At 31.2% G+C, this 54,953-nt stretch overlaps 1 protein-coding gene and 1 long non-coding RNA gene across 2 annotated transcripts; both read right to left on the bottom strand.

Moving 5' to 3' along the window:
• Window positions 1-24,375: 24,375 nt before the first annotated feature.
• LOC134705138 (uncharacterized) lies at window positions 24,376-25,880 on the bottom strand. Its single transcript, XR_010105491.1, has 3 exons — window positions 25,809-25,880; window positions 25,076-25,147; window positions 24,376-24,447 (listed from the first exon to the last, which is right to left on the bottom strand). It is a non-coding gene; the product is annotated as an uncharacterized LOC134705138 (long non-coding RNA).
• A 176-nt stretch (window positions 25,881-26,056) lies between these two features.
• LOC134705771 (uncharacterized) lies at window positions 26,057-52,835 on the bottom strand. Its single transcript, XM_063564489.1, has 16 exons — window positions 52,746-52,835; window positions 51,054-51,115; window positions 49,996-50,161; window positions 49,285-49,599; window positions 48,303-48,378; window positions 46,564-46,607; window positions 44,241-44,300; window positions 43,072-43,137; window positions 41,287-41,376; window positions 40,265-40,360; window positions 39,360-39,455; window positions 37,748-37,951; window positions 33,322-33,423; window positions 28,736-28,813; window positions 26,510-26,581; window positions 26,057-26,181 (listed from the first exon to the last, which is right to left on the bottom strand). Exons 2-16 carry the CDS (start codon window positions 51,084-51,086, stop codon window positions 26,057-26,059), a joined length of 1,623 nt encoding a protein of 540 aa, XP_063420559.1. The 5' UTR covers window positions 51,087-51,115; window positions 52,746-52,835.
• Between the last annotated feature and the right edge of the window lie 2,118 nt (window positions 52,836-54,953).

Genomic DNA, 54,953 nt, shown 5'->3' with positions numbered 1-54,953 from the left:
ATATTATTCCTCAGTCTTAATAACATTCCATCTTTACCGAACTGAACAAAGAAATAACACGACGCGTGCCGTATACGGTGCAGGAAATGCTTTCCCTTCCGGAGCACCTGATTTCACTCCCAGTTTTTAGTGGAGTTTGTGTTGTTTCTTATTTATCATATTCATCTGTTGATGTAAAGGTCTTTTAGTTATATAAACCTTTGTTTACTCCTTGGTTTTGATTGTTAATTTCTTGACCTATAAAGGTTTTCTTTTATGAATTGTTACTTGGTTGGAGAGTTGGCTCTCATACCACATCTTCCTCTAACTGTTCGGACGATATTGGTATTTGTCATTGTTGAAGCGTTCTACGTCTTTTAAGTAGTCATAACATTGTCTTTGTTTGATGAGCGACTCATTTAAATTAAGCCACTCATCCTTCCTGATTTTATAACCAATACAATAACCAATGTTTTAAATAAAACTATATAACTTTTTTTTGTTTCAATAACCAACAAAATATTCATGACTGAGAATTTCGTATATATTTCGATTATGCCAGAGTAAACAGTCTCCTCTCAACCAATGTAAAGTAAAACAAATTATATCACAAAATGATTCCAATTAATAGTCAAAATGTTTAAACAGTATTTTCTAATTTATGAGTGCAGATTGAATGCAGTGACCCCTAATTAAATTTAGACTAGTTAGCAATGTGATATTAGCATATGTAACATTGTAGGTATTTGATGTGGTCTTTCACATAACCAGTGTTAAAGAAAACAGTATTGAAAAGAAATCTCAAAATTTTAGGTCAAATCATTAATAGACTTTTCATCCAGAAACTTCCTTCATGACTTTGAGGTTCCGAATAATTATGAAAACATTTTTGAGGGTACAAATACAACAAAGTCAGTCTTATATGTCAAAGTTTCAAGGCAAAATATGCTATACTGTAGACAGATTGATTTTACCCCCCTATTTTCCAAGAGAAGGGTTCTCCGTTTTAAAAGACTTGTAGTCAACATATCTGCCATTAAATAAACTATTCGTCAGAAAGTTATATTATATATACGGACGTACTTTAAAAACACAACACATATTTTGTTATTTTTTTCTCTTTTATATCAAGATTTATCTTACATTATTAATATTCATGTATACCATACTTCATTTTGTTTTAAAAAAAAATAATATCTGACTGAGGTATTAGACATATCGGATTATTGAAGTCGCAAGAATTTCTCTAAAAGGATTTTGAAAACCAAAAATGATAATGTTGATGTTTTTTTCTTCGTGAAACAGATCATTCAGTAAAAACCCACACTTAAGGGCATACGATACAGTTTTGATCCTGTATTTACAAGTTCATGAAAATTTGCATATAGGCTATGTTTTACCTGATTAAGAATTTTTAAAAATCTGATGCCTTGCAGTGTAAATAGAGTGCCACGCTCTTTGCACACTAAGAACCCCTTGGGATCCGTAGGTGACCTGTTGCAAGGAAAAACTTCTGTCCCTTTCCAATTTTCCAGTGTCATACCAAATTTTCCCGACCATCATCCCGGATTGCTTGTCTGTATTGCAAAACCTACCTATTGTATTCATTGTTTAACATGTTCTCGTCCTGAACATGCATTAAATATTTGCCACTGAACGTTAACCAAACAGCAATTCATTCAGTCAATCCTACAATTTACACCCGTAGCGTGAATCTTAAGTTTGAATTTGAATCATTGGCTCTGTTTTATTCAAAGAAATCGACATAGTTTTAAAAAACCTAGACCGCGAGAAGCTGCTGGATTAGACATTTTGATAACACATAAAGGCACGCAGAGTACAAACTCGAGCTTACATGTCCTACAGGTGGAAATTATTTAAGCTGGAAATTTTATATTTAGCAATTTCTTTTACTCATTATTATAGAGAATGATTTAAAAATCTATTTTGAAAACAATTTTTCACAAACGACAAAAATGTTGAACTTTGTGAAACTCTGCATACAGTTTTCAAGGTTTGTCCGACTTGCTAAGCAAACAAGTCACACATTTACACCACGCAGTGTACACTATACCAATGTATCTACCAAGTCGAGAACTATGACGGCTTTTTATCATTCTTTTGATATTTTTGAGCTTATGATTTCGTCATTTGATAAGGGACTTTTTCGTTTTGAATTTTTCTTGGAGTTTCGCTATTTTTATTTTTAGAATGTGTATTTCATCAGCTAGGATTGTTTTTTCCTCACAATTTTCACAAATAACAGAATTTTTAACCTTTTTTGACTTGTGCATCAAATGTGTCTTTTATAAAAAAAACTGTTTTCAAAATTGTATTGTTTCGTCCCGAAAATGCATGAACTATATGCCACTGAACGTTAAACAACCATCAAACCGAACAATTAAAAACCTGAATCAAATTTGTGAAGTACTCCTTTTCAGCATGCTGCGATGATACCACCATTGTCGATGGAGTTAAAAATCAGTAATTCGGATGAATCTCACGTGAAATCTTTCATTTAATTTTCACGTAAACATTACAAAAATCTGAAGGTATTTTTCATGATTTTAATTTAATTTTAGAATAAAGACATTATTTGAATAATTTCATTTTTGAAAAAAATGCGTGAATCTAACGTGTACAAAATTCCTTGATTTATGCATGAACTATGGTCATATATCATATCAGCTGCGGAACCGTAGTTCCTAGGTCCTTATGTTATTTTTGACTTTTTGCGGACCATAAAAAGTTAAAAAAAAAATAGCATAAGGACATAAGAGCTACGGTTCTGCAGCTAATATAATATTCACGTGGAACCAACCAGTTCAAGCAAGTTTCAAGTATATGCTCGTTTGATGTGAAAGTCAGACGAGATTAATGTAAATTCATAGGAATGAAAATCCATGTGCAGGACGAATAAAATAATATCTGTAGAATTGAACTACTCGGAATTTACGACAGGGGTTATAAAAAAATGAAATAGACTCATTCAGGTCCCGACACATATTTTTTTTATCATTTCTCTGAAAAAGGATAACGTTATCTTCTGTATACTATAACGTCACACGTTTTTAGCCACATTCTAGGCCTATCGATCAACTTTGAAGCCATTTATCTTAAAAACAAGGATGGTGACATATGAGTTTATATACGTGTATGGATTCAGTATGCAATCCTGAATTTTATGTTAGTTTTTTGTTTTTCTCCGTATATAAGAAAATGGCCATTCATTGGAAAATCTTGAAAGGTAAGCCGAAAAAGGGGCATTTTCCCTATATATCTAAGTAAATTGTCGCCAAAATTGACGTTTTCCTATGCAATTTACAAAGAAAACGAAAACGGTGACCCCCATTTTTTATTACATATTCCGATGTAACTCGTTTTAAAGACAAATCCCTCTATTGTTTATGCGCATATACAAGCGCAACAGTACTATGCCGTCAGCGTTTTATGACGTCGTATTTTCCGCGAACTCAAAATGTTAATGAGAGTTATTCCTCTTTGAGCCGATGGAGAGAGTGACAAACGTTCGTGTTGATAAGTAGATTTTCAGAGAAGGAAATGAAAATTGTTTTATATAATAGACATGTTCCAGAATTGGAGATAAAACTTAATTATGTGAATTAAGTGTATCTGAAACATTTAACCAATAAAACAGCAAATGATAAAATATATGAATAAAAAGAGAGTCAACTAAACAGCAAACTAACAACTGTCAAGAAACAAAAAAAAATCTGGATACTCGACAACAAGATGGAGGGAGATAGATAGGACTTTTATCGGGACTCCAGGATCGGGTGTTTTTAAGCTCGGGATTTCGGGATCCGAGAATCTTTTTTAACTTAACTTTTTTTTAAATTTGGGACCTCCGGGATTTCGAAATGGGTCAATCATATTATAATATAAAACTAATTTCCATAATTTGCTTCGTGTATGGACTTATCTGTTCTATAGAGACAATCTCTTAGGTAGCCTAGGTTGTAAATTGTATTTATATTTCCACAAATCATAAAGAAAGTACGAAAATCATCAATCAAAATTCAATGTATCTATAGAAACAGAACCTTACGTACCTACAGTGGCGGATCCAGAAATTTTCATAAGTGGGGGCCCACTGACTGACCTAAGAGGGGGCCCGCTCCAGTCACGCATCAGTGATTCCCTATATGAGCAACCAAATTTTTTCCCAAAAAAGGGGGGGGGCGGGATCCCTGCCCCCCCCCTAAATAATAAATGAAAAATTCTGAACTTATGTCATTTCATTCACTTTTCAATTCTTTTACAAACGCTAAGCTGGTCTTGAAAAGAATGGAATGCTTGTCTCGGAACGTTAAACATCAAACAATCAATTAAATCAAATGCAAACCAGACACGCCGATTGTTGTCAGCAACATTATAAACTGATAATATTCTTTTTGAATGGCTAAGAGAGATAAATCGAACGCATATATTCGACATATACGCAAACGTAACTCAACGTAAGAATACGTATCATTCAACAACCGAAAATAAATTGGAACACCGATGTTTTACCACAAAAATCAAATGCAACATTGCAAAAAGACTATGTAATTGTTAACTGTTGCCTTTCAACACACTGCAATATCGGTGGACATGTGTCATGGATTTTATTATACAAAATTACTGCTCCTTAATGATACGTTCCTCCAGTTTCGTCCGTTTGTTAGATGTTGAGAAACCTCTAATATTAAGCGAATACGGAATGAATAAGAACGGTATCAGTCGAGCATTGAAACGGGTAAGGAGCTTGTGAATAAGTAGTTGTCGTTAAAGTGTTACATATTTGTTTTTTATTTATTTATTTTTTGTTCATAAATTAAGCCGTTATTTTCTCGTTTGAATTGTTTTTCAATTTTCATTTCTGGACCTTTTATAGCTTTATATGCATTATGAGATTTGCTCTTTGTTGAAGGCCGTACGATGACCTATTATAAATAGTTCCTGTGTCAATTGGTCTTTTGTGGAAATTTGTATTATTTGCTATCATATCTTTATCTATCAGAAAAATGACGCCAAAAAACGACGTATACATTTTTTTTATCTTCATGTTCTGTCAAATCATTTGAGTATACGGATGAAACTCTGAAATCAGTTACTTATAAGAATATATTAAACTGACCATGCGCAGATTTATTTTGATATCTACATAAAACATTTTGAATTGTAGATCGATTTATCTAAGCGTTTAAACTTAAACAAAAATCAGGGTTGCGTTCAATATCGTAGCGGCTACATAGGGCTACGTAGATTTATGATTATTTAACATGTAGCTAGCCTAGCTGCTACATAGATATTGATTGCAGCTATCTTAGCTACTCGTTCATAAGATCAAAATCTATAATACGTAGCCGCTATGATATTGAACGGAACCCGGTTCATAAACAAATCAATCTTTTTAAAACTACATTTGGAAGTGGTATTTTTAAGTCCGATTTTTCCGAGTCATATTTGCATTATCGGCTCCTCGATCTTTATTGTTAGGGGTCTTAGATTTATATTGATTTTAAGTTATTATCATCAAAATAAGAGGTAACAACATTCTAAACCGCGAAATTAGAATTCATGATATCAAAAGCAAAGGTCTGTCTTGTCTTTCAGATATACTTTGACTGAACTTTAAAATGATATAACAAATGTATTCAATATTTTAAGAAGAATTTCTGTTCAACACAAAAGCACTATAAATAAGTTGAATAGAAGCATAATCCATTCGCGTGTACATTTGTTCAACGCATTGTTTTCCAACCACCGCATTTATATTACGTGTCTGTGAAACTGACTGAAAACTAAGTACTATCACGTGTATATTAATATGCATTAATAGTAGTTTAAAACAAACAAACAACATAACAGCAAATAATGAGAACTGTGTTGTCCGTTATTTGTATAGGAATAACGCCCAAAACCGGCGAAACGGCTTTCGACGTTATATTAGAATTGGCGCAATGTATTCCCGCCATTTCAAATTGTTAACCCTTTTGTAGAAATATCTCTTTTTCCATGCCGGTGACCCCATCTTTTTATTTCATGATTTTATCTAGAAATATAAAACGCATATTCTGTTGAATACTCATCGAGAAATTATTGGTCAATTTTTTTTAAACATCATTCTTTCATAGTTATTTCACAATAAATAAAGGCGGGAAAATTATTATAGCAACTTATCGCTATTATTTTGCCCTCAGAAATTGGTAATATTATTAAAATAGTTTGTATTAACAACTTGGTTAACAGAAGAAACAAGTTTTATGGGAAACCAACGTTTAAAAAAAATATTTCACTGCTATTGACTAGAGGTCCCGATTTCCAAATTCCATGAAAAAGACGGCGTTCTAAATCGAAAACGAGGTCGGTGACCCCATTTTTTTATTTGCTTATTTTGAAGCTTTTACCTAACCTAAAGTAAATATAAAATATTAAGAAGATATTATTGGTAGATCTGAATAGAAGGATTTGTCTTTAAAGAACACGTATGCCAAAAATTTTGGAAATCGGGAGATATGCCATTCGGTATCGTGTTACATTAAGTCAGTTAAAAAATTTTGCATCTCCATATTGTGTAGACTGTTAATCTGAATCAGCCTATAAGAATATTTATATTTATAACCCAAAAGTTAAACCACATAATTGCCAACCACACTTGAATGGGTGGACAGAGACAAAATCAGAAGGTACAATATAGAACTAAAAACATGCAAAATATAATTAGTTGACCTATCTGACAATCATTTTGGCGTTGGTTACCGCAGGTTTTGCCTTCGACGGTGACACATCCATTGATAAGGAGAAACCAGGGGTTCACTGCTTACAACATGATTTGAACAAAAAAAATGACGTAATCAATTCATCTGCAAACGTTTTAGAGACAATGAAGTAATTAGTATAATTAAAGTTTAAGTTCATTTGTTTGTTAAACATAAATTGCAATTTCGAAAATGGGAATTCAAAAGAAACATCTATTGTTGCTTTTTTTAAAGTAAACATAAATAAAAACTTTTTTTTTTAAAACAGATGTTTGATATTTTGAGTTTGATATTTAAATTTTACAAAATATAACAGCAACGTATATGATACCTGTTATACATTCGTTCATCAATGTTATGAGATAGTCCTTGATCACGTTCTCATAATATATAGATATATAAACAAAACGGGAGAACGATTATACAAAATGAATAATCAATTTGAAAAATATATAAACTGCAATTCTTACCTATACATACGTCGTTTACTTGTCCGTAGCCAGAGCAACAATAATCTCTTAAATAAAAAATAAATAAGAATCAAAATAGAATATATTACTGTTTGTTTTTAAAGGAAATAAAACACAATTTAAGGAAATATTTGCATAGTAATGCTTCATCAACAAGTGCAGTTATCAGGTTGACATCGGCTCCCCCCAAAAACCAGCATTAATTATTTTCCTGGTTGAAATAGACCAGGTAAGCATTTTGTCGGTTTAAATTATCCGTACATTGACAATGGTAAATGAACAATACCTTCCGATAGTGATGTCATTGCATACGTTTAGTCCATTTAAGCTTACAGAATCATCAGCAATATATGCGACTACAAATACGAGTACATGTAGCGATATCATTTCACAATTGAAAATACCATCATAATCATTGACGTTCGAAAATATAAAGGTAAAGTATGTGTCTCGTTATAACCGGAAGAATTTATAGATTTAGTAACAAATAGAACTTCCAGCAATAATGTTCAACTGTCATGATCATCTAACAAAATACAAAACTACAAAAAAATCATCGGATGTCCGCATTCATCATACACTAAGAGTTAGAGTGAAATGTTTCCGACTATTTCCGTTTTATAAATTATAACACTAATGGTATTAGGAATTTAAAATTCATAGAAATCCTTCACGATAAAGATTCTTTAAATCATATGTTTAAACTGAAATCTGTAATGTAAAATATCGAAAATAAGCCTACAGTTCTCCCCAAAATATTTCACAGGATAAAATAAAATTGAGAATGAAATTGGGGATTGTGTCAACAAGGCAACAACCCAACCACAGAGCGGACAACAGCCGAAGGCCACCAATGTGTCTTCAATGCAGCAAGAAACTCCCACACCCGGAGAAGTCCTTCATATGAATATCAAGCACAACCCTCACGTTAGAGGTTTAGTATTGTATAATCATAAATATGTGAAAAGAACATAACCCGTAGCATGCCTGTTTGGTCAGAAATAATAAGTTTGTTAAGAACTGACTTTCTTCTCTCTGCTATACAGTTATATGCTAATTTATAAGTTGAATTTAAAGATTAATTAAAATACATGTGATTATTTCGTGTGTGTGTGTTACAGACAATTCCCCTTTTTGGTACGCATCATCTATTCACCTGAAGACAAAATTTCCGATGTCTATCCAAAATACGTATGCCCGCGTCACACTGTCCCGATTTTTACGCCGATGGCAACACGACTATGGAAATTTTCAAAATCGGGACTGATTGTATTCAGATCGGGCTATTCGTAGTGCCATCTTTAACCATCGCAGAACCATCGGCCTCTTTTTCTAGCCTTCGGGGACAACTTCGGGAAGGGTTCTAAATTTTTTAACATGTTAAAAAATCACCGAAGGTGCGTCCAATGTTGATGGTTCGTATTGAGTTCGTATCACGATCCTCACCATCGTAATGTCACCGGGAATGCATCTTTAAACATCGTATTGCATTCGTGTTTCCATCGTTTCCATCGGGCAGTTTTGACATTACGATGTCTACACGAATGAATCACGAAGCTTCCCGAAGGTCGTACGATGGCAACACGACTTCGTGAAGACCTCTTAATCCCGTCGTGTTGCCATCGAATAAAAGTAAGAAGGCGAACAGAAGGAACTACGACGGCAATAAATCCAGCTAAATGAGAGTTAATTTTCGCGCTAAAATACATTTAAAGTGCCATGCGCGATATGCACTGGTCAGTCTAATACTAGAGTTAAGAAAGACGTTCACAAAACATGGAGCTCATATCATATGATTCTATAAGAACAAGAAAGGCGACAGCGTTGTTTCTATTAATTCAAATGGAACAAGAGCAGCTATTACAGGCTCAGGATTTACTTTTACAAGTAAAATATTATTTTTTGTCAATTTTTCATATCAAGTAACATAATGAAAAATATAAACGCGCCTCGTATTCCAACCCTGCAGGTACACGTTTATAGGGAAACCAACTTTTTCTTCATTTTTTTGATTTTTTATGTATCGTCTGAGTTGCTGTCACACGAATATTTACTCCACAACCATTTTGTTTTCTATATGTCATATTTTGCCGCATTTGTTGCTTTCCCCACATCCTTCCTTTTGTCAATATTGTTCTGATATTCTCCTGGAAAGAGCTCTTTTTTAATAAAAGGGATCAACGAATCCATTACCTTACCTTTAAGATAAATCAGTAAACATGGGCATAATTATGGGTGATTATTCAAACTAGTGCACACATTTTACAGTTCAAACAAGGCAATGCCGAGCGTGGCATCCCCTCGTATGTAACATATTTGGGACAAATATGGACACAGTATTTGTATATGACACATGCAGAAAATGGTAAATTGAATATGCATATTTGATACATAAACTATTTTTTTTTAGAAATCAACCAAAATATTCAGTAACTGGAATTACCTTTAATATAGTCTTTAGAACCAGCAGGTAAAAAAATGAGGAACCAATTTCCTGTGTATTATGCTATTTCAACGGAGAAAAAACAAGTCCATCTGCATGACCTTGACCTTTGGCCTTGAACGTAAAAAATGTCAGATCATTACAACGAGGAACAATATACCAAATGTGATTAAAATCTTTTGGAGCATATTGGTTTTAGAGTGTCCATAAGGGTGATATTGCCTTGTATTACAACTCCCACTGTGACCTTAACCTTTGAACTTTAAAGTCAATAGCGCTTAAGATATTCTTAACGAGTAACACCAAACCAAGTTTTGAGCATTTTGGTTTTAGAGTGTCCATAACAATTTTATCTACACACAACTTAAATGCATCGTAAGCTGTGCACGACGTCTTTTATACATCGTATGACCATCGCGACATCATCGTAATCCATCGTGTAGCCTTCGTGGTCCATCGTGTAGGCTTCGGCTGAGATATGAAGCTTAAATATACCCGTCTTCGGTTAAACTTTGTATGTCCATCTTTTGCTATCGTATATAATTTCGGCACCATCGTATAGACTTCGTTATTCATCGTACTTGCTTCGGTCACTTGTTGGTATTTTAACGAGATCGGGACCAACTTCGTGCGAACTTAGTTTTTGCATTCGGATGTCCATCGTATATAAAAATCGGGACAGTGTGACGCGGGCATTAGGAAAGTTCTGCTATGAAGCCATCTGAACCGAGGTTTTTATTATTTTCCCTCCTTTTCAATGCTTGTGTTAGTTCACTAAAGTTTGTATAATCTTCTAATGGTTTTCTTTCATTATGCAAAAACTGCTCCAAAAAAGATATGAGGAGAAAAGATTAAAAATCACACTCTGTAAATTTTATGGACATCATCACGAATTTGTTGATCCATATGATATACCTTTGTCTAACCTAACTTAAGACATTTTTTTTATCCACGTCTTATATTATGTTTACCATTTACATCGTCTGATCTTGTAAGTTCCGAACATGACCCATTCCCGAATATGACTGTTTAGCTGAGTGTATATATACGGGTATTTGTAATCCAACATTCATGTATTTGGTTATTATGTTGTATATTTAATTCTGATCGGATATTGTTAAATATCTTATCGTTTGTAGTTGTAATTCTAATAATTTTATTTTCTATTTGTATGTAAAAGTATAGATAAGTAATCATCCTGATACTGCAGCACTGTGTTATGCCAAATTTGATTTTTTATTTGGTCAACCAATTGTATGATATGTCATTGCTGAAATTTGCTGTAGGCAATAGGCATTATATTATGCTGTAACTACTATATATTCTGTTAAAACCTCCAAACTTTATGATCAAACACCTGTACATTCTTTCATTTTTCTCAATGTTGTGTCTTTTCTTCCTTTGCGCAAGTCAGTTAATAATTGCGTCCTGTCTCAAATGTGATTGTTATGCTGAATGCTCTAAACGTTTTGTTTTGATACATCTTTGTTCTATGAAAACATCATGATATTATAGTCTAACGTCGTCATGTTGTGTTTATACATATGTCTCTCCAGTAAAAAAAACTAATACATCATGGTATAATAGTTCATATTACGTCATGTGCAAACGCCTATTGCATTTTGTGCAAACACCTCCGGGGCTCCGGCCTCACCCCCTATGGATTTTACTAACCCTCTATGAATCCGAAGGGGGTCAGTAGCGAACCATATAACTTATATTGTGCCAACACCTATTACGTTATGCGCAAACACCTACTACGTTCTGGTAAACGCTTTTTTGACACAGATCAAAACAAACTATAAAAATAGTGGAAAAAGGTTTACAGGTACCAATGCATTGACGTCCCCCACGATTTATGTTGCAGTTTAGGAATCCATGATTTTCAGATTTTCAGATTTGTAGATTTTAGTGTCGTTCTTTTCCCACAAAAGAGGGGCGAAAGATAGCAAAGGGACAGTTAAACTCATAGAACGAAAATAAACTGACAACGCCATGGCTGAAAAATAAAAAGACAAACATACAAGTAATAGTGCACAAGCCCTAACATAGAAATCTAAATACTAAGCAACACGAACCCTGCCAAAAATTATGGTTGATCTCTGGTACTCCAGAAGGGTATGCAGATCTTGCTTCACATGTTTCTAAGAAAGTAAGCAATGCTATGTCCATAGCACCTTGCCCCTATATAACTACCATGTGTCATTCGATTCAACTTAATGTGACCACAACTTAATTCGGGGTAAAGTAAACTACAGTACTTAACCAAAGACTATTACTGTAGATAATACTAATTTTGTGCATTCATATAACTATGTTATGTGCACCATTAAACTAGGTGGGGTGTCTAAATTCTATAATTTGGAAGATCTCATCGTAAATAATTTGTATTATAAGTTTCAAATTGATGTGACAAAGCTTCATGGTTAAACTATACCTTGATCACAAATTGTAACTTGAGACAAATCAGACGGATGCACCGGGCCGCCAAAAAAAATAGTTGAGAATTACTAGATTCGGAAACGCAATTTCGTTCCAGGCTATGGTTCACATATCATCGACTTATCCGAAAAACAAGATTTTTTTATGTAGAATTATTGATTTTTTAACATGAGCAGACGCGAGTACTAGTACCACGAATATTTTGAAACAGTAAATTATTTGCTTTCAGCAAACAACACATTAAAATATTGTCGTGTTACTCGCGTCCGCTTACAGTTAAAAATTGCTTAAAATGATTCGAACACTTCTGATTTTCATACAATTTACAAATTCATACAAATTTCAAGAGAAAGAGAGAGATATTCTATAATTTTCACACACTGACAAAGAAATGATACAATGATTTTTTTGTGAAAGATGAGACACGACACTTTTTATAAATAATCCTTTGTCTTGGATTCTGTTCTTTCTAAACTCAACGAAAATAAGAGCCCAGTTGCAATAGCTTATGGTACCTATAATTCCTGTTAGTTTTTTAAAAAAAATTTAGATAAGGGGCGGGGCACCTCATGGGAACTTTTAACTTACGGCTGTTAGTAACTGCGATAACTCTCCGATCTGTATACTCAGTGTGCTTTTTCTTCGTTAAGACGTACAAGTACTGAGCAACGTCCACACTATGGTTTTTCTATGTGTATCCAACTCATGAGGTTAGCATTTTTCAACTAGTTTTTATAATTTGTTCTTATGGTGTAATGTTACACCACAGTCCATTATTTAATCGAGGGTTCAGTTCCCATTAAAATGTTTAACCCTGGCACTTTCTGTATCACTGTGCTTAAACGGCTGTGGGTGACTTAAGTTACCGACAGCTCAAGATGAAGCCGCCTTGTGTCTGTTAGGAACTTCTCTTCTATAGAATAACAATACCATTGATGCATCAATTAAACCACTGTCTTAAAAAGTTGTATTAATCGTTTAGGGAAACCCCTGAATTAAACAGGTGATAAAATTCTACAAAATAAACGATCAAAGCACTATTTGAAAAAATGCTTAGGCTCTCCGTAACTTCAAAACCACTTGTCCGTAACTTTTTTTTATTATACCAATAGGAATGTCCCGTAACTTTCAAAGAATCCACATAGTACGTTGATGTAATGTTCAACTTATGATAGAGGTTCAATCGAATACATAATCATAAATGAAGTAGATTTCTAGTATAATATAACTCATTGTATCGATGGAAGAAAAAAATTGGAATAATATGAAAAAAATAACGATATTTCCGTTAAACTTGGGTCTGATTTTTTATAACGTCGGGGTACCCAAATTGTCCAAATTGACCAGTTGAATCATCATTGTTGATGTTTATTTTTGAACCAGTAGACATCGCAAGTATTTTTTACACATGCATGTGGCGTGTATGCACTAACTGATTTTCTGCCAGCAATGACAGAGTAGATCATGCGTGAGTGGTGGATTTTTTTTTTGGGGGGGGGCAAAATTGCCAAATCACATGACAATTATCAAAGGTTCAGCCAAAAACGATTACATTCAAAAGACTCACTTAAAAAAAATCACTTAATTATAAGTCCTCTGACATTACGATTCAATTAGAATTTAGTGGCCTGTTGCATTCGATGGCATTACGCTCGAACTTTATATATGTGTAGTAAATGCAGTAAATGAGAAAACTTGAAGAAATTTTTACAGGTAGCTGCATATTTCACTTGTATGCAAGTTGCATTAAATGACATTAAATTAAATTAAACTAACTAAAAGACATAATAGTTTAGTTACAAAAATGGAATAGAGCAATCAACAAATTGAAACTATTAGGAATAGTATATGAAATATAAATAACTAAGAAAACAGGGTAATTTCATAGTTCAACAATCCCTGATAACAACAAAAAAAAAAAAAAAAAAAACCATACTAGAAAACATATGCGAAAATAATATATCACCATAACTAACTGGTGGATGTATAAATACCGAGCCGCGTCAAAGAGTATTCATCAATATACACACGAAAAAGAAAAATATGTGAATATAAACCGCAAATAGATAATTATACTAAAAAAATTAAAGAGTATGACAAAGCCATTGTCCGAAGCACAAACGTGGATAAGACGCACATCAGTTAATCAAAGTTTATTACCAGGATCGAGTACCACAAACCCCACTTAAACTTCCGTTGTGTAAGTATGATGCGTTAATAAAATCACATTTGGTGGTCAATAAGCAGTATATACGTCTGCAAAGGTTACAAATAAGGTGTTTTATGATGTTAATTGTCTCCTAATTGTTCAAATTATAATTCTTAAAATTTTAATTCATAAGTTACCCACATCTGAAAATAAAGTTACGGACAGTCTGCTCAGTTTCGATCAAAAAGTTACGGACGTCTTATGCTTTTTTTTTAAAGTTGGTCTTGCACTTTAGTGAACTCTCAATTAACAAACTTGTGGTATTTGTTAATTATTTCTGTATTCACACATCCTATGAATTATTACATTCTGCATGAAAAATGTCATAAAAGGTTCATTCTGTATAAATTAAATATCAACGAGTTCCGAGTCCGCCATCTTGGGCAGCCGTTTAAGCACAGTGTGTATGTACTTGTCCCAAGTCAGAAGCGCGTAATTCAGTGGTTTTCGTTTGTTGTTGTGTTACTGGTCTTATTTTTTTTGTATTTAGTTCATTGTTTTGTACATACATTAGGCTGGTATTTTTTTTTATAGCTGACTGTGTGGTACGGGATTTGCTCATTTGCAACATGTTTATATAATTTAATTTTGGATTTAACGCGTCTTCTGATTGGCTGGCGTTATTTTGTTATCAGCTCATAGACATAATTTAGTCATGTGACCGTGACGTCATCAACGTTTTTTCGTTGTTTTCTACTGTTTAAAATGGAATTTAAAATCAAATTATAAGAAATGACTGTAATATTTTTTCTGTCTACGAAGAAATAACATAGAAAATTTAGTGCACTCTTAATAACGCACGTGTTGCAACATATTTATAAAGCATTTTTATATCTATCAATACCTAATGTAATGCCTCTTGCACACAACAAAGTTCAGCAATGACATATAATACAACTGTTTAACCAAACAAATAACAAATTTGACAAAACACGGAGATGCAGTATCAGGAAATAAAGGCACCTGCACATAACATAAAGAAGAAATGACAGGACGTAAAGGCAAAGCGACAGAACACATTAAATATGTACACTATTATAAGACAGTTTCGGCGTTCCATATACTAGCACTGCATATTGCACATCTATGCTTATATATTATTTTTTTATTATTATTAATTTTACATATTCAGTATCTTGAAGGAGAAATTTATTGAAATTCCAGAGGCCTCTGCCTTTTGCAAACTCAGGGTTTAACTTAAGCGTTTCTGTGTACTGGCCAGCCGGAACAGTGCACTGCAAAATCTACTGGTCCTGCAAAAATGACATTAATTCGTCAAAATCTAAAATAAATGATATATGTTTAATTTTGTTTTCATGATTGTCCCTGCTTTAATACCTTGAGTACTTTCCACTCCTTTCTTCTCGTAGATTGTTTATGATTTTCTGATTGTTCATGAGCGAGTACAGAAAGTAACTGCACATTTTTCACATGTTATATAATTCATTAAATTGTGATTGACTACAAGAATGTAGTTTTAAAAACCATTCGCGATCTTTTTCCCATGATTTTTTTATATTTACGTATCCTCTAGTCAATTTAATCCGATCTGTTTTAAATGTCACTAATTCAAATTTTTTGTCCTGCAGTTTGACTTCTTCCAAACAGTTTCACATTTTGCGTTGTTGTGATGGACGCTGACCCAAAATATAAATTAACTTGATCAATTGTAAGGAATTTTGCAGGCGCATTTTTTACTAAACAAACCGTGATTATGATTCAACCAGTGATTTTAATCGACACATGTATACTGGTTAGTAACTAATAGTCCGACGCAAGTTCTGGACCAGCGCTAATTTTGTCCACTGTAAACTCATTATCTTTAAAGTCATAATTACTGGTGAATGGTATGATTTGTAACTAATGCAAATGTTTATATCACATAATTTTCTGTTAACTATCAGACTTTCATAGATCAAAACAAAATCTAATAGTGATTGTTTAAATGTTTTTTTCCTTGTAAATCTTTGAAGATCTGAGTATCTTTCACACCTAGATTTTGGATTATCTATACTATTAAACGAGAAGACCTCATTTTGGGTGTCGCTTCTCTTCTTTCCACAATAAATTAATCAACACGCCTCTGTGTCCTATAGGTACAGTGCATAGTGCCATTTGTCATCCATTCATATGATTATTCAAATTGAGTTATTTTTGGAGAAAAACGAGAAAAAAGGCATCCGGATATTGTCCCGTTATTGGACGAAATTTTAAGTCAGATTAGACTTCCGGTTTGCGTTTTTCTGTATACTTTGAACATACATATACAAAGAATAAAGTTTATTTTCAGAATTCTATCTGCTATCATTTTCAAGTTTACTATCCACGGCAGTCACAGAGTTTATTAAATAGAGAGGGTCTGTATACTATATCAATGACCACTATGGATCGATAAGTAAAATTAGAATTAAAAGTAAATGCACTATATTTATATAGTAATGAATGTTCATAATATACAGATAAGCGCTAAAAATATTCATGTGAACTTTTGATACCTTTTCTGAAATTCTCCAGACATTAAATCTTTTACAAAATTCATTGATTACAAAAAAAAAGAAGATGTGGTATGATTGCCATGTTGAGACAACTCTCCACAAGAGACCAATATGACACAGATATTAACAACTATAGGTTACCGTACGACCTTCAACAACGAACAAAGCCCATACCGCAAACTCAGCTTTAAAAGGACCCGAACTGACAATGCAAAACAATTCAAACCAGAAAACTAGCGGCCTTACTTATGTCCAAAAAATGAACGAAAAACAAATATGTAACACATAAACAACAACCACTGAATTACAGGCTCCTTACTTGAATGTTCATAACATACTAAATGTATGTTCATATTGAAATTGATAGAAAACCAAAAAATTGGGAATATTGGAAATAAAGGAGGAGGGATAAAAAAAAAAGCAAACAAAAAAAGCATTTTCCTGTCCCCAATAACCTATAACTTATGATACTTTAGCTGAAATTCTCCAGTCATTCAATATTTTACAAAATTCTTCCAACAACACTTTACTACTTAAAACTACGCTCTGAAATCCCGCGATTTCGCGGGTGTGTTCTAGTTTATATGTAAAATTGAGAAAGGAAATGGGAATGTGTCAAAGCGACAAAAGCCCGACCATAGAGTAGACAACAGCCGAAGGCCATCACTGGGTCTTCAATGGGTATCTAGGTCAAAATTAATTCTGAACAAGAGCAAAATCACAACAAAACTTGGTGTATAAAAAAGAAGATGTGGTATGATTGCCAATGAGACAACTATCCACAAAAGATGTATTCTATATTCAAAGTTATTTTTAAACAGGATAGCAACTCCACGTTGAATAGAAATACAAATGTATTGGGTGGAGTGAGAAACCTGTTCCTAATTAATATTTTGACACACTCTTCCATCGTTTGATTTATTTTGAGATAGATCAGATACGTTTGGCTTTGACAAAAGACGAGTCTAGTCAATGAATTAACAGAGTGAGTGTATTATATGATAACTTCGCACATTTAACGAATACACTATTATATATCACCGTTTTACTAATTTGAAATCTCTATTTTTTGTAATGGTATACCCTTACATTCATTTATTTCACTGTATACTCACTGTGACGATTTTGAAATGTATCTGAATAATATATGACTTACAAGTGCATAGATTAGACAGATCAGGAATAACCATCAATTGACGTATAATCCATCAATTGACGTATAATCCATCAATTGACATAAATTGGTATAGACCAATTGATGTATAATGCAAGTTTCTTTGTAATAAAATGCTAGATAGCAGCATCATTTTGCAACTTACAACATATTTTATGACCATTATTGAGTCCTCCTAAAATTTCAGTTTTGTCAAAGCCTGCTGCATCGCTTGAGAATGCATGTGTTACTGTACAACAATTCTTTTGTTGAAACGTCTGTACTATGACCATAGTTGACTTTTAATAATGAAATCAAGTATTAACAAAGAGCTCCATACACCTGTGGAGTTGTACTCACAATTACATGACTGCAGACAGTATTGATGTCCGTTGACAGGTAGTTAGTGGTTAATTTGCCAATCAAGAAATCAAGAATTGACAAGATAACAATTGAAGAAACTGCAAATACAATTATTGATATAATGCAATATTTTATGTCACTATACTAAACTAGGAATGTTTGACATGTTTTCATATCATAATATGGTCTTAAGAAAACAATGCTCCATTTTTGTTGAATAATTTGATTTGATATTCAAAGAATTAAACATCGATTAGTCTATACCATTGTATGTCAATTGTGTTATACCTCAATTGAGGTACAGTCCACCAATTGGTGATTATATCTGACATATTAGATAGACATATATATATAGAAAGATGTGGTGTGAGTGCCAATTAGACAACTATTATAGGTCAATGAACGACCTTCAACACGGAGCCTTGGCATGTTCTTTATTTCAACGCATTCATTTTTTATTGATACACGAAATCACACAAAATCTTCTTTATGTTACTAACATCTGTAAATGCAATCACTAATTTCACCAAATCCTAATAATGAAGTCGGTAACAAAACTTTTTTGGTGCAATAAAATAACAATGGCTATAAATTTTCTCACAGTCAAATACATGTCGAAGTCTTTAAAACCAAAACTGACTATCAAATACATTTTCATACAGTTGTCATACACATATAAAAAATTTACACGTTCTGGGAAAAGTATTTTAATATATATATTGAAAAATTGTACGTGGAATTCTTCATGCCTTATTTTTCATAGATTGTTTATGTTAAGATTCTATTTCATATCACATAATAAAGCTTTAGACATAAGACATAAAGCTTTATTTAGAGTCGGTATAAGCAAGCAATTACAAACATAAGCTCTGAAGAACTTTTAAAACCGACATAACAACAAATAAAACAAAACATACATATCGAGTCATGCACACAACATTAAACATATCACCTCCTTTTGCACCTCTTAATTTATAACTGTTATACAATATGAATATAATATATAAGAACAAACTGGATCATACTTATAGCAAAATATCATATCACTACAAATTAATGATTATTTAAGTGATGTTGAATTTCCTGTCATTTATTCATCATCCATCTTGTCTCAGAAACAAATATATCTCTGAACCTTAAGGGGCTCGGGACTATTCGACTGCGAATAATTTACGCATGAATTACCATGAACACGATAAGTTTGTGTTGTAAATTCACTATAATTTCTTTAAATATTTTGATTGATAAAATATGTTAAATTATTGTACATTTGTCACTAACAAATTATGCTCGTTATAATGTGTATCTGTGAAAGACTCAAAAGGATATTTCACCTAATTTCACCATTTTCCCGCCAACATTTTGGTTTAAAGGCCTAATATTTTTTCCTTATTGGTGACCTATGTTTTTTATTTGCTCATTCTTTGAAGCAATATTTCAGATTTTTTTATTACAGTTTTGGACCAAGTGTCATAGAACGTTTTTTTTTTTTAAATTCTGATAAAATTATGTCAACACCTCTTTTTTTCTCTATCATTTCGTTGAAAAACGGTTTCTTTCACATATTTACAATTTGATTCACTGTCTAAGATTAAAATAACAAAAAATATGGCACTTCTGATAGAAACTTCGAATAGGACTGTGCCAACTTTACCTTAATGTCAAGTATAGATATATGATTCATTTCTGATACAAGTTTCCTGTGATCATGCACCAGAACTTGCGTCATTCGATGTTCTGTACTTCAGTACTTGATTTTTATTACGATGTCAAAAAGATATTTGTGGATTCGACAACAAATATATGTATTTCTTGACATGTTTAATTAGCTTTCTTGTTTGTTCGATTCTGTAAATGATACCAAACTTTAACCGCCCTCTTGTTTTGTTCTTGAATATTTATGTATATATTTCACCAGGTACTTTGAAATATAATCTCTGACAAATATCTTTCTATTCTTTTTTCTTCTTCCGTACTCGGTTTTACCAATGTTTTATTTTTAATCTGCAAAACATATATTTATACAATAAATATGACTGATAAAACAAAGTGGGACTTTCGAATAATATACAGTTTTGTTTATCTTTAAAATGTTTATTACATATAAGATGATAATATTTCAAAGAATCTTGCACAGCTGGTTTAATAAGACGATTATAAGTACAAATGTATAAATATTCACACATGTCAAATTCGTGCGTTACAAACAAACTAACTTTCATTGAAAACAAACATTCACACATATAACTTAAGACCTATAATGAATTGAAAATCGGAACACTATTAAATCAATATTTGTGTTTTGTATAATCATTATAAAAAAAGAATGGTTCTCAAATAGTAAAGATATGTAACTAATTCGTGTTCGAAGCAAGCAAACATCAATTATTAATTATTTTAAGAACTAATTTTTTAATGACAAAAACAGTCCTTCCCCAGACAGAAATCTGAATATATCCAAAGTAGAAACGTATCCCTTTCTAACCCGTAATCAAAATGATAGTTCCCTTAGGCTAGTATTTTCTACAATGAACATGCAAGAGTGTGCTATATTTTACTGAAAAAGCATCACTTAAATCTTAAAGACGGCGTTTCCTGTAATTCACTATTTGCGGTACACATCGTTTTATAATAGATAGACGATAAGATCATTTGTGGTCTCCAAAAAAAAATATTCACAATTCCTTTGTGAAAAAGAAACTGTTTTAATGGTGGATGAGATTCTTAAATTTGAGATATGTTTGGTTTAAAGTCTGTTTTATAGGACAACGCAGGTCTGATGAAAATGAAATCACTTCACTTATCATTCGAAAAAACAATGAATTATAGACCTGGATACTTTTTCGTTTTTTTCCCGTCAAACTCAGTTTGATTTAATCTGAAAGCAAGCGTTTTGAATATCAATGTCATAGTTCTCTGTGGCTTTGTGGAAATCGTTTTGTATTTCCTCATATTCAAATAAGAGTGATGTACTTTTCGCATTGTTTGTTTTTATTTGAAATAATAGTCAAGTCAAACTAAGATTTAACCTCAAACTAATTGCAACAGAAAATATTTTAGTTCTAATCTAAAGCATTATACCCTTTATATACACAGAAAAAAAGTCCCACAAAATCTTACTTGAGAGGAAAATTCAAAATCAGCATTTTTAATTTCCTATGGAAATTAACCTTGGAAGGGGAAATAACTCTTTTTTTGTCAGTTTTCGGTTGTTTTTCTTGAAATTTATGTATAGTATGATACTTTGATGGGGTTATGATTTTTTATCTGACTTAATTATATAATCATCTGATCATGAAATGTACAAAACCGAAGTGTTATGGGAAGTTTTATTTTATTCGTGCATTTTTCATAAAAAAAAATGCAAATTTGAAGCTTTGCAAAATAATAAGAAAATTTGGTATTGTTTATATCAGTATATTATATTTATTTCAGCAACTTACTTATCTAAAGAAACTTTAATTCACAAAAAGAAGAATACATGCTTAATTTTTTTTTATCAAATTTCAGATTCTTTACCTTGACATGTTGAAAAATTCAATAAATAGTCAACTAATGAAATATAAAATATAGATTATAGCGTTGATAAAATATATGAAAACACCTATAGATTTGTATATTGTTTGTTATACTTTAAAGACCGATAAAAAATCTAGAATCAATACATTCTGATGAATAGAAGCGGTAAAGTTATAATTTTGTATCAATTTTTATTGATATTTCTGCCTTTTTTGCAAGAGTAATCTCCCCTTTCAATGCAAATCTCCATAGGAATTTTTAATGGCGAATTTTCTAGTCTCTCTTTAGTTAGATTCTATGGGATTATTTCTGTGTATATTTAGGGTATAATGCTAAAGAATAAAACTTAAAAATATTTGTTGCAATTACTTTTGGGTTAGGGTCTTTATGCTAGATTGACTGGACTATAAATGTTAATAGTAAGTACCTTACAAATCATCAAGCAATAAAGCAAAACTTTTTTCTGTGACAACAGGTGTATCTGTCTTAACATTTTTGTCTGGATCCTCCGTCTCAAGTTTCGATTCGTTCACTGTTAAACAACAAATGATAGCAATACGATTACAAAAATGAAGGAGTTGAGGTGAAGAACAAAATAAAACTATATTCCAAAGGAAACACATTTATTTAAGGGTAGAATTATACAAATTTTTTTTTACTTCCAATCTCTAACCTTTAAAATACTTTCTTAAGACTGCATATAAATTAATAAAAGAGGTATATATAGATAGATAAAAGATTTACCTTTTAAGTGAATGCAATATTTTTGTTATGCAATCATTATGTAATCAATTATTATGCAATGAAAGGCAAAATTTTGGTCAGTTCATTTGAATGAATTTAGCTCTATATTTATACAGGAAATTTCAACGAAATCTTAATCAACACAGCAGGAGCTACTAAAGGGTGACACACATTATCACTATCGTATTCCATTCTCTCATAAATCTGTAGTTAGTGTAAACCTCCTTATCACATAAAAGCAGATCATGGTTGTAAAATTTGATCCATACATTCTATCCAAAATCTGAGACACCCTTTTGTAGATAATGGCTCTAGGGACAACATATAAATTTTAAATTTTTGTTTTGGTTTGTTACTGGATAATTATTATTAGACCCCGTACTGTAATTTTCATAATATAATTAAACATTATAACGTATAATAATCAACGAATACTCTTTTAAAACTACATTATATACAATAAGACAAAATATGAAAAGATGATGATTGTCTGATTTCAACTTTCTATTATTGGATCATATATGCAAATCTTAATTCTAAAGCTCATAAATCAAGTTGGTTTTCTATTTGATAATTACTAATAAAAGCTAAGAATTTATTTTTATTTACAAAATAGACTCTTTGCAATCCTTTTTACATTGAACACACATAAACGGAACTGAAATAATTGAAATTTGAAATGATTAATGCATTTTAAAACTTCGCCATTTAAAAAAAATGCGTATGTGGATACCTTTGATAAGGGACTTTCCTTCTTTTATCTTCCTCGGAGTTCATTATTTTTGTGATTTTACTTTATACACAACCTCAATAGAATTTCTACTTATATCAACTGTTGTTTAAATTTTCGTGATCCTTACGCTTTTTATTTTCAATATCTAACTTTTTCGCAGCATCTGATTCATAACTGTGATCTGTATTATCTTGCTCAGAGGCTTAAATGAAAAGTGTTGATGTGAAAATAATTCTTTGAAGCTTTTCCAAGGATGTTTAATATGTATCATTCATATGAAACACCATCTCGTGAAATATTAATACCTACCAATGTATTCTGAAACGGCAATTAGATAGAGGTTCTTAATCTTGAAATGAACACGAGTAAAGATACTTAGATAATATGTATTCAGACCCAACGATAAAGTACTAAAAAAAAATTTAACAATAATACAGATAATTGTATATTTTCGCTAAAATTCATCCAAAGTTTTTAAAGCATCTCAATTCAATCTCCCTTATTCTAGTACCTTGATACTCGTCATGATTATATTTATTTTAAACTTAAAAACGATAAACACTGTTCCCATGCTGTTGTTGCGTTTTTGCGTGAATCTGAGAACTAGATTCATACCATATCAACATGAAAATGAATTGATATCTTTATTTCTATTAGTTAATAACTATAAAAAGCTAAGAAAAAAAATTATTTTGAAAAAAAATGGACACTTTTAAATCCTATCTATTTGAAATTTGAAATGGTCAACGTATTTGCAGAATTCACCAATTAAAACATTTGAATGTGGATACATTTGATGAGGGACTTTCCTTTTTAAAATTCCTAGAATTTTTTTTTTGTTTACAGTACCCACGTGAATTAAACAAAAATATGTGAAATTTGAAATGGTTTATGTATTTGCAAACTTCACCAATTAAAATTTTATACGTATATACATTAGATTAGGAACTTTCCATTTTGAATTTTACTCGGAGTTTAGTATTTTTGTGATTTTACTTCATACACAAACTCTATAGAATTCTATTTATATCAACTGTTGTTTAATTTTTCGTGATCCTTACGCTTTTTATTATCAGTGTCGGACTTTTTCCCATCTGATTCATCATTGTGATCTGTACTGTCTTGCGCAGAGGCTAAAATGAAAAATGTAGGTGTGAAAATTATGACTATATGACGAACAGTTTTTCCAAAGATGTTTAGTGTCATTCATATGAAACAACACCTCGAGAGATATTAATACTGACAAATGTATCCTGAAACTGCAATGATATTTCCGTTCCTATCATTAAATAAACACGAGTAGATATAGTTAAGCTGAATGAAACCATTGATACTGCATCATGGTAATATCCATTCTAAAACTTGAAAACGGAAAAACACTGTTCTCATGCTGTTGTTGCGTCTTTGCCTGAATCTGAGAACTAGATTCATACCCTATCAACATGAAAATAAATAAATATCTGTATTTCTATTTGTTTATGACTAATAAAAGCTAAGACCATAATTTCTTTTAAACAATGGACTCTTTTCAATCCTTTTTACAGTGAACACATGAACCGACCCGAGATATTTGAAATTTTAAATGGAAAATGTATTTGTAAACTGCAACAATTAAAAAATGTGTATGCGGAGACATTTGATTAGATACCTTCTTTTTTGAATTTTCCTCGGAGTTTAGTATTTCTGTGATTTTACATTATTCACAAACTCTATAGAATTTTTACTTATATCAACTGTTGTTTATTTTTTCTTAATCCTTACGATTTTTATTATCACTTTCGGACTTTTTCGCATCTAATCCATCACTGTGATCTGCACTGTCTTGCGTAGAGGCTAAAATGAAAAATGTTGATGTGACAATAATAACTATTTGACGAACATCAGGTTTTCCAATGATGTTAAGTATTTATCTTTCATAATGTGAACAAATGATGTTACATTTATTTAGACCCAACGATAAAAATATAACAAAGATTTTTAAACAATAATGCAGGTAATTGTACTTTATTTTAACTAAATTTCTTCCAGAGTTTCAATGCATCTGAGCTCAACGTGCCTTATCTTATGACCTTAATCCTTTGTAATGGTTATTTTCATTCTTTTATCTGACAACGAAAAACACTGTTCCCATTTTATTGTTGCTTCTTTGCCTGAATATGGCAATCAGGCTCTTATCCTTACAACATATAAATAAATTTTGTTTGTTAAAACGACTCATCAAATCCAAGAAATTAATTTCTTTTGACAAAATGGACTTTTTAAAAATTTTCTGTTTACAGTACACACGTGAATTAAACAAAAATATGTGAAATTTGAAATGGTTTATGTATTTGCAAACTTCACCAATTAAAATTTTATACGTATATACATTAGATTAGGAACTTTCCATTTTGAATTTTACTCGGAGTTTAGTATTTTTGTGATTTTACTTCATACACAAACTCTATAGAATTCTATTTATATCAACTGTTGTTTAATTTTTCGTGATCCTTACGCTTTTTATTATCAGTGTCGGACTTTTTCGCATCTGATTCATCATTGTGATCTGTACTGTCTTGCGCAGAGGCTAAAATGAAAAATGTTGGTGTGAAAATTATGACTATATGACGAACAGTTTTTCCAAAGATGTTTAGTGTCATCCATATGAAACAACACCTCGAGAGATATTAATACTGACAAATGTATCCTGAAACTGCAATGATATTTCCGTTCCTATCATTAAATAAACACGAGTAGATATAGTTAAGCTGAATGAAACCATTGATACTGCATCATGGTAATATCCATTCTAAAACTTGAAAACGGAAAAACACTGTTCTCATGCTGTTGTTGCGTCTTTGCCTGAATCTGAGAACTAGATTCATACCCTATCAACATGAAAATAAATAAATATCTGTATTTCTATTTGTTAATGACTAATAAAAGCTAAGAACATAATTTCTTTTAAACAATGGACTCTTTTCAATCCTTTTTAACAGTGAACACATGAACCGACCCGAGATATTTGAAATTTTAAATGGAAAATGTATTTGTAAACTGCAACAATTAAAAAATGTGTATGCGGAGACATTTGATTAGAGACCTTCTTTTTTGAATTTTCCTCGGAGTTTAGTATTTCTGTGATTTTACATTATTCACAAACTCTATAGAATTTTTACTTATATCAACTTTTGATTAATTTTTCGTTATTCTTACGCTTTTTATTATCAATTTCGGACTTTTTCGCATCTAATCCATCACTGTCATCTGTATTGTCTTGCGCAGAAGCTAAAATGAAAATCGTTGTTTTGAAAGTAATAACTCTTTGTCGAACATAAGCTTTTCCAATGATGTTTAGTATGTATAATTCATATGAAACAATATCTTGCGAAATATCAATAATGACCAATGTATCTCGAAACCGCAATTACATTGCAGTTCTAAATCTCAAAATAGATTTAAACACGAGTAAATATAAAAGAAAATTGAATGAAACCATGAATAATATAAAAGAAATTAAAACAAAATATTTACATCAGGCAAAACAATTTAGTATATACTGTCAACAACTATCATTTAATTTCATAACAATGTGAAAAAAAATAACATTTATTCAAACCCAACGATAAAACTACCAAAATATTTTTTGAACAATAAGGCAGATAATTGTATATTTTCGCTGAAATTAATCTAGAGTTTTCCTGCCTTATTTTAACATCTAGGTACTTTGTCATGGTAAAATTTCATTTGAAAACTTGAAAACGAAAACACTGTTCCCATGCTCATACCCTATCAAAATGAAAATAAATTCGGGATACTTATCCTCAGAAGTTGACATTTTAACGATATGATATAAAACCAAATTTTATCAAAATATCCGTGTAACAGCGGTCCTAAACGAGGTCGGATAAACAAGATAAATGACTTCTATTTAAAGATTCAAGCAGCAAAACAATGGTTCGCCTGAACAAAATAGCTTAAAATTTTACGACATATAGACATTTAAGAAAACTGCTTTTGGCATTTATGTGCGTGTTGTAAAATTTTTAGATGTGAACAAGAACACTTGTTGATTTAACGTTATACATTTTGAAAAAAATAAACTAGCAACTGCATATTCAAGATCACATATTTAGAAAAAAAATATTGTATTTATATTTCACTGATGCATTCAAAAATATTGTAAAATTGTATATTCTATAAGCTGTATTTCTTCTGAATAAAGTATTATTATTATCATCATTTGATTCGCCACTTTTGTCTCTATGCTCTTTTTCAGAAGCTTAAATGAAAAAAGGGTGTACAAAATAAAAACGTTTACTTGTATACAATGTTAAATGATGTCGTTCTAAAATGCATTATGTTGACTTTCAATTATGTTTATTGTCATCCGTAAGTGATACCAATTTCGAAAAATATTTTTGAAATTACTAATGTACCCTAAAAAATGGTAACATTAGTATTCTTCTTCTTGTCATGTACTTAAATTGTCCAATGAGGATGTCAAGAGCGATAACTCAGAATATGATCACGATATATATAGTTTTTACCACTGCATGGAGTGTGATACAATATTTATTCACTCGAGACGGTTAAATTTTCAACTGTCAAACGAGAGGCTCACCGAGCATTTTAAATATTTAAAATTTAACTGTGTAAAGCGGATTAATATCGTATTGAACAAGATTTGGTGTTGTGATCTGTTTTTCTAAGACGATATGCATGCAATCTAAATAATTCTTTTCTAACGACCTGCAAAAAAGATGTGTTCTTTGACGTCATCTGGCATTGTCGCCTTTTTCATGTCGTGACAATAGGAATTTTAGAGACAATCAAGAAAAGTTGACGTCATAATAGAATTTTTACCAATGCATTTTTGATTTAATAAACACCAAACGTTGATAAGATAAAATTAAATAACAGGTAAAAAAAAGTAAACTGTATATGAATTTCTTAGGTAAATCTTTAGACTTCGTATCGGATAAAACGAACACAGCTGAACAGAACATCTAATGCATTGACGCATTAGCAGAATTACTAATTCATTTTACACAATATAGCATAAAAACACAAAAAATTTCAGCCCTCAAACACAACGTCAACTTTTCATCTTAAAATGAACTAATAATAGTAACAAAATTATAAAACCCTTAACGTATTTATCTTAAGAAAGTGTTAATCTAGTATCGAAGAGGGAAATAAAAGGTCCACTTTTGTTACCTGATTTTGAAATTTTCCAATTATTGTGTGTATTTGTTTTGGTAATTTTAGTTCATTCTAAATGGTTTGACCTTGTTGATTAAATAGCAAAAGGAAAATAACTGGCTATTAATCTATGACATACATCCTTATATTTACAACACATGTAATGATATTGATGTATTAGAAAAACTCATATATTACTACTTCGTAATAAACTTTCTAATTATTTGTATTCTTTACTCTTTTCAAACTCGGCCATAACGTTGCAAGTTTCGTCAACAGGGACATCATGTTTGTCTTTTTGATCTTTTGCAAATGCTGAAATAAGAAATACACTTCCATGCTTTTGTTCTTTATAACATTATGTGAGATGAAATACATATTCTAATGTTTTTCGACAACACTATGTACATAAACTGTATATTATAAGTCATAACAGTAACTTCGGCATATCAACCCCAAACACCTCTTTCCAGTATCGCCATACTGTATTAAAGTTCAAACAAAGGAAGGAACCTTAAAGTTACCATTTAGAAACCCAATGGTTGATGCACAGACAAACAGATGAATAGGATAACATGGGATTACAATGGAAAAATTCCGGCAGCACAAACATGACTATTTTGGCCAAAAAAGTATTGCAATCCTAAAACCACCCCGTATAAACCCGATACAAATGAATCCGGACGTTGACGCGTTCGAAGCGATAATCAGGACAATATTTGGGATGACAACAATTTCGAATGCCTCTCTGAAACTTATTTGAGTATATATAAATATGTAAATGTGCATGTTAGTTTATTTATTCAATTATACAGTTGTTGTAAGTTTTAGATATAGTATAAAACGTTTGATAAAACTTCTAGATGCAAAACGCACAGACATGGTGCAATTTCATACGGTTTATGATATAAACAATGCTGAATATCTTTTTGTGCATACACTTTTGCGTGTTAATACCTTAAGCAATACCAAACAACTATACATTGAATTACTACGTGCCTTCAAATGTGCCCTAGAACTTAGAATAAACGCAATATCATACAAATTAAATTTTCTCTTACTGTATTGTTCGTTCCACAAAATGTGTCGCGTTCGTTGTGCGTTTTAAAATAATCACTGTACAGTTCGTTGACAAAAATCGTCACAAATCACTTTCTTGTCAAGGTTTTTGAGATGGTGTCGACGACCCTTTTTCTATATTTTATATTGTAAATGTTTATCTGTTAACTTAGTCAAAGTAGTTGAACTTAACATATATGTCATAAAAAGCCAAAATTGAAATATTTAACCAACGTAGATATCTACATCTGCTTGGAATGTTTCTATTGAAAATTGAGACTTTCAGTGTTATTCCAGATGAAATGAACACTGTTGATTAATATATTACAGAGGAAATAAAGTTTCAAAAATTATAGTACAGTCATTAAAACTTTAATGACTTCCTTTACACAATTTGAGGCTCTTACAAATGCCGATGTTGGTCCAAATTCGCCTAGACGATAGCAGACATACATGTAGGAGCCGTTGAACTTAATTTGCCGAATGCCATAGATATCATTCCAACTTCTTTAGTTTTTTTTATTAGTTTGTTTTACATATAATATAAAAAAGAAGATGTGGTATAATTGCCAATGAGACAACTATTCACAAAAGACCAAAATGTCACAAACATTAACAATTATAGGTCACCGTACGGCCTTCAACAATGAGCAAAGCCCACACCGCATAAAGTCAGCTATAAAAGGCCCCGATAAGACAATGTAAAACAATTCAAAGGAAAAAAAGCTTTGACCCCTCAGCTTTGTAGATGTGTTGTGATGGCTAGTGAGACAACTTTCCACCAAAGTTTAAATGAAGTGGGTGTATAAAGCAATTATTATAGTCCAATGTACAATATTTAACAATGAGGAAAACCTATACCATACAGTCGGCTAAAAAAGGCCCCGATATAAAAAAAAAATATGAAAAATTAAAACGATAAAACTAACGGTTATTTATTTATAACTTATAAATTTTGTATTAAAGAATAAGAAGAGAATAACAGATCTATATAATCAATGTAATACATGATCCTGACGTTGGACCGACAAAAAAAAGTGCGGTAGGATTAAACATGTTTGCCCCCAACTATCTCCTTAACCTAGAACACTGGTTTAACAGCACAACATGATAAAAAAGTTCAGTTGTAATTGCCTTAACTCAAAATGTCGGTACAATGCACAAAAATCATATACATAACTGTAGTAATTGAGAGTTATTTCAAAGCGCATTACAACTAAGAAGTAAATCATGTATCTAAATTGTTGATCAGTATATCCTACGCTTTTATGTAAAGACGTAATAAAACGCATGAACTTGTGCAATACCAAATATTATAAACAGTATCGAGAGAATGTACGGTATTATGAGTTCTCATACGTGTGCATATATTGTAATAATGTTAAGTGATGTTTTGATTTAACAGGTACAGCAAAACTTTCTATATTATGGCCATTTTTCTTTTATTTATTTAAGAATTTGGTGAAGGGTGACTGGGAAATATACTATTAGAAATGATCACTTTTGTCTTTTTCTGTCCGGCAGTAAAAACTGACCGAAGTTGGCCACCCGTTTAGTTGTGTGGGATGTAAAATTACACAGTCACGTCCAGCCCGAACGGGACTATAAAACCCAATGTCTCGTGTAAAAAGAGTACCACGCTAACTACACTGTACGAACCCCCGCAAAAACTCTAAGAGAGGTCCATAAATAGCCTGTTGAAAGGCAACATTTGTGTCCTTATTCAATATACATAATTTTATCCAGTGGCAGTTCAAACGTCCCTGACGTAATTCCGGAGGGCCTCCTTCCAGGACTTACATATAGTATGTGTTTCTACTTTGTGCTTATCCTGAATATGCATGCCATATTTGCAAGTGAACGTTAAGCAACCAACAATCAGCCATTACGTACGCGTGTAATAAATAAAAGGGTTCATGAATTGTTCAGTACCAACCTGAAAGAAGACACACAGCAAATGTCTAAGGTTAGGTTGATGATTGATGCTTTGCTCAATCTATAATTTACCGATGACACCAAGGGTAACTGGGGAATATAAATATGGTCCCTGTGGTCTTCTACGAAATAAATCGAAATTTGAATGAAATGATTATGGTGGGTATAGACTTTAAGGTGTTTATAATAACCAGAATGACCTGACCAATCATTTAGATTTTTGCACCACAGTAGAAAGACTGTAATGTTCGCGGAATTTAATAAGCATAATCTTTATACCTTAAAAATTAAACAAACACAAAAACATAATTGAAGAAAGCAAACCAGTTAATATTAAGAATTGTCTCTTCGTCTTGATATATTCACATTAAAGTAACTGTTTTACTATTGGTGGCTATCAGTAACATGTTCATTGTATACACATATTTGTTAGCCTTAATGTAACTCTATGACCTGCTAGGACCAGCATCTGAGATTCAGGCAACAGACTTAACATATAATCCATTGATTGTTTTTGATTGCTTTCTATATCAAAAAGAAGATGTTGCATTGAAACAGCTCTTCGCAAGAGACCAAACGAAACAAAAATGAACAACTATAGGTTTCCGTATGGCCTTAAACAATGAACAAAGCCCACACCGCTATAAAACACACCGAAATGACAAATGTAGTACAATTCATACGAGAAAACTAACGTTGCAATTTATGCACAAAATAGTGAACAAAATTATATATAACTATCGGACGTGTGTATCTGTATGCTTAGCCATAGTTGCACCTGTCGAGTTATTGTATTTTCCTACCATTTAACACTTTCGTTTACATGAGGATTTTTTTTTACATGTAAAACTTTCCTCCAAGAGTTTTTCGACACTACGACGGACATTATGGGTTGCTGTCTGCATGTAATGGTGGTAAATTATTATTTTCAAACCTGCATATTGGTTATAATCATATCAAAGCATAATTTAATACATGCGAAAATTATTGACAAACGCAATATTGTGTCAACGAAGCGTACAGTATAAAAAGGTGTAATGACAACGAATCGTACACACCATGAAAGTAAAGACACTTCAAAACGTGTATTTTTTTTTGTTTCTAGATACAACATAAACATACGATCTTTATAAGTTTGTTAATTTATACTATGAAGTTTTCAAAAAAGTATGTTTTAAAAACTATGAGGTACGAGAAACATTAAGTTTTGAATGTTTAAAAATACCAAGCACGTTTTATCATGGATATCGTCGTGCGTTTTTTTATGTTTGTATATAAAAATGTCACATTTTTGAAAAACCTTGTAGTAGCTGATGAGTATTATGGCAAAGAATATATTTGAGCAAAATATCCAAAGAATAGATATTGGATTGTCTTTAAAGTATGAATTTCTTACTGTCTGAACTCAGTGTTACACGGTGTGTTCGATTCGAACGCGTCAACGTCCGGTTTCATCTGTATCGGGGTTATACAGGGTGAAAACAACGAATATTTTATTTATGAAAAAATCTGCCTTGAAATGCCTTACATACTGATACAGTCACCTGAGGATTTGATACGATTTTTCGGGGTTTAAACGCCATTCTTAAGCTCCGCATTTAGCTCATTAACATAAGGAAAAAATCTATCTGTTTCTAATCTGACTGATAAAACTTAACTTCCAAATTGTTATTTTGATGTTAATGAATTTCGATTTTTGGCAAAAACTGTATATTGATGAACATATATTCTGAAAAAAATCTTTAAATATAACAAATGAGGTATTAGTAAATTTTGGTTAATAGGTGTTCACCATTACAGTACAACCCTCCTGCTGTATAAAATCTTACTTCTCAATTCTTCTATTTTCTTTATCTTATTTTCCTCGACCTCAACCATGCAGTTCTCTTCATCTGATTCTTTCGTTATATCTCCACTGTCTTTTGTAGTGTCTGCAATGACACAGTTCGAGAAAATGAGATCACGTATTTACGGTGATGAATGATTTTGTTCTAAATAACATAACGGTAAATTTCAACTATTTAAAGTGTCATGGATGTGAGATAACAGCCTCATATTGAATAATATAAAATGACCAATTAACCCGACAGAACAAATTTATAAGATGAAATAGTTTTCATCAATTTCAGCTTCCAAAAGGCTTCATTATTTATATCTGTATTATTTATAAAACCATAAAAAGGCATAACAAAACAACCAAATTATGTTTGATTTTTTTCTTTTGTAGCCATGGCGATATCAGTTTAATAACCCTCTGGTATCTGTCGTCTTTCTTTTAAGACAAACCTGTCTGAGGGAGTTGGAACTTCATTCATTTATTCTTAATTTCGTAATTAATCATCCAAAAAATTTGGAAAGTATTTTGAAAATCATGCAAGTATCTAAGCACTTACTACTGGGTTGGTGTTACCCTCGAGGACAAAACAGGTCTACTAAAGAAAAACAACATTTCACTAGTAGTCATCATCTTTGTTATTTGCTTAATATTGGCTAATGAGGATGAAGAGAGCGATTACACTTCAGAAAATGAAGATAATTCCAGAGAAAAGTTGTTGAACGTGCAACTTACATAATGATAAAACGTAGGTTCCAACTTACACGAAAGGTAAACGAGATTTTCCACAATTCACTCTAGAACGTCTAGATAATTCAAACCATATCAAAATCATCAGTGCATTTAGAAGTACAATATTAGAAGACCAAAGACTAGAAACGTCTGAGAACATATAATCTTAGAAAGGTTTAATCTTTAATCGAAAATGGAAGTGTATATTTTGACCTTGATAACTTTACTTTTGATTCTGAACTTTTGAAACTATGGTTTGTATTGGATGCAATGATATTTCATTAACAAAACAAGGAATCTGAACAACACATGTAAATTTGTTGAGGTCCATGTATTTGTAATATAATGTTAATGTCACAATGTCACAGAATCAAACGGGCAAAACCTTTAGAGACTATAGCAAATCAGATTACAAAGAGAATGCGGGGAAAAAATAATATTTTGAATTTTTTAAGAAGAAGATGTGGTATGGTTGCCAATGAGACAACTATCCACAAAAGACCAAAATGAAACAAACATTAACAACTGTAGGTCGACGTACGGCCTTCAACAATGAGCAAAGCCCATACCGCATAGTCAGCTATAAAAGGCCCCAATAAGACAATGTAAAACAATTCAAACGAGAAAACTAACGGCCTTATTTATGTAAAAGAAAATGAAGTAAAAACAAATATGGAACACATAAACAAATGACAACCACTAAATTACAGGCTCCTGACTTGAGACAGGCACATACATAAAAATGTGGCGGGGTTAAACATGTTAGCGGGATCCAAACCCTCCCCTAACCTAGGACAGTGGTATAACAGTACAACATAAGAACGAACTACAAAAATCAGTTGCAAAAGGCTTAACTCATCAGATAGACAAAAAATACAAGTGGAATGATCATACAGTACTACTAATATTAATTTTGTGAGAATTTAAGACAGCCTATACCGCAACAGGGGTAATCTTGTCAACAGAATCATCACCGTTGTCTGAATGGTGTTTTTCAAATGCTGAAATGGAAAGACTGGGTGAAACAAAACATATATTTGCATTTAGCAATGATTTAATTCAAATGACATTTTATGGAATTTTATGTTTAGTATGTGTTCTGGACAAGAACACAACGCACATGTCTTATATATTATTTATCATAACAACAATCCTTATCTTTGCTTTATTGACTCAATATATCAAGGTATTGGTAATACACAATAATTTTCTTCTTTCTCTGTCTTGTATATTCACCTTGTAAAACAAGTCAAGTATAGCTAGGAAAGTTCTTTTTGTTATCAAGAAGGACGTTTTTCAAAATTTTTGGCAGTAGTTTAAATATTGATGAAATTATGAAAAAAGCTATTTCTAATTGAAAAGTTTTCATACTATATTTTGATAAGCATTAAACTGACACATTTACTGACGAGGTAAATACAGCTGATACTTATGTTTTACTCAATTAAATTCAAGTGAAAGACATATATCTCATTTTTCTCTTGTTGAATTGAAACCAATAATTACAGCAAACACACTGTCTAAAAAAGAATCTAGATTTTCTTTATAGTCTATAAAGAAAATCTAGATTCTTACATTTTGATAAAAAAAAAAAACGCATTTGACCAAATGTAATGACGTACGGAATTGTATAATGTCCATGATGTAAGAAATAATAATACGTCAGATAGCTGTTCCAATACAAGTTAAAGACTACAAAGAAGCGCTTATGTCTGTTTATGATTAATAAAACAAAGCGGAATAAATAAATAATTGCATTTCTTGTTAGTAATGGAATACTGGAGATTCTTTCACATCGGTAAAATGACAGGAAAGCCATGTCAGTAGCAACTACGAATTTCTTTTAACGATTCATGTGACATTGACGAATATCATAAGGGCATTTTGATTTTGTTTTTACTTTTTTACTTAAGTTTAAGACAGGACGCTTGTACAGGATCCTTTATATTTCGGTTCATGTGAGTGTTAGGGTCTCATTAGAACATTTGATAAAAGTAGGGGTTGCATGATATTGTTAAAATTAATTGAACCTAAAAATATATGTTATAAAGCCGATAAAATTGCAAATGAAAACTTAAGCAAAAGTTAAATTGAAATAAGAATTTCGCATAAGCATGGCAGAAAAATATTTTATTATTCTACCGATACCTCGTAATACACTGAAAGTTAAGTACTTTGAACCATACATTATTGCAAAAAACAAGTTATTTAAACTGGAAGCTAGTTCCTTTTAGGTCAAACACCTTTGCCAAACAAAATACAGTAATAGAAATTAAGTACCTAATAGAAAAATCGGTTTGTCATATCACTTTGATTAAGCAATGCTGTGAAAAAGAAGTTGGATTTTTAATTAGACCAGTTTAGTTTTTTTTAATTTGAATTTGATCTTTTGACCTTATTTTTTTTTTCAATTCTTCAAAAATGTTTGAACTAAGTTTTTGATTCACGAATTGTTTAGCCTGGAACATTCACTTGAGAGACATTCATTGCCGAAATTCGCATCAGGTGCAGACAAATTGGAACCATCTACATTATTACTGTCGTTTGGTTGATACTTTTAATAGAAATAATCCTGCTAGCATGTTAACATGTTCACCGATGCATTAATAAATGAGAGTTTACAATTAATTGGTTAGAGAAAATAAATTATAACATAACATAATATAAGACTTTTTTATACGTCGAATTATATATTATGAGGATGTTACCGAACTTTCTAGCAAGAAACCTTATTTGAGGCAACATCTCGATTTACTCGCAAAAAGATTTGCGAATAAACATTATTAAAGATATGTAGTAAAACAGATGAAATCATTATATCATTTTATCGAATCGTTAGTGGAAATATGTCGCATTTGATCTCCTAATTTTTTACATCTCAAATGTTTAAATTGTTGTACATGCTACATGATATGATTTACAGTGAAACTTGTGAACAACATTAACAACAAACATGTTTCTATGTCACTATTAATAGAAGTATATTAGACCAAACAGCTGTTTAGGTCATGTCATTCGTGAAGGTCGAGGGGAGCCAATGATGTCAAGTAAAATAGAATTTTGTGCAAGTGTATTAAAATCATGTTAACGAAGAAAACATTATTTGGATTAAATGCGCTAGACTTATCAGTTTTGATGCTGTTTCAGTGAGCTCTCATTTCCTTTTATTCGTATTGCCTATATAAGCATCTTGGATGCCTAACCAATTCTTCTTAGCACTTAGTATTTTAAACATATATTTATGTACTAAATCTTACATTACAACTATGAACAATCTGATTGTAGAAGGATTCGTTTTAAATAAAATTATGTCCTCTTCAGTTTTAATATAGGTTGTTCATTCAAAATTTACAGATAGTATTTAAACAACATTTTAAACTTTTCAACCCTATCGAAGTACAATGTTTTGTTTAGGGATCAGCTTAAATCAGCCTTCGGTTGCGGGATTTTCTCTCCTTGTTGAAGACTCGTTGTTTGCATTCGGTTGTTTTTTACTCTTTGGAAGGGTTGTTGTCTATTTGACACGTTTTCAAATTGCATTCTCTATTCTAAGAATTTGTTTTTAATATATTTCAAGTTTTAATCTTCAATTCTATCTGACATTCCATGGATTATTGCAGAATGTATGTCGCTATTATTTCCCCCGTTTTGAAGTTCTAGTTTTGACATCTCAGACCTCAAAGCCTTACCTTTTGAGTTATTCGTAACTCTGTTTTTGTCTTCAGATTCATTTAATCCAGTAATGCTACTCTGTGTGGATTTGAATGATAATTTTTCATCGTCTTCAGATGAAGATGAATCAGTTTTACGGCCATCAATTTGATTATATTTCAAGTCTTCTTGTGATGAGGATAGATCATGAACACTTGTTTTACTGTCCCTTTGTCTTGATACTGTAAGAAATCAAACCTAAATATGATTTCTTAATTGATACATACAAAGGAAAACAGGCATTTCCCACAAATAAAATAACAAGAAACAAAACCAACAAATACGAAACAGTACAACAGACCATAACACTTACATCAGATTCCTTCGCATGTGAATATTCTACCATATATAGACTATCGTAGTTCAATTTAAGGAAATTTATTACAAAAAGATTCAGATAGAATCATAAAACTTAAAAACAAAAATAGCAAGATAAATACTTAAATGTTATATGTCTGTTCCATCTTATCATATGTTTTATTCTATAAATGGGTACCTTTTACAAAAAGAATAAAATTCCAACAATCAATTTTAATGTATGACAATGTAAATGGACAAACACCTGATTACGTATATATGCTAACTATTAGTGATGTTTAACACTACAACTTACGATCTCTCTCTCTAATAATGATCTATGCGTTCCAAGACCAGATAAAAAAAACTATATATAAATAACTTTCCATATCTTCAACCAATATATGGAATGAATAATTAATAGCTCACAATTAAAAAAATATGTACCTATAATGGATTACTTTTATAAATTGTTATTTGGATGGAGAGTTGTCTCATTGGCACACGCACCACGTCTTCCTATTTCTATGTGAATTAATTCAAGAAACATTGTAATAATCATTTTCTTGAAAATTCTACGCAAATAGAATAACATTTTTTTTCTTTCTTATATGGTTAGAATAAGAAAATTAAATCAAAACTTTATCAATGTTTGCCATTTTTATGTTTGAATGATTGAATTGTGTATATAGTGATTAATTTATATTGTATTTCAATGTATGAGTGTTAACTATATACATGTATTTTGTTTGAGGGTCTCGAAGAAAATTAGACTAGTTCTAACTGAGTTACACTCTGCAAATAAAGAAATGAAATGTCTGACCTTTTTTAAGCACTAAGACTGAACTTTATTCTGAGTGTCTTTGAGAGTTTCATTAGACTCTTGGTATCTTTTTTTTCTTTGACGCATCGGACAAACAAATCTTATACCATATAGTCAATGTTAACTTATGAACCATGAAAATGACTTCAATGCCAGAGTTACTTATCGGAAGATCAAGTTTACCTAACTTTCATTCCACACACTAACTATAGTATTGGAGAAAAGGACCTTATCCCCCCCTAAAAAAAGACCTGGATTACTGACCCTTGAAATAAGTTCAGGGTGAGAATGAAGCCTTTGAAGAATAGATATGCTGCAAAATAAATATTATTGTTTTATTAATTATAATAGATGAAAAAAACCTTGTTAAAACAACCTGATATTTTCATGTAGTTATTTATAACTGAGTCGTAACAATTTCCTTTCTAACCATTATCGTTTATGCAAACTTTTTTAAATATTGAACTTACATTCGTGTTGTATTTCGTCGTTCTTATCTGGTGAATGTAGGATCTCAGTGGACAGGTTGATTGCCTCTGACTTATCGTCATCGTCTTTTTCATATGCTTTAAGGAACAGATCATGTGAAACCAGCGAAGCAATAAAAACAATATGATCGTTTTTGTATTAAATCAATATGAATTTACCATTTGGATTTTTTGCCTTAACCCGTAGCAGAATGTACATACTTGAAGCATTGCTTTTTTTCTTTCTCTGGGGATGACTATAGGGATCACAATGCACCTGACTTATCGTTTATGGCTGTACTTCCTTTTTTATGTGCTCAATTATAAAATGTTATAAATTTAACAACACTAAACTGATGTTGCCTTTGTTTATAAAGAATGCAAAGCCAAAAAAAAAACAGTTTGTGAGGCATTTGTATATTTTTGTTTATGGCTTTTCTAAGGATCTTACGTGTGAATGGCTTCGGATTTATTTTGTGTTCACTACACTGTGTATTAAATAAGGAAACTTCTATGAAAGATAATGGCTATTTTGTTAATACACACGAGACAAAAGAAAAAAAGGCATTATTTTGTATCAATTTTATCATGCATTATAATAATATAAAGTTATTCTAATTAACAATTTTTACCAGCCATATGATCAGTACTACACTTTTTGAATTACTGAATGATTATATCGGTATAGACATCCGGATTATATTTTCCGTAGACGTTTAACAAGCATCGGAGTTTTAACTGAACCATTGAGTAACAACGATTAACATTGTAAAATATCTATGCATCTGAATGCTACATATGTATCTGTAGATGTTAGTAATTTATAACTGAGTGGTAACAATTCATTTTCCCATCCATTATCGTTTATGCACACCTTAACGCTTCGATGTTTTTAATAATGAACTTACCTTCGTATTGTATTTTGTCGTTCTTATCTGATGCAAGTGTGATCTCAGTGGGTATGATGATCTCCTCTGATTCATTGGCATTGTCTTTGTCAGGCACTGAAAGGGAAATATCATGAAAAACCAGAGTAGCAACGAAATCTATATAAAGCTTTTTTGTTGTATTAATATCAATATGAATTTACCATTTGGATCTCGTGTCACTGTTTTGAAAACAATGTTAACGATGAATAACTGGAACGACCAAAAACTTTTTACTTTTATCTATTTCAACGTACTTGAATGTTACGGAGCTTTAAAATATTTTACTTGCTCTAAAATTGAACTTTGCCGGTGGGAAGCCTTATTTTTCCTTCTCATGGTATGACTATGTGGATTAAGAATTTTGACTAAATGCACCTGACTGATAAGTATTGGATGTATTTCCTTTTTTGAAAGCTCAAATTGATAAATGTTATAAATTTAACAGCAGTAAAGTGATGTTGTCTTTATTTATTAAGCATGCTAAGCAAAAAAAACAACAGTTTGTTTGGCTTTGTTATATTTTTGTTTATGGCTTTTCTAAAGATGTTACGTGTGAATTGCTTCGAATTTATTTTGTGTTCACTACACTATGTTATAAATAAGGATACCTCTTTGATAAATAATGCTTACTATGTTAATACACACGAGACTTGAGAACATCAGGCATTCTATTGTATCAATTTGATCATGCATTTTGATAATATAAAGTTTATTTAGATAAACAATTCGTACTTGCCATATGTTCAGTACACTTGCTAAAGTAATAAATGATCAGGTTGATATTTACATCCGGTTTGTATTTTTCATGGCTATTTAATAGCATAGGAGAAATAACTCAACCATTGAGTAACAACTATTAACATTGTTAATATCTATGAATTTGAATGCTACATATTTTTCTGTAGAAGTTGGTAATTTATAAATGAGTGGTAACAATTCATTTTCCAGCCATTATCGTTTATGCACACCTAAAAGCTTAATTTTTTTAATATTAAACTTACATTTGTGTTTTATTTTGTCGTTCTTTTCCGGTGAATGTTGGGTCTCAATGGTCATCTTCTCTGACTCGTTGTCATCGCCTTTTTTACATACTAAAAGGAAAAGACCATATAAAACTAGCAAAGCAACAAAATCAATATGAACTGGTTTTATATATCAAATCAATTTGAATTTACCATTTGGATGTTTTGTCTTAAAATCATTGCAACGTAGCAGAATGTACATACTACTCTGTGTTTTAAATAAGAAAAACTCAGTGGAAAATTATGACTAGTATGTTCATGTACGTAAGACTTGAAAACATCAGGCATTGTATACAAGATATGCAGTTTTCAGTTCTTCAACCTTCCGAAATTTATAGCTTTAAGCAACGACTTGGCATCGTTTTCACTGTCCCCACTACCGGGTCAGCAAGCCAATTTCTCGAAATCTGCGACGTTCGACAAATGCAAGTTGAAGACAAAACACCTGCACAGCATCATTGTAAATATAACGGAATTTGATGAGACTGTTAGAAACATAAAAATTTCAAGAATATTGATTCACTGATAGGGTCTTTGCAACGGAGCTAAACACATTGATTCAAAAACCAGTGGTTGGCATTACACGGATTATGTTCTTCTCGTATATGTTATGATGGTATGATACTAAACCCCTAACAGGAAGGATTGTGCCTGATATTCATATGATGAAATAATAATCTTTCAATCAGTGAAGTTGAAGGTTGGAGCTGGCATGTCAGTTAACTGCTAGTAGTCTGTTGTTATTTATGTATTATTGTCATTTTGTTTATTTTTTTTTTGGTTACATCTTCTGACATCAGACTCGGACTTCTCTTGAATTGAATTTTAAATGTGCGTATTGTTATGCATTTACTTTTCTACATTGGCTAGAGGTATAGGGGAAGGGGTTTTGATCTCATTAACATGTTTAACCCCGCCGCATTTTTTGCGCCTGTCCCAAGTCAGGAGCCTCTGGGCTTTGTTAATTTTGTATGTTTTTAATTTTAGTTTCTTGTGTAAAATTTGGAAATTAGTATGGCGTTCATTATCACTGAACTAGTATATATTTGTTTAGTTATTTAAAGTCTAATGTACTATTATTTTCCTGTTGTTTTTTTCTTTTGTAACCTTGGCGTTATCAGTTTACTTCTGAATTATGAGTTTGAATGTTCCTCTGGTATCTTTTGCTCCTCATTGGTATTGTACTTGATACTTTCTTTGCTTTTTTTTATTAAAAAGATCTGATGAAAAAAGTATTCATTTGAATTTCTTTACTGATCTGTTTTTTCTTTTATGCTTTATTTACATGATAATATGAATGCTTTTGCCAAAATAAGAATAGTTATTTTTTTTCTTAAAATTGCTGCCTTATTGACATATACCTTACATTTTCATTTGGGAATTTTAATGTAGAAGGGTAGATTCATAGAGTTCACCAAAATAAATTTAATTAAAATAATTTTATGTAAACCAATCAAGGTTTATTTTTCAGTTAACACTTAACGTTTCATGCTTCTCTAAAAAAAAATTCTTAAAAACCAAACATCGAAATGCAAGAGAATAAAAAACGAAAATGAGGTATAGGAATTGAATGCAAAATCATTCTCGAAACTTTTCATTTAAAGTCGTTCGCGTACGCATTCAATTATAATTTCTTTGTTCTTATGGATGTGTTTAAAAACGAGAATTTCTCGCTACAATGAAGACCTGTTGATGTTTTTTCTATGGTCGGGTTGTTGTCTCTTTGACACATTCCCCATTTCCATGTTCAATTTTATACTATACCTAAGCATATAATCCTTTCTTTAATTTTGTCTAACTTCGATGTTTTCCAGCACCAAATTAGTAGACCTGTAGTGTAAGTATCTAATATTATTTGTTTCTATTTTAAACGACTCATGTAATTGGAACATTAAAATTTGAAAAATTTAAATTGTAAATAAAGACAAAACAAGTAAAAAAAACAATAAACAAATAATAAATGAACGTCATGCGTCCGATGCGTGTAAAATATAGAAGCCAGATGATAATTAGTAGCTTAAAGAGCATTTGTCTCTCACATGGATAATCGTGTATTCGCAACAACAGTCTTAATTATTACCGTTACTCGAATAAAGTCAAAACAGTCTCAAACATTGTTGTGAAAAATACAAAAAAAAATTCAACACCTAATGGCTGTCATATAAGTTATAAGTTAAAAAAAAATAAGCCTTGCAATTTTCCGAGTGCGTTGATCTAAGTCTTATATAATGTTGACATAAACCTGATCTAGAAATGCATGTCATGCAAGCAGTAGTTTGACATTAACTTCATGACTTTGATACACTATTAGAAATGTTCCAGTGCTAATGGTTTGATATTTCCAACCACATGTCCAATTTTTTAGGACACTAATTTTTCATTGAATAGATCTTTTATTTTTTTCGGGGGTATATAAGTATATACTTTTATTAGTTTGCGTTTTGTTATTATTGTCTAAAAAATCAATGCATATGGCAATTTAAAACTACATAAGAAAATTATTATGGTGCAGTAATTTTGCAGATTTCATTTCATTTGATAAGAATGATTAACTAAGGAACACTCTTACATTTTCATGAGGAGAACAAGACAATTAACACATCGTTGAGCAAAAATTGTACCTTTAACAATGTTATCAAAATTGCTATGGTTGTCATTACGGATTTGATAATCGTCGTATTGTCTTGTAAGTATATCTTGAAATTTTCGAGGCATTTTTCATATAAGATGAATTCTATAAGCTATATTATGATACTATAACTGGTTTTGCATCATGGTTTTTTTTTATCATTTTGATCTCTCGACACTGTTTTACTTCAACGATTGATAATTAAAACATTGACTAAATATTTTCAACCTGGCATTGGTATATTATTCCATTTACAACCATATACATGTAAATATGTACTTTTTAAGACCAATATGAAACTCACCTGCCATTATTAACACTAAAATCGGGACAATCACTTGAACTGCCATTCTAGACCGTCTTTCTACATTGTAAAACATTTAAGCAATTTTGTTAATATTTAATCATGGATAAGTGGATGAAACGATTTCTTCTGGTAGCTTTATTAAATGTTTCAATGCTTTGAATTATTTAAACTGCATTTTTTTCTACAATTTATACAATGAGAATTCTTGACATATCACATAAGTAAAACTTTTATGGAATTAAAAAAAAATATAAATTGTATACTAAAATTATGAAATACCCAAAAGTTGAAATGAAAACAGCAGTAGGTGTATAAAATTATAATGTATTTAATATTCTGCATGTTAATTTTCTTTTCCGTGTCCTTTTTGTTGTAGTCCATAATAAAAGACTTGATCGCAGACTTTTACCTGTTACGAGAAAAAAGGACGGAACTTCTATCCCCTTTTTTAGTACATCCAAGTTTAAAAGCTTGATCATAGATGTATATATTATATTTACAATATAATACTTCAAAGGTTATATCAATACTTTTTCTAAGATTCGGAATTTATTAAGACCTTTTTAATTGGGTTCGTGTTGCTCGGTCTTTAGTTTTCTGTGTAGTGTTTTGAATACTATTAATTGTCTGTTTTTCTGTTTATCTATCTATTTGTTTGTTTGTTTTTCATTTTATTTTAGCCATGGCATTATTTTCGTCTTATGCGTTTGAATGACCCTCCGAATTATTTTTTTTCTGTTTCAGCAATATATTTTGTTTTGGGGACAATGGTATTAGGTGTTGTTTGACCTATGGTTTCTGGTATTCTTTTGATAAACATTTCTTTAATAGATATAAGAACGTAACTTTAGTCTTAAATCATTCTTTGAACCCGTAAAACTGGTATGTTTTTGTTTTATTTTATGCACTTTTGTTCTGTATTTTTTTGTTTTTTTATATTAGCCGTTGAACTAAGCATAACACATCTGTTTATATACATCTTAATGTATATGCAAAATTATGCCAATCCAATCATAATAAAAAACAATATCAAAAACGAAATCAAAAACGTAGCACACATGAAAAGATATCGCATAAATAATGGAGCCAATATTGCTCATAATCATATTACTCTTGACACAGTCCATTTTTTTTTATAACTAATCAATAAAAGAGAATATGAATTATGAAACTTTGAACATTATTTATTGTGTTGCAAATAATAGTTGCAGAATTGAAATAATAATGAGTTTTTTTGGTGATGTGTTATACAAACTGATGTACAAACTCACTCGATTAAGTATTCTCTAAAGTCATTTGGTATGATAACGTACATTAGTAACGATTTTGCATAAACAAACAATTCAGCGTACAAAAAACTACTGCACCTGTTTCTCATTCTTCTATATATATATAAAAAAAAAACGTATCGGAACTGCCACCAAGAAGAAATATAACTTGGATCAACTTACGTTTGAACTTTTTTGGATTCGAGCGTCACTGATGACTCTTTTGAAAACTAAACGCGCGTCTGGCGTATATACAAAATTTAGTATCAATGATGAGTTTATTTACTGTGTTACTTAAAATATCTATTTGTATTATGCAGTTTTTAACATAACTCATAAAAGTTTAGAATTTAGTTAGTAAGTCTTTAAAAGAAAGATGATATCACCGTTGAAAAGGATATTAACAATTGTCCGAAAAGGAAGTATAAAAAATGATATGTAATGTGATTTAGTTATATGTAAAAAAAATACTAATGCTCATATCTGATTCAAATTTCGGAATCAAATCATCTAATAGATAATTAATTTGTAAGCAATGTCAAAATGTCCTTTCTATTAAAAGGGGTTAGTTTAGGAGATCACAGCTATTGGTGGGTGATTGATGATCAATTAGAATTCGGTTTTGATTAATAATGTCCATGACATGTTTTGGGATAATTACTTATACTTTGACACCAAATATCAAACTAGCAGTTTTGTGTCACCTTTAGACATTTACATGCTGCCAACTATGTCTTATAAGTCTTTATGGTTTTTTTTAACATAATGCAATGCGCTCTTCTAGATATCAGGTTTTATCAAATAGTTAAATTTAGACCTTACCGCTTTTTGGAAATCTGCGCCGCTTTAACCGAAATCTGCACCTCTTCAAAAGTTGACGTCATATAAAAATCTTTAGATACTTTAACGCTTCAGATATTTTATAAATTGACGTCAAAATTTTATGTGGTCTTTTTTTCATGTCCAGTAGTGGCCAACGAATAGTGATTAGAAATTTTGTTGAAGAATTTTCTCCCTTGTCTTAAAAAATCTCATTTTATTATATTATTTACCATTTTTGGGGTCTATAGATTGTTGAACTTGATCGCCGTTTTGACTGAAATAAAAAGTAACACAATAATACTCAGATATGTTCATTGTTTCACTTACCCACGTGAAGAAAATTAAACTTTGAGGTATTGGTGTAAACTTTTCCCAAATTACTTGTTAGAGGCAGAATAGATATCAGTAAAAGTTAGTCTATGAAAAGGTATGTAATAAGAAGTCTAGTGCGAGGGGCTTGTCCCGAGCATTCAATCTAATAATAAATACCTTTTCATAAATTTACTCACTAATATCAAAGAAAAGTATGAGTTTTCAAAAGCCCCTTGACTCTAGAAGGAAAAGATGGCAGATGTTGGTGTGAGTCTTTGTTGATCAAAAGCGGTGTTTGACTTAATGTCGACTCTACATGTTAAGATGACAAAACAAATATACCAAAAGCAGGCATGTATGATTAAAAGGCAGAGAAAGCTTGAAGTGTTTTAAAAACATTTTTCAATTTTACAGTCCACTTAAAGCTAAAATAGATTTGAAAAAATAGATATATTTTCCCATAGATTGCATAGCGGAAGGGCACAAACAGATAAAATAAAATTGCATTGGAATCGACAGTCTGTTAAAAAAAAACACGTCCTCCGAATGTTACAGATATGTTGTCAATAAAAACAATCAAGCATCTTGATAATGTCAATTTCAGAGAATTTTTGTTTGAATCAGAGTGGTCCTTTACAAAGTAGGATTTATCCCTCCTTAACACAAGATACTTGTATCTACGTTGGCCATTCTTTTTTGTGAAACAAAGCAATACAAACTATTTCATTTTTTCTGAAGTCAAGAGTGTTAATACTATTGCAAGATGAAAGAGAGTTAGAATGTATGTACTCTAAAAGATCTTTGGAATTTTTAAGTATCCACATCTGCTTCGCGCTCTCTCTAGAATAGGCAGTTTCACAATAACTTCAGTCTTTGATTGCTGATAAAATAGATATTAAATATATAGAAAGAGGTTTCGTGGAGTACTTGGAAGACCCAGCAATCAGCAATTGTTTGTAATGACACTTATGTAGTTTAGGTATCCAGCACAGTGATGGAAGATCCAGCTCTTCATCATTGGTTGAAATTTCAAAGTAGCATAGAACAGACCTATGATTATCCAGGATTTCCTATTTGGTAAGTGTCGTGAGGGTATATGTTGAGTTTTCAAGTGAAGTGTCAATACCTAATTCGTTTTCAAGCAGTTAATGTTATGAGTTTTACATACAAAAACGATGTTGTTTAGGGCTTTATCTGCGGGGATAACAACATATTTGTCATGGAGGTAGGATAAGTGTTTTGCAACCTTTGGGTTTTTAAAGATTGGAGTAGTATGGGAAATGATAGACCAATTCAGTTTCTTAATTCTGATTTGTATCAACGACCCCATCGCCTTAATTCGTTCGGAAAGAGTGTCTGTGTCTTCTTTCTCGCGCTTAGTCCATTGTCTGACATAATCCTCGACTGAATCCATCAAAACTTTAAATTTGTATTTCCAATTGATGGATTTAGACTCACGATATTTCGGACCTTTCAATAACACATTTCGCAGGGAAGTGTTATTTACAATGTTGAGGTCACCGGTAATAACGTGGTAACTTTGCACTTGTGTGGTTTTATAAATATTTTGATATGAGCGTAACTGATGAGTTTTATGTAGACAAAACGCGCCCTGGCATACTTAATTATAATCCTGGTACCTTTGATCACTATTTACCTTTTATCTGCAGATGCGATTTTCGAACAATTCCACTTCCTGTTTTTCATATCGATCTGAGTAGTGCATTGATAATCTGAAATGATTATTAAACAATAATTTGTATGTGTGATATGTATTTCTACATACAAAACACATAATTTCTTATTTTAATCAAATTAATGACTAAAAGAAAAGAAGTTGCACATCACAAAGTAATTCTTTTAAATTCTTAAAAATATCTTTAATGATTTATAAATGTCGTGCATCAATTTACATGAAGAGTGCAAGTATTATACTATTTTTATACTAAAATTGTGCTTAGAATATTTATTATTATTATTCACATGTTCATTCATTTATTCAATCAGTAAAAAGACTGTAGTCTGTACTATTCTGCACAAAACTATAATACATGCAAACCCTGCACAAAACAATAATGCAAACGACACCGTCACATTTTACATTTATATTTATCTGTCTTTAAGATAAAATCCTGTTTCATGTTTCAGCTCAACAATAAGCACAAAGCGGATAACAATTTAAAGTGTAAAATTACACATTCTTATAATAAATATAATATGTAACATTTAATTTGTATTCATATATTGTGTGATATTTCACTACTTCTCATCAGATCTTTTGTTATTTGCATTTTAAAATGATTGAAATAATATTTATAAATCATTTATCGGAATGTTATCACAAATGACTGTAACTAGTTAAACTTATACCACCTCAAATCGAACTGCTGATCGATGAATATATTGAGCAAGAAATTTATAACGCGATAATATGATTAAACTTTCATTTCATCCTTCTTTATATTTTATAAATGAGGTATCAAAAGAAAGAAGAAAGATTAATCTTTCAAATTGTTATAATTTCATTTTGACATAAGTATTACATAATTAATACGTTATGTAATTAGTTGCAATGTTGTGATGTCCACACTTGAATGAATTTAGCGTCTTTGTTCTTTGTTTCTAATACATTGACTCACCTGGTGACAATATTTTCCCTGATGGACAAAACTCTCGGAAACAAGAGCAATCATCAACTGATGGACTGCAGTAGCATTTGTCTCGCGGTATATTGATGAACGAATATCCTTTCGTGTAATCACACAAGCAATTTGTGTCTAATACAGAAGTTTTTTCCTTAATTTCATGTCCAGCAATTTGACCTTCCTGTTCACATTTTGACTTTTGGAAAACACAGTCACTGTTTCCAACTGTTGTAAAATCCATCGGCTGAAACCTGTCTAGCTTGCATTTTGCAGCATCAAAGTTGTTCCTGTTTATGGTTGTTTTTTGTCCTATCAAAATATAGTTATTTGATGATTACAAAACATATGTTGATGATTTCTAGTAATATATTGATGTTTCAAATAGCTTTCGAATTTTAAAATTTAAAGTACACAAGTTGCATGTTAAAAAATGCAATCATGTTTTACCATAAAAACGTAGATTAAGGATCTTGTTTTTGTCAAGTTAGTTTTTAATTAAGTTATAAAAGTACAATAAAACAGAACCCTTTGTTTCTTAATTCAAAAAATGTGAACAATGCTTTTTTCCGGATTTATAATCTACACTGCAGTGCAGTAGAATGTAGTAAATCTGATTTAACAAAGTAATAATCTAAACAGCAACAACAGACGATTTTTTCTTTTAATTTTTGTTTTTTTTACTCAACAAAAAAACTTTAACCATACCGTCAATTTCCTTTCTATCTCCATCACATGTTTCTGTATAACGGGATTTGGTGGTATCTAAGAGACAGGTGTACATATTCAGATCAGAACAATAAACCATTGCTCTGAAAGTCCACTGCCCTGATCCAGGGCATGACAAATTGAATCCAAGAGAACAGGTCGAAATCTGAGAAATGAATCGTAAATAATTTCAACCTGAGTATTGTTGATTTATGGTTATGATTCATATACTTCTAATTTTCATTTGATACACATTAACATCAAAGGGTTATTGTGGGAAACTATGCAAACAGGGGGAAACTACCACAGTTTACAAAATACCGTATAGCGGGTTATTTTCGCGGGTGTAAATTTTTATTTTCGCGGATAGAATAAATGTCGCAAATTAAAAAGTTTACATGCAAGGGTATTGATAAAATTTTTGAAACCGCCAAAGTAATAACTCCCAAAGTATTTCGTATGTACCTTATTCCATGACAATATAGAATTTTACACCAATGCCCCTGATAATAACCTGCTATACGGTATACTTGAATTACGGTGACTGTAATTTACCGATGTTCTAAACTCAAAATACATTTAGAATATACATACCAAGAGCAGAGGAAAACTGCGTGTGGGGATCGCTTCAAGTTCAAATGGTACTCGTGCTATAATAATTGTTTACATTATTGCTTTCAACATAGACCCTTTCTGGTAGCTGCGGAACCGTAACTCAGATAGTTCTATTCTGATTTGTTTAGAGCCGAAAATTTTTAAAATACCAAAAAGAAGATGTAATATCTACAGTCCCACAGCAACTTCTTGTTATCTGTCGTCCTTACAGACACGTGTTGATTCATGAACGATAATGCAACGAATGAATGTAGAAAATATTAGTCAAACAAAACTTTTAATACACATTTGAAAAACATTGTTTTGAAAGTTTAACAAATAATAAAAGTTACGCTTAGTCAATAACAATATTCTTAAACTAATTAGAAAACCCATTAATAACGATATGCAAAAAAACCCACCTCGAATAGACACATAGGCGATAATAATTCACTGTTACATACCGTTATGAAAAGAATGCATATTTCTTCTAACATGTTTACATTATTGTGATCAGTGTAACTCTCTGTAAAGATACAAAATTTCATTGGAACATTAATAAATGGGTTGTAACAAATTGATAGCCTTCCTTTTCACTATGTGTGTGTTTTTGTCTTCCTTCCTCAGAGGTGCATTTTCCCCTTTTGAATATACACATATGGTTAACTCATCGGTTATTTACAACCTCTAGGGTTTTTTTTCAGAAAAAAAACTGTTACTCATTCAAACTATGGGACTTTAATGTTAAGAAAAAAATATTGATATATCTGAAATATGGTATTTTCTTAAGGAATTTGATTAAAATGTATATTCCTAGGGTTAACACATTAACTATAAATACTTAACTATAAATGATACAATATATTTGAAATGTAACATGTAGTTAATGTAATAAGAAAAATCACGAAGATATTGAACTCCAGTGAAAGTCCCAAACGGAATGTGCCTAAAACTTTATCATTAAAAATTAATAAGATTCATTGACTATAGTCAACAGATGCGAGTATTTCTCAATTTTGGACTGACAAAATTTGCACTTTGAGCATTATGCTATAAAGATAAAAATAAAACTTAAAATTGTGATGTAAGAATGACATTGATTCATCACTTATCAGTTAATTATAATAGCAAGTAGCTTTTGTACTGATTCAAAACACATCAGTGTACCTGTATTGAGTGGTAGGCCATAAGAATGAATGGAAGTTAAGTTTCTTAAGGTTTCAGTTACTTAGTCCATATCAAGTAAATAGAGACTATAGGTGTGCATAAAATGAAAATCTTTCTCAACTTGTTTCCTCCGCACCCCCCCTTTTCGAGATGTTAGATGTGACCAAAACCCTTTCATGGCAATTATCTTTACAGCCTTGAGCCAGCATATGATAGAATTGTGTATTTTGTAGATAAAAACTAAAACATCCAATTACCACTCACAAAATTTCTTTTTCAAGCACATATCCATTGCATTAATTAATAACATAAATTACTAAATCCTTCTTCCTATGTTGCTTGTAAAAGTTACATTGGCCTTTTAAATACTAAAAACTGCTTGAATCACGCCAGATGTTTATCTTCCTATCCCAGGTGTCACACTCGTCTAGCTTTGTTTCAACTATGTCTATGAATGCATCTAATTTTACAAATTTGGTGTTGATTGCAGATCTCGGATATATGTTAAATGAAGTACTAGTATAAGCTTCCTATTGCATAGCCGAAATGTCTTCTTTTTTTAAGACTTTACGTCCACCTCTGGATGTCTATCGGGTTTTCGTATGGTTGCATTAATCTGTCAATGATGTATACTATTTGTCTCATTTGCATTACTTCATATGCATGAAGAAAAATGAACAAATATGGTAGAATATGAAATTAGAAATGGCTGAAACACCACGTGGACATTATTTTAAATATTTCATATTCTATAAACAAGTTACATTATTTATATAAAGAATTTGGCGGTTAGAAAACTCTTTGTTCAATTTTGTACTTTTTTGTGTGTTTTCTGCACATCTGATGTATGGGTTAATGTTCCTTGCAAACAAACTGAAACCGAAAGTACCTTTTTAAATTAAAAATTCAAATATTTCTTTTGAAAATGTTAAATGTAAATAAGCTCAACCTAGATAACAGGATTAAAAATTTGATTTGTTGATACAAACCTGTAAAAGTCTTTTCTTGCACATTCACAATTTATAACGCAATCAGCTATAGTTGCATTACCTATTTATGAAAACATTACTACACTTTATAGTCTAAAGTGTGTAATCTAGTAAATTGATATACAGTCATTTAAATGTTTGTTGATTCTAGTTTGTTCAAGTAGAAATTTAAAAATAAAATAGCGATTTGTTGTATAGCTATTGGACACAAATTCAAGATATTGATCGAAAATGAACAAAGAAATAATATTTTGTGATTTAAAGGGAAGAATGTATTGGGAAAAATCAATTGAATTTGCCGGAGAGACTAATTTCCAAAATGACCGTTTGCTCATAAGACATCTACAACCATTCTACAAAATTAATTCAATCCAAAATGTTCTTGAAATTTTGCACTTTTTCCTTCTAGTTCATGGTTGAAGTTGATACGATTTTTGGGCATTTTTATAATTTTTCATATCACAGATTTTGCTTCATTTGAAATCCCTTTCCTTTCTTTAAAAGTAAAATCACAAAAGTACTGAATTCCAAGAAAAATTCCATCTTCATCTCCCTAATCAAATGGCAAAATCAAGTGTCAACACGCATCAAACGAATGGTACGGGCATTTTCTTATTTAGAAAATGGTGGATTGAACCTGTTTTTAGCGCTAGACCTCTCACTTAATAACATTGTTTTTTTTTTAATCATGAAAATGTTAATGACACAGACATTGCGAGATTTGATGATAGGTCTTTACAATCTTTTAACTTTTGAACAACGGTGTACTACTGTGCCTTTATCTAAGTTTATCAAATTTAAAAAAAAATGAAAATGTTATATATACTTCAATGGCTAAGTGCCACCATTTATCCTAAAATATACTGAAATGATCTGCTATCGAATTTCGTACTACACAACATGAGTGCGCGGGAAAATCGTGATTTACCTCACTAGTTATTTGCCAAGCAGATGTGAAACAAGGCTGTCTCAGATAACAACAACAATTGCATACCTAATCATTTACACGATTCTAACAACAGGACCAAATAAATCTAACGGGATAAAAAGCAGTGTGATGACTTTGAGCCTTATTATTTTCTTGAAGGTATCGATATCATAATAATTTAATGTGTCAGATAGCTATGTTGCTTTGAGGCTATTGGGTTTGAAGAAATATTCATTAGATTTCTTGGTCTCAAATCACTGTTAGTAAATTTTTGTAGAAAAAAATCAATCATTTCTTGTTTTGTTGATGTGTTCAACGCGTTTTATTCTAGATTGATGAATAATACAAACAACAATAACATGAAATTAAATAAAGAAAATATCATTAAAGGCACAGTTGATTTACTTGGGAATGGAATTAACCTGAGTTTAATGAAATAAGGGATAAAAGATAAAACTAGCCTTTCTGATATATTACTTTCTCAGCTGTAATTGGCAAAACCTTTCGGAATCTTGGGTTCTCAATACTTTAACTTCTTACTGAATTTGGTTATTTTTTAAATAATTCATTTTTACCACTGTTGAGTCATTTGTACGTTACACGTGCGTATGACGTACACTATTTAAAAAGCGGTAGCTATGATGAGTGTATTTATTCAAATCTTACCATAGTTATATATGTACGGTATGTTCTTGAACTTGGTTTATCATGTTTATATCACAATTGTTATCCGTTTTAATGGCCGATTTTTCGTTGATCGTAACAAGTAATCTTGTGTCAATGTTTACACACTGTTTCTTATTACATAATTCATTTATACGAATTTGGATAGCAATTAAATGCGACCAATAATTTCACTATGAATATTTAAGAAGTGCTGATAGACAAAAATGACATTTATGAAAAGTATAAAAGTTTACACCTGAGAGATGCAGCCTTAGGTTTTTTAATTACAAAATTTATCAACTGACAATTAAGTCATTTTGCCAGTATAAACAATCTTACTCTGTTATAATTAGCCTAGTTTTAATTAGAAATCAACGTTTTCGTTTCAAATTTTCACCACTACACGAATATGCAAGCATATCTAAGAGCACCTATTTAAGTTGAATATCATCCAAATACTGAAACACCAGCATTTAACTGCAGCCTTACTTTAAGTTGCAAACTAAAACTACCGTAACATTTAGAATATATAAAAAAAGATATGGTATGATTGCCAATGAGACAACTGTTGACAAGAGAGAAAATGAAGGTAATTAATAGGCATAGAAATCTCA

Source organism: Mytilus trossulus, chromosome 2, assembly GCF_036588685.1.
Source record: "Mytilus trossulus isolate FHL-02 chromosome 2, PNRI_Mtr1.1.1.hap1, whole genome shotgun sequence".
Lineage (NCBI taxonomy): Eukaryota > Metazoa > Mollusca > Bivalvia > Mytilida > Mytilidae > Mytilus > Mytilus trossulus.
This window is presented reverse-complemented; position numbering and strand designations above follow the sequence as displayed.

Bases quoted from the DNA above. Each gene is read 5' to 3' on its own strand.
- LOC134705771 (XM_063564489.1), bottom strand. From the start codon at position 51,086: ATGTTAGAAGAAATATGCATTCTTTTCATAACG. The intron at 50,162-51,053 runs GTATGTAACAGT...TTCATTTCTCAG, and splicing joins TATGCATTCTTTTCATAACG to ATTTCGACCTGTTCTCTTGG. The intron at 41,377-43,071 runs GTATAGTATAAA...TTTTCCTTTTAG, and splicing joins AGAAAGGATTATATGCTTAG to TATGTAAAAAAGGCGATGAC.